Raw genomic sequence first — 68,851 nt, 5'->3', positions numbered from 1 at the left:
GTCTCATAAAAAGGCAGTCAGGGTTCAGTGAATCCTGTAATTCCACTGATCTGATGGAAAACAGGGGTATTTTTCCTCTCCTACATTATTTTCCCTTAAGAGCAACTAAGTGCTCAACCCCACCAAGTGATGCCACAATCACCAGACCTGAACCTTCTCATTTTCAATTCCCCATATTAATAACCAATGCTTATTGTTCTGACTCCAAAGAAATTACATTCCTTTGTTGTCTCTGCATGCAAAACTTCACCTGGATGCTGGAAGATTTACCAAACATTGGCATAACACACATACAGCAACACAAAACACAGCTACACATTACAGTTTTAAGGCACAGGGTAGTAGTTTCTTTTAACCAAACTTTCATGTGAAGTGTACATACATCATTTCCTCAAGAAATTCATGTTAAATCTGCTCCATCATTTGAAGGATTTAACAGCACTTCTATTTCCACCATCACTCCCATGCCTTTTTCAAGTGCCTAAATAACAGGACAATGTATAACAATGATCTATTCAGGCTCTTGATATTACAACAAAAAGCTTCCCCTATAGCTGTGTGCGAACCCAACCAAAGCTGTGGGTTCTCACAGGCTCAAAGGCAAGCAACTTTAAAGCAAGGCTTTTAGAGACTTAATTTGTGGTGCAGGTTCTTGTCACTTTTTATTTATTTTCCTTCTCTGAAAGTTGTAACTTAAGTTTACCAGCCACTTGAGAGGGTGTATTATGAGCATAATGGCCTTTATGCTGATGTTTCATATAAAGCCCCCAACTTCCACTAAATTAAATAAGTGGAAATATTAGAAAGCTTTTAAGTGTTTTGCATTTTCCATATGGGTTTGGATAAGTTGTTCTATACTGACTTGGCAAATATACACAGCCACATTTGAAATCTGAGAGCACTTCCAGATTAAAACTTAACTGGTTGCACCTCAGACTGGGGTGGGTGGGAGCAGAGGGGAGGAGTGAGTGTTCCTACGAGAAGCACACTTACAGCCAGGAGCTGCAAGGACTGCTCCAGAAGCACCTGAAAGAATCCAACCTTTCCAGTAAAATAATGAGGAGTTTTGAACAGTTATCTGCTCTCTAATGAGAACATTTCGACCTTTATGAACACACCAGTCACAGATCCCCTTTAGTCCTGCCTGAGATATTGCCAGTTAGAAAAATCACACCATATGTACCCTCTGGAACTAGTGACTTGATCAAAACAAAGAGAGATGATTGTGCCAGGGGAAGCCACAAACCCACACAGACAGCACCCTTTTCTTGTAAAGCCTCAGCATCCAAACAACTTGTCTTTGTAATAACCACTGTCTCGGGTCACTAACAAACACTTTCTGCTCAGCTCACTAACATAAACTCATACAGAACATAAAACCCAAACATTTTTCTGCCTGTTTCATGCCATAAACGTACTGAAAGAGATAGAATAAAGAATTTTTATCTCTGTGAGGTGTTGAGAGTCAGGTTAACTTCGGCTCTCCTTGCTGGGCTCCCTCTCCTGGTGGACACAAGGTAGTTCAACCCTTCAGCAAAACAGGAGGGGTTTGCCTGACCTGACCCTCAAGCTTTATTTCTGATATTCTTTCATTCACTCCCTCCCATGAAATACAATTTCCCTCATTATGAAACTCTCTTCTATAAAAACTAGACAAATTCTGGCAATAAGTCATGCAATAAATCCTCTTCTAATAACACACAAAAGGCAATGTTTGCAGGAGACTTTCTTCTAGACCTGTTTATTGTCACGGATGATTCCTGTGTCCAGCCCTGGAGCTCTCAGCACAGGAACCACGGACTTCTTGGAGCAGGCCACAAAAATACAAGAGGGCTGGAGCAACTCTCCTGTGCAGAAAGGCTGAGTGTTGGGTAGTTCAGCCTGGAGAAGAGAAGGCTCTGGGGAGACCTCAGAGCATTGCCCTGTACCCTAAAGAGGACCTGTAAGAAACTTTTTAGCAGGGCCTGTTGCAACAGGACATGGGATAGTTAAAAACTAAAAGAGGGTAGGTTTAAACTAGATATCAGGAAGACAATTTTTTACAATGAAGCTGGTGAAACACTGGCACAGGTCGTCCAAAAAAGTGATGGATGCCCCATCCCTGAAAAAATTCAAGGTCAGGTTGGATGGGGCTCTGAGCAAGCTGGTCTAGTTGAAGATGCCTCTGTTCACTGCAGGGGGGTGGACTAGATACCCTTAAAGGTCCCTTTCAACCCAAACTATTCTCTGATTCTATGTCTAGCTGCCCTTTACTTGTGCTTTTTTTTAGATTTCTTCAAATGTGAAACAAGTGGGGATTTTCTTGAGGTGAGGGGAAAAGAAGATTAAATACTGTACATTTTTGGGAGAATGCCAAGTCAGACTAGCATGAGAAGTTGAACTATACACTGTTGGACAGTGGAAGAGTCCCTTGAGGATCTTTAGAGCCATCAAGACTTGGGGCCAGACTCATCCTGCTGTAGCCCACACTGGGGGAATAGAGCAGACAACAGTACTCAGAACAGTGATTCAAAGTCTCTCTTATTCACCCTTATTAGCTACAGGAAATTCTGTGATCTGTCAGCTTTTCATATCACTTCCCTCCACTTCCATATTAAAAAAAAAATAAACACAAACATAAAAAAAGAGTGCAAAGGGATTAATTAATACCTATCCAGCAAAGATATGTATTGTGAAATTACTGTTTTTCACTTGACACAAACCACCTATTTATGGACTATCACTTTTTAGCTCCTGTTGCTGAATTATACTGTGTGATTTGAAGGATGGCATTCATCAGTCCCATCTGGTCTTCAACTTTTTTCTGTCAGAGGAATCAGGAGTTACAGAAATCCTCAACAATTATCAAAAGGAACATGAGGCATGAGTTACTTAGTGATATAAAAATAAAGGCATCTATTTCTGGGTTTGTTACAGCTCCAGAGACTATTTCCCATGGCTAAGAATCTTCATTTCCATTTCTAACTCAAGTGCATTTTCTGTGTCAAACTTCACTTGCATCACGTCAGAGTAGAAGAATTTTTCTGTCCCAGTTCCCAAAGAAAGGAAATTTCCATCGTATTTTGTAGGTGTTTGGGCTCTGGTAGGACAGGCAACAGGTATCCACTTCCTTGCCTTAAGGAATGAGAATTTCATAGTCAAGCCTGATGCAGTCCCTCAGATCTGCTGAGGACCAGGACCTTTGCAGTGACTTCAGGCTCTTGAGGCAGCACAGTCCGAGCTCTTCACTCCACATCCCACCCAGCCCAGGAGCAGGCGGCAGAGCTCAGCATTCCTGTCTCACTAGTAATACATTTCTTCTCTCATCATTAAGTAATAATCATTAAATAATCAATAACATAAATAAAAATCAAGTTTTAATATTATAATTAAAGAAAAACATAGTAGTGAAAGACCAGTTTGCGAAATGATTTAAAGGACAGAGCCACCCAGGCTTTTGTAATGTGAGTGAAAGAAGACATGCAAAGATAACTCCTAACATAACCCAAAAGCAGATCTGAATCTGAGACACCCATCATCCACCACAACAAAATAAATGTTCTTCTATCCCACCTGCCAGACCTTGTACAGCTCATATTTCTGCTTGTAGCCTACTCCTCTTCCTGAAGTGTTCAGCTAACCAAGCTAACCAGAAAGCCTTGGGAAACATTCTATTCCTAAGGACCTGCTTCATTCAAAGTATTTTCAAAGTATAGTGAAAAGCAGCAAACAAATGCCTGATCTTGCATTAAGTGGAACTCTGTTCTCCACCACCAGCTGTTCAGAGAGGAAAAACTCTTCCTGGCATAGCACAGGGGGCACATGCTGAGCACAAATTAAAGCCAGGGCTTCTACACAGCAAGGGTGGCAGTCCCAGCAGCACAGCACACCTGCCAGTGACCTGTGCCTCTGACCCATGCACAGGAGAGATGAGATGGGATGGAAGGATGGGAACAGGGCCACAGAGCAAGCCAGGTGTGCTGAAGCAGCTGTGGAGGCTGTGAACAGCACCCAGGCTCTGCTCTGGAAGCCTCTGAGCACATAACCTGCTTGAGTGAAATTCATTTAACCTTTTAAAATCTAAATGCTGCAGTCTTTGATTTAGGAGTATTTCAGTATCTGTAAGAGACATGTACATTAAACTATATGCTTGTTGTTACTATTTATTGTTCCCCTGAACCAGCAGAAGCTGCACAGACAGCTCCATACACTCCATACTAATGACAACCAATCAATATGCAAACAAGGAACAGCTTCTGACTCCGGTTGTACCAGGACAACCTCACACAGGTGAGATTATTCTAAATCCGTTCTGACATCAGGAACATGCATGATGGGATTTGCCAACACACTCCCATGGCCCTACCACTGTGGCAATAAAATCACCCACAAAGCTGGACACCCTGGGAACAGCAAGGATCTGGCTCTCCTGTATCAAAGAGGAGCAAAGCTGCAGCAATTTACTGGTGCCACTGAGATAACATGAACTTCCTCAACTGTACTAAGGGACTAAAAACAATGCACACCAAATGTGATACCTGCCACATTTTTTGTGTTTCAATTTTGGTATGTAGCTGGACACTGCTTTTGTTTTCCACTGTGGGCTGTGCCCTTCTGCAGGCCACCTCCTCGTGTATGTGTGAGACTGCCTTGTTTGCTTCTTCTTCCTCTCTTCTGTATCAGCAGGAATTTAGTCTCAACACAGCTCTCAGGGGGACAGGGGCAGGCATACTGATTCATGAGGGAAATAGAGAAAAATTCATATTTTCAAAAAACGAGGATGGAAAAATATCTTAAAGGTCCCAAAAGCCAAGCTGAAAAAAACTCTTCTTTTCAGAAGACAAAATACTTTACAGAGGCAAAGTCCTTCCTCCTTATGTGCAATGAGCAATAATATTAGTTCTCATGGATCAGAATGGTTTGACTTCCTCCTCCAAAAATGGTTCTAACAATACTGCCAAAAGAATTGGAATGGAGAAATGCAACTAAGCAGAGGAATTTTCTTAAAATTAAAACAGGCAATTTTTACATAAATCTTTTTAGGAATCTATTTATATATTCCTAGTGTTTTAATTTCATTAATAAAGAGTACAGGTCAGCATATGACAACCTTCCTTATATTTTGGGTCATTCCTCAGGATATTCTGAATATTTTCAGTGAGAAATAACTTGAACAACACATCATGTTGTGAAGAAATTCTGCCTTTAAAATCTTGCAATGGGCTTTCAGCACAATCAGACTTTGTCTCCGTCTCTCGCAGTGGCTGTTCTCCAAAGGTCCCTCGCTGTGTTGATCACAGCCTCTCCAGCACATTGCTGAGGGATGCCCTTTGAAACACCCTGAAAAAGCTTCGAGACTGAAGCACAAGATCTTCAGCTGAATCTAAGATCAGACAAAATGCCAGCACAGCGCCGGGAACGCGGCTGTTCGTGCCCTCCCTCGTTCAGCAGCTGAGCCCAGCCTGTCGAGCCAGTTGTTTTCATGCCCTGTGTGTAACAGCCCAACACTCAGCAAGGTGCAGCAGTAAAACTCACATGGCAAAAATGGGTTAAACAACTTCCCCAAGTAATACAGCTTGTTAAGCTAGTTTGGATAATACCTGGACTTGCAAATGTCAGTGAGAATCTGGGTGAATAAAGCAGGAAAATGAGCATATTGCAGCTTTCCCAATTCAGAGAGTAAAGTCATATTAAATAGCTCAAAAAGGAAGAGACAAATACATCTCTATCTGTTATGACAGGACTGTGTCACGTATGACAACTCTTTTGGTATTGGAACAAGGACTTTACGTGTCAACTGTCTATGAAATTGTTAACAGAATGGTCACACATTTATCAGGAGCACAACATATTTGCCTGTTCAAACTTATACAGGGAGAAGTACATTTGTGCAAGCAAATGGTTGGCAACAACAGATTTGGAGAGAAATGGTGAAAGACCACACACTGGGCAAAAACCAAAATATCTCCAAGTTTGCTGGTATCTTAGGAACTGTCTCTGAGCAGATTAACCTTGTCCTCTCTCTTTACCATCCTCTTCATACATTATCACTGTATATTCAACAAGACCAGCTCTGGCTCTCACCCTGAAATGAGTGAGTAGATGTGAAATGCAAATCTATGACAAAATAAAGTGATCAGTATTTTTTGTCCTGCTCACTTGGGCAAGAGTAGTTTTAGTTCACTTTAATACCATGTACTTCCAATGCAAACAGTAGAACTAGATTAGGGAACAGCACCTAAGGGGCCCCCCTGGGACTTCATTTTGAAATACCAGAGCACATCCCTAATGGGCAAAGCCCCACAGACACTAAACACAGAAACCTGGAGCAGGAACGTCAGCTGTGTGTTTTCTATTTTGTGTTGAACTGGAGGCTAAACATCAGATCCAACAGTCACCTCCTTACAAAGCAGATGCCTTTTTTCAGCTCTACGTTTCTCATTTATTCAGTCTTCTCAGAAGCAGCTCATTATTGCTCTGTTCTCCGGTGCGTGAAATCCAGCTTTTCCCCGCTTCCTATTTTCTTTAGTTATGGCCTTTTTGGAATAACTGTATGGGTTTCCTATTAGCAGTGCCAATGTTTCATTTAAATTATCACTAAAGACAATTCTATTCTAAATGTGTCAAAAAAATCAAGCTATACAGTACTTTCCATGCTAATCCAGTAAGTGTATCTGAGGAGCAAGTGATCCCTCACTGGGCTTGCAGTAGAGGGTACACTGCTGGCACCATTTCAGTGCTAACAAGGATTTTACTGATGTATACTGACATATATTCCAGTACAGACTCTACACAGAGGCATTCATAATATTTGGATTTTTTTGGTGGGTTTTCTTTCATTCTCCCTTATGAGAATGAACAGAATTACATTTTTAGGCAATTCAGCCTGGTAGCATATGAAGTTACACAGAGATACATGTGTAGAAAGTATCTACCTAAGAGCTTCATCCTACAAATGTTTGGCACCATTTCCTACTAATTTTTATAACAGTTGCCTTAACTTTTCAGAGCTCATCTCCTTTCTCAGTATTGATTTTAGGTATGGTGCAGCGCACAGCTTTGGGATGAGTATTGAATGATAGAGATCAAGATTTCATTGACTTGTTCCTGCTGAAAGGAATGACTTGGTTATTCTTTATTGTGTTATGTACTTCTGTATCTGCTGGTCAAACCTATTTTAACTCTCTTTGGCAAGGCAGGGGCAGCCACGTTTTACAGTAGCTGCATTATATTTTATTAGATTCCTTCTTGCTTCTAAGCCCATCCTGACACAGCCTCTTTTACAGAAGGAATTCTAAAAATCATTCCTCACAATTACTGTAAAAAATTCTAGTTCTCCTTTTTCTCCTCTCCAGAACACAGACAGTATATCCTTACCCCATACAATTGATAAGGTAATACTTGTTTTAAAGACCATCAGTTCCTCTGTAACGAGTGCCAGTGATGGATAAGAGGAAAAGTTACCCAGGTTTTCTTGAAATGTTAATTCTTTTGAAGAATTCTTATTCTAGCTTAAGGGAAAATTCATTTTTAAATAAAGCAGTGCCAAGGTCATTAACCTCACTGAACTGCAAGTCTTGGAAAAAAAAAAAACAACCTTTCCTATTATTTCTTTGAATCTAATTATTGATGATTAAAGAAAGCCAAATTAGTAGGAAATGTGAATTCAGTTCCATAAAGCAATTTCAGAGATATGAGCACCTGCATCCTCGCTGCAGAAAACTTTAAAAGAGAACCCTTTACTGCCTGCTCACAATTCAGAGTTAGTATGTATGGGCTCAGGAAGAAAGAATTAAAGTTAATTATGTCTCTTTAAACCTAACCCTTCTTTAACATACCTGTTTCTAGCAATACCATATCCACAGACAGTTGAACCGTTCTTGAGTTAAGAACCTTTATTTTAGATGTGGAATTATTTAAGTCAGGTATTGAATTTCCCAGCTATTAATTCTTTCTTATTTTTTTCCGGGTATTTTGTTGGAGTTTTCTTAAGACTTTTCTATGGGAAGTCCATTATCTTTTTAAGATTATCAGTCATACTTTTCCTTCTTCAATCCTATTCACCCCATTGTGCCACTTCCTGCAAATTGCAAAGAAACTGAGTAATTCCAAACACATTCCAAACACAGCACTACTGAACTCACTCCCTGCATTTAAACATCCACATACATTAAAGTTGTCAGGCTTATTTCCCCTCCTCTTTTCTACTGTTTTACTGTCTGGTTTCCCTTCCTTTCTGAAAGAGGCCAGCCCTTTCTGTAATTGTTTGGGTTTATATCTTGTATACACGAACAAAAACTGGAGGTTAAAGACACTAATGTTTTAACCTTTCTGCATATGCAAGCAATATTTCCTCCACGGAGACCCTGCTCCTCTCATGCATTTTTAACTAGCTCTTGATTCAAATGCCAGGCTTTACCTTGAAGGTTCATAACTTTTATCTGGCAAAGAAATCAGTCATTGTTTCCACGAGGTTTACAGTATGAGGTTCCAAAAGACTAGTAGACTGCACTGGCACTGAAGTTGTTCACTTATGCAACTCTAAGGGCTCTGCTACCAACAGGTACCACTACTGGGAGGAACACAGAGAGGCTGAAAACAGCAACGAAGGAAATATCAACTGTGCATGGTGGATACAGACTTACTGGAGCTAAACCACCAAAAAATCTATTTGTGATGAGTCTCAAACATCTGCAGAAAAGTCTGGGTAAGACAGAAGAAAGATGAAGAGTTGTTTTAGTACATTCTTTCCTTCACTTTTTCTATCAGATTAGCAGCACAAAGAAATGACACTGAGGTTACATCTCTCTCCATTACGCCATCTCTGACTTTGCAGACACCAGGATCCAGAGAGGCAGACATGGTCCTGGTGTACAAGGGTTAGTCATGTGGAACCAGCAATAGGATTGAAGCTTTGCTAAGGTAAAGATATTGAAGCCTGGAAGAGTTCAGGGGATGCTGGGACAAACGGAATCCCTGGTTTGAATTACTGTTTATTTGAATTACAGATGCCTAAGGGGGAGAAAGAAGCAAGCCAGCTAATCTGCTCTGCACTCTATGAACATTTCCAGCAGAATTACTGTTTCTTTTTCCCTTCTCTCCTGTTCTAACCCAAGCAGTATGTAGGAAATACCTTTTTAAATGGGCTGAATTTCCTTCTCCTGCTGCTAAACAGCCACTAGGTAACACAAGCCTTAGCTTTTAATTTTGACAAACAAGGTATGCAAATCATGATTTTCATGTCTGCCTTGCTGCATTAAAAGCCCCACCTATCATTATGATTGCATGTGTCAAGAAGTTTTCTTATTACAAACATTTCCTGGATTAGCATAAGCAGTCATTAGAGGTAACAGTAAAGTTGCTCAGTAGAGCAGGAAGAAAGTGAACCTGGAAAGAACAACAGAGGTAACACAGACAGACAGAACCATAAAGCTCAATGAAGGGACTCGGGCAAGCTGCAAGCAAAAGGAGAGTTGAACTAAAAACCACCATGTGACAATACTTCCCTGTTTAAACAGGGGTACTGAGATATCTTTTCAGACTCTCTTGGGTCTCCTGGAGATAAAGTTTTGCTCAGGGGCAGAACTCCAATAACCACCTTCCACTAGACCCAAACAGGCAACAGAAAAGCATACAGGTTTCACACTGAGGTGGAGAGTAGTAACTGGTCACATCTTCCTCTCCCCTTTCAACAGAGGTACCAAAGCTAGGGACAACATGAGGCCACATTGTTCCCAAACATCTGAGCTCCCTCAGGACTTCCCCCAGGACTCAATGAACTTGTGCCTGGAACTGTGTCTTTTCTTTCAGAGGACATCACCGAATATCCATGAGAAAGCTTTAGGAACATCTCCCTCCTGAATGGCTTTTAATGTAAGAGACAACCATTACCTAAAGTACAACCAGGCAGACGTGGCCTTACTCTGAGGTTTATATCTGCAGCTACAAAAATATGAGGAAAAAAGTCTCAGAGACTGAGCCCCTCCTTCATACCAAGATAATTTCATATTCCAGGACAGCCCTCACCGTGCTCTGATCACACCATTAGTCCAAAAGGCCCCACAGCCAACAAAATATCCTCTTCTTTGGGAAGAGCAAAACAATACTGAAAGGTCAACAGAAGTAACAGCATGAATCATAATAGCAGGCAATTACATCCACTGTGGTATCAATGAGGCACTCAAAGTGGCAGCAAAGTTGCTTGATGAATGGCTGGAGCAGAAGGAGAAATGAGCTCAGCAGTGACAGCCTCGCTGACTGACAGCTGGAGCAAATGCCTGGACTGCAGGTGCTTGAAGATCATCACTATTAATGGCAGGATCCCACCTGGAGGCTCACTTCCAGAATCCCAGTGGGATGAATGGTTAGAGACAAAGATATTTCTTCTCAGAGCTTTGCTAGAACATTGATGCTTGGGGGTTAGGGTTTAATGGTGCGTTATATGTTCAGGATTTGAACTGGTAATTTTAACTACACTCATTTGCTAAGTTTTTGCTAAAATCTTTACTTAAAGTCTACTCCCTTGGAGTTAACTTCAGGAAGTTATCACAGCATATCCCACTATTTCAAGGTAACCATTTTAAACGTGACTGGAGTATTTCACATCAAGAGAAACATGACACACCTGCTTTTATACCATTGTGGCCTGTTCTCTCTGTGTGTTTTAGTGCAGTAAAAAATCCCACCTGCATTATACACTTGGAGAGGCGTTTAAATGCCTCATGCAGAAATGGAGAAATGTTATCCCACCTCTTTTGCAAACTTTTCTTCTGTATCGGTACCTCAGCTAAGAGTTTTTTGCACATAAAATATGAATTGTTCTGGTCTTTAGAGTCTTTTGCAAAAGAAGGATCCCAGAGTGCAGGTCAGCATGGTGACAAGAATTCTCTAATGAACCACAGGCTGCAGAACGAAGAACTAACTTTTGCACTCTAATCCTAGCAGAAACTCCAATTTCTAGATGAAAAGGTATCTCTGAAAGCAGCATATGGACAGTTCCTACTTCTGAATTTCTGCCTCTACGTTCCTCTACTTTCCTACAGATAAATTAACTTGTCATCTCATTAGCCAAGAAATTCTTGCAGCATCTTATCAACAGTTGGACAATTTCTGCTTTTTCCTTTCTGTTGGATATATTAATTTAGACATACAAAGCCTCCATCACTCATATTTCCTGTCTAATATAGACAAAATAGTAGTAACTGAGTAACATCTCACGTACTGTCCAAGTCTTTTTGGGAAAGAAATGAATGGCAATGTGTTGAATCTCACTAAGGGGAGATTTTGCAATTTTTATTGGAGCATGCAAATAACTATAACTACTTATGCCACAAAAAATGTCAGTAAAACGTTATTTTTTGAAAGTCCTAAATCAGAAAATATTTTTTTATAAACCATGAAAATATATACAGGAATACTGTAATTAACTACACCCATAATTACATTTCATACAATTGAGAATAAAAGTTTACTAAAACCCACCTGATACCAGCCCAACACACCTCTCTGTTGACTTAAAGGATGCCTTTAAACATTCTGCAATAAATCTTCAGCTTGGCTAATGTTAATCAAAAATATGCAGTAGACCAATGATCCAACACATTAATCATGATATATAATTGCAGTAAAATAATAACCAGCCATGACTCGAATAATGTTCACAGTTTGTTGACAATGTCAACAACCCAAGAGTCAACTACTTTTTTTCCTGAATAAAAGCTTTAATGTGGATTCAGAAGAATGAATAATATCTAAAACCTCATGCAGTTGACATTAATACAATATTTTTCTCATCATTCAACAATAAATTATTTTTTTTCTTCATTTTATTCAACCAAATTGGTACAAGAACAGTTTCTAGGACATTTAGGTTGTAACATTTACCCTCATGTGTGCTTCTCCAAAAATATTATTTCTCCACAAAATGGAACACTGGAAATTGGATAGATTATTTCCTCAGGCTATGAAAATAATGGTGTTTACCGCTATTTTTCTAGGTTTGTACATGTAACAAGACTCTGAAATTAGCTCCTTGGGAGGGTAAATGAAGTAAAGTAAGCCCATTCGTTGTACAGCAGAAGCTATAATTCATTTTAATCCCATGTTAATATAATTTTGCCTGGATTTTTTAGAAAGAAACTAATTCTGCTCCATTCTGGTGGAAATTATGTACTCTGTGCACATACTGAGCACACCTTGATAATCAGAGATTCCATTACGTGTTTAATAATTGACTATTCAATAGAGCACTGAGGCATTTTTGTCTGGAACTAATTCACCTTTGTGTATCAGCATGAATGTACAGTGAATTACAGATATGGTCTTGAGATGTAAAGGCCATATGCTTTATTCATCTCAGGTTTTTTGAAACTACATATTCATGGCAGGCACTGCCTGGAAATTAATGCCCTAACTTGTATACGCTGGTATATATACAATATGATTTATTAGAGCAGTGATTCATTGGAAAGCACCCTGAACCTCTCACAAAAATAGCACCTTCTGTAACAGGTTTGACCTCAAAAATAAATCATTCATCGCTGGATTTGCAGAGATGTGTGAGACAAAGTACTAACAAATACAAAGAGTGGCTGGAGTATTTAAAATATCAAGTTAAAAAAAGCCACAGAAACTGTTGCTATTACTCAGACATATGAATATCTCTGCAGCAGAAAAGCAAGTACAAGGAGGTCCCCCCGTTCATGCAGACCTGTCACCCTATCATTGCCAACTCAGGAAGAAAAACCTTCTTAAAAAAATGCTTATTCTTAAATATAAGAGGTTCCACCTCCCCAAAAATAAGCGTCTCCACCAATAAGCGTCTCTGATTGTTCTCACCAAACAATCAGCCTTGATTTCAAGCACAACCTTACTGGTTTAGGCCACATGATCCCACTGAATTCAGCTAAGAATGAAAAATAAAACTGAAGAAAACAACTCCTAAAATTTTCAACAAATTACATTTAATCTGAAGGAGAAAAAGCAATAAACTTTTCTCCATTGGGAAAAATTACTTTTTTAGCTGTACAGTAACCAAACCACTTTTCCATCTTTGGAAGCTGCATGTCTAAAGGTGAAGGTGCTGTTCAGTATGTCAGTCAAGCCAGCACCTTCAAGGGCAATAAATTCACACACAAACTATTTATGTCACTTTGCCACAACTGCACTGTTGGCCCAAAGTGCCTTTGAATTTCCTCCAACTACAACCAATAGCTAATGCTCCATGAGTAAAGCAGCAGAGCCCTGAACTAAGGCACCTGTCCCTTTTGTACCCATCTGTAAAATCACAAGTGTAGATTTGCCAGCAATCTAACCTGGTGAAAGCTTACTTCTATCTGATAATCTTACCTGTTACACTACCTTATAACATACACAGGCTGCCAGAAGTCTTGTTGCACTATATGGTAAACAACTGATACTGTTCAAGTTAGTGTTTTAAGAGACTCCAGATGCAGACTGTGGTATTACCTGATCATTATTATTATTAACAAGTGTTTATTCTCAGATAACTACAGAATATATTGCCATTTCAAACATCTCATAGCAAACTTAATTCTTGCTATCTTTGCAGCAATCAATCCCAAATCTTTGGATTTACCCTCTTAATACGTTCACTTCAAGCCATAACAAACTTTTCCCCTTATTTTGCAGTCATTTCTTTTCCCTGAGGGTTTAAGAAATGCTTTAAACTACAAAACACCCCTGATTTTGCAAGATGACAAAAGGTACCACAGACATTTTTATCCACCCATGTGCAGCTGTGTTTTGAAAGGCGTTCCATTAAATTAGGTCCCAGTTTTGCCAAAGCTATGATAGAACCCACCACGATGAACCCCCTCCAAAGATCCCACGGGAGTGCACTGTTTCAAAAGCCCCACTCCAAGGGGCTCACTACCACAGCACATGACTCAGAGGGCAAGCTGAAGGTATCCCCAGACCAGCACATTTGTGAAGTTCTGTTTGAGGGCTACTCACAGTTGGATAAAGGACCTTCCACTGCTGCTGCCAAAGCACCAGAGCAGAGCTGCTGGGCTCTGCTGAGGAAGTGCTCTCTGTCACCCACCTGTGACTGCTGATGAGAAGGTGGTTCCTTCCCATATATGGAAAGGACTTCAAGGCATGGCAGCTGCAAGCCACTGGCTCAGCTGCAGCAGAGGGGCCACTCCAAGTACCCCATTATATCTAGATCTAAAGCCTATATACAGGAAAAGCAAAGCACAACACTGAAAAGACCTGACCCAGGATTTTTAGGGATCTACATTCACTACTTTCTAACACATTTGCAATGTTCAAATTTCATTTCCCTGAGGACTGGGGGTTTGCCTACACAGCTATCCAAGCCTTAAACAGCTTCATTCCTGATTGTATGCCTGTCCATGATTTTATTTTATCTGTTACTGGTGGAGCCCTCAACAGGTGAAGTCAATTTAGCAATTTTCTGAAGCAAATAATAACTTACAGGACATGAACTCAATTCACAGTTTGGTTGAAGCTTTGGGAATCTCCCCAGTGATCTCTCCACATGTTTAATGTGGTGCTGTTCTAGTTAAGAATATTTCTACTCTTTCACACCCCTCTTTGGTGAGAATACCTTTGAGAAGTACCACTGATTCCCAGTGATTTATTTTACTTCATGTTTATTCAACAAGATACATTCTCCACCTACTTATATGGCATTACAGCCCTGAGATGTTGCACTTTCACACCCATACTTCTGTTTTTGTTGGAATTGTGATTACAGACACATGGGCAACAAAGATAGTGAACACTGAAGATCTTAATTACATAGCCTGTTTTTCCTTGTTTGTTTTTTTTTTTCTTCAGGACAACTAATAATCATTTATAACATGGACAGCTAGGTTTTTTCAGTCTGCACATAACTCTGTTATGTTGTCACTGCATTTAGTAAAACACATCTTGGGAAAACGCTTTCAATTGAAGAGTTCAGGAGATAATGCTGGTTCTGCATTAGCTGGAAAATTACTGACATTTCCCTGCATGAGGGATGCTGTTTTCTAAGTGGATACTTCACCTTTTAAAGGGCTTATTACAAGGTTGGCTCTATGCTGTACCATTCCACACAGATTTTGTCTTTCATCAGCAACAATGGCAAGCAGTAACACTGCTCTACAGCTCCAGAGACGTCTCAGCTGCTGATGGCCTCTAAGTAGTGAAAATAAACCAGTGGCTTCTCATTCCTGAGTTACTTTATGTTTTTCATAGCTGGCTCTCTCGTTCTCTGTGTGCAGTGTAAATAAGTCAAATGCCCTGTTATAACCCACCCCAGAAGGTGAGGGTAACCCAGGTTTCTGTTCAGAGACCCCTTGGGGTGGATTAGAGCGAAACACCACCGAAGGATCGGTGTTTGTAAATATATAAACACGTGGAGTTTATTTTGGAACAGTTCAGTTTCAAAGGAAAACAGGTATGTAGCCATTTTGGTTGTTATCATCCAGAGTAACAGAGCACTATTACAGCATAAAAATAACCCTTAAGATCTTAGCAATCTTTAAGCCATTAACCATTTCAGTCTCTGACGTGCCCCACCCAGGACTAAAATGAAAATGCACTCAAAAACATGTGAAAAAGGAAGATATCTATTAAAACATCCATATCTTTAATGAAAAATAGACCAAGCTCTACTTACCATAGGTTTCTGTCTCTTTTTTTTAATAGGCATATATTGCCAATTGTTAGCACACCATAGCCAGCTATGCTATTTTACAATAACAACTAACAATGACAGTTCCAAAAGATTTTATGGCTCTCCTGAAGGAAAAAAATCTTGACACAGCAGTAATGAAAAGTAAAAAAAAAAAAAAAAAAAAGCCCTTAGGTCTGCTTTCCACAGAGCTTCATATAAAATCTTCTTCTCTGCGAGGGTTTATTTTTTATTTCACCCGCGATCTCTGCGGGAAGAACTGAGCTGCAGAGAAAGTTGAGGAAGTGCTGTTGGATCTGAATTGCCTGTGTGTGGACAAACCAATTAGTGACAAGCAATAAGTCATCAGGTGCAATTGAAAGGAATATGCAATCTGGCTTTCCCCTTCTCAGGAGGCACTTATCTTCTCATCTATTGCAGCTATAACTTGAAACTCCTCTGCAGTTGCCATCTGGCATGTAAGTGTGGATCTGGGCCTAAATGAGGAACAATAAAGATGGATGAAGCCTTGATGCTTTGCGCTGCACAAAACTGCTTTGTAAAAGATCCTTCACATTAAATTATACTGAAATCAAGATTTTAAGCATTACATTTCGGCTTCATTGTTATCATTTCAAAGTTTATATAAAACAGATTAAATAATCTTCTAGTCAAGTCACTAAAAACTAGAAGGTGAGGGCTGAGAGACAGAGAGATCCTCTAGCTCACTAAGATAACAGAAACCATAGTTAAAAATGGGTAAAAATTGATATTTTCAGCACATTTAATTTTTATTCTTTAAAGTTCAGTATCGCATGTTCTAAAGAGGTTTACAAATATGAACAAAAATATACTTTTTTAAAAATTATAACCATGCTGTGCCTCAATAATCCTTGAGGAGGATGGCAATATCAGGTACCCAGGAAAGGCAGGCATCTGCCCAACATTAAGGGCTGCAGCTGCCCATTTGCCATGGCCTGGTGAAACTGTACAGCTTGCTAAGAGAAAGGGTACCAGCACCTTGTGTGCACAGGCAAATTCTCTTGTGGGAACAGTGACACTGCAATGCCTCCCCAGAACACAAACCCCACTGCTGACCACGTTGTCCTGGTGTACTAACCATAAGTTCAGTTATGAGAAGGCAAAAACTCCCTCAAACCTGTGGCTATGGCAGCAGGAATTGAAGCCTGGAGTATCTCTGTTATTTAGAGTGGGGAAATGATGCACCTTTACAGCAATTCCTCTCAGAAAAACAATAATGAAATCCACATATTATGCCCATTTTTTCCTCTGTTACACAACTCTATGTTACAGAGAAGCTATTCTAAAAATTACAGAGCTCCCAAAAAATGACAGCTCTGTTTCACAACAAACCTCCAAGGTTCGAAATTAGTCTTTGTTCTGCGTTGAAAGAACACAAAATCCTCTGCAGATCTTTGTAGAATGGTATTGTGTCAGATATCCCATTTTATGAAAACCCACATGCTTTCTAGCATCAGACTTGCTTGCTTTTCTCTCTGCCCTATCTGCGAGTCCTACGTGGTCAGAAAATTATCAGAACAAACAGGCCACCACGATACATTTCAGTTTTGACTAGGGCTGTATTTTAACTAAAAGTAATTTAATTAAAATCACGCCAATCATTACAAGGCTGTTCCCAGCACTTTAAACAAAATCTTAATGCCCAAAGTTTGCTGTTCCTCTGATGCAAACCTGTGTAAAGTTAAAATGGTCTGTTAAGGCTAAGGAGGCAAAGCAGTGAGTTACTGTCATTTATCAGTAGAGAAGCAAGAGTTTATTTTCAATCCCATTTCATTCTTGGTAAAGAGATGTAAAGTTTATACTGTATTCTCATTATAACCCTTTTTACTACTGGAGTTTCTGCCCTAAGGACTCTGCTGAGGTGTCCCTCCCTCCCACCTTTGCTGCTGAGGGAATTTGCTGCACAGAAATATATTAAAGTACCAGTATTTTTTGTCTTGGTCCTTCCTTTCTGAATTAGAACAGAACAGGTAAACAGGAATGGTTTCCTTTTGGTAGTGGTATTACTCTCACTTTCAGCTCAGCAGAACTATTAAATCTTAAACTTCCAATGATATGGAGGCTTTAGGTAGAGGAAAGCTGACATACAACAAAAATGGTGTTGTGGTTTCCAGTACAATTATTAAAAATACCTGTGGGTAAAATCCTGCAGGTTACAGAAGAACACAGCAGCATAATAACATGCATCAACAGAAACCCCAAAGAATTTATGAAGGAAAAGCAAGGTGCCAAACACTTCCATAATATCCACTTGAAAAAAACCCACGTACATTAAAAACTGATTTTTAAATTATCTTACAAAAATTCTCTCAGACTGGATATATGTTGTTGTTACCTCCAGATAGAACCCTGCAAATTTTTTTAATTGTTATTAAATACCAAACAACCCTAATGTTATGGTTTTATCAATCAATAATACCACTCACTGCGCTGGAAAGATAATATGGGATGTCGTCTGAAACATTTTGCAAACAAAACAAGCTATTTTAAAGCTGTTTTAAGCGTCACTAAAATTCAAAATACAAGCCAGTGAAGGCAATGGCAAAAACAATTGATACATATTGTTATAATTTTCCAAACAGGGAAGGATTAAGGAGAGAAAGGGGAAAAACCAAAACAATTTAAAATGCACGTGTGACAGACTCTCTAATAACAGAAAGAAAGAAACAAATGCACAAAACGTTCCATTCTGTTCACCTGTGACCAAAAACACAAACCAAAACAAAAAATCTGCTTTTATCATCAGGGAGCCTAAAACAAGTGAGAAAATTTTCTTTATCTCCCTTTCAATGCTTCTATTTGATTTTCTAGATAAGTCTTCCTTGCAGCCAAGTTAAAAAGTTTTATGATTGTTTCTGAGCCCTTTTGAAGTTGGTTTGTTTTTTTTCTCCTTAGCTTTCAGACAAAGCTTTGTATTCTGCCCTGTCTCTACCTCAGCTCATTTATCTTCTGCAGTTTCAGAGGAATCAGCACACTGATTTGTGTGGAGCCCACTTTGCTTTGTCTCTGTACTGCATTTTAGCCTTTTGATTTCTACAGCTCACCTCAGTAATAATGGATTTGCTAATGTTTGCCTTTAGTTCTAATAGCAATCAAACAATTGAAAGATTTCCATTTGCAAGAAGTTAACATTTTCTTGTCCTCCTGTACTTGTAATATTTGATGTAATGTTCAAACCAACCATAACTGCAGCATTTAAGTAATTTAGAGATAAAAGCTTGTGTATTTACTTCATAAATGAAGCTGAGTGAATCAAGCCAAGCCTTCAAGCTAATGCTTTCCAATTCTGTTATGGAGGGGAAAGGTTAATGAACACTTCCCTCATGTTTTGCTTCTCCATCTCGTCCCAATAGAATTTTCTTCAGATCTGAACCACCCATCAGTACAGAGCAGATGCCAAGAACTAAAAGACTTTGCCGTGCTGCTGTTTTGGCAGATTTTACAATTACAAGGCCTAATCCTACAGCCTCAGCGTGCAGAACTTATGTAAGACCCTGGGAGCTTTGTGTCTCAAGCACCGCATCCAATGCCAAATTTTCTTACAACGATTGATTCAGAGCATCTGGAACAACTTTGGCTTGGAATTTCATACTCATGGTTTTACACCTTGGCAGGGGTATTCTGACTTATGTTTTACTTAATACCAACAGAAGAGTAACAGAGCAACATGTTGCTCCAAAGTCGCACTGAAAGCAGGCCAGAACTGAAACCCATGAGAGTAATACTGTGACAAAGAGCAGAAGCCAGTGCAGTGATTACCATTATCCTTAGGTAATTGTCAGAGGGCTACATGATCTTGTAGGGGTAACTTTGTCTTCATTTAATTGCTGGAAGACAGGTTTTAACCAGATCATCTTTCACAATCATTGTGGAACTTTCTGTGGTCATTTGTTCTTCCTGTGCAGTGTGGCATCTCAGTGCTGCAGCTCCTGTCCACTTCCTTGTCTGATACTCCTCTCTTCTCATATCTTCCCTTTTACATCACTTGCACTTCAGGCACGATTTGCAATCTCACCCACTTCACATGGGCTCAGAGGAGAACACAGCTTAGGATCAGACCTACTGCTCCATTTGTTTAGCATCAGCAAATTATTCCCAGTTCTAAAAGCATTTTATATATTAAACAGTTTATTAAAACCTAATGTGAAATGGAAACCTTAGGTTTAAAAGCAACAGAAAAGTAATTATTACCACAACTATGATTCAGTTCACAACAAAACTTGTGAAGGACAGAACCTCAGCCAGCACAGAACAGTTTCCACTGAGATCAGTTGAGCCACATTAATTTGTGTCAACTCAGCAGCTCATTTTTAGCTTTCATCTTGATGCACAAGATTTAATCTTTGGATTGGTCATCTTTTTTGTAAATAAAGGACTAGGTCTCCTTTTATAGGGAATCTTATTTATTCCTAAAACACCCAACAGTAATTCAAACTCTAGAAAAAGGAAGTTTTAATCCTAACTCCTCCTTTTCAGAGTAAGGCTGGTCAGCCAAAGCAAATGGTCCATTATGCACTGGGATGTCAGCTTCATAAAGTTTTTTTAAATAGACTTTTGTCTCTCAAAAGGAGTTGGGGAATTATTGTTTCTATAACATTGTAGATCCTTTGACAAAAAGGATTATTTATATACACATTAGTTAATTTCAAAACTGCCAGTCTGGTTTGCCATCGTTTTATCATCCCATAGAATTTAAAAGCTGAGCACCTATAGTCTGGGTTGTTAAATATATGAAAGGGTTTGTGTAGTCTTTTTGTCCCACATTTTTTCTCTTTAAAACAATGACAAACAACACCACTAGCAGCAGGATTTCCCTACCATCTCAAGTTACAAGTTGCATTCTAAAATTAAAACTTCATGTGAAGAGGGCAGGACCAATGAGGAGTAAGGAAATGTCAGGGAGAAATACACAGCCACACACAGGTAAACAAGAATTTCAGCACAGCCCACACTGCCGCTCTTATCACCCTGAAGCTGTGGGGACCATCTGCTGGTGTGAGAAATTCAGCATTAGGGAGGAAGTCCCAAACCCAACAGCCATATATGCTTAAAAGCAGACGATGTGAGACTTTATACACCTAACTGGCTTGGTTTTGTTTAAGCTTGTGCCTTGTCTGGGAAATCTAATTTACGATTTCAAACTTCCTGAGGTTAAACCTCAAAAGTATAAACCCTGCTGCCAGTCTCAATCCAAAGACATGAATGCCAACACCGTCCCTTGGCCAGCCCTGAGCAAGGCCAGCCGGAGGCCTGAAGCACAGCTCATGGCCTCTGAGTAAGAGTGAAGCTTTATCATTTGCATGTGCACTTTACACAGGAAAGCTTAAAAATGCAGTCCACAGTCCTACTCACTTTTTACCACAATGTCAGACAAGAAGAATAGTTGTGTTTCCCTTCAACACCATGAAAAACAGGAGGTTTGGGGTAGATTCTAGACTTGACTGGTGACATTTGGACGTCGCAAGACACTGGATTTTATATGCCTAAAATTAAAGAAATAAACTATTTTTAAATTCTCTGGACTTCACTTTTATGCAAAAATCTACTAAAGGCACATTTTGTGACATTTCTGTATTTTTCAGAATATTGCACAGCTGCTGAAAAAGGAGGTGACTCTATGAGGCCATCCAATACACCGAGAAACCTGAGCTCCACTACTCCAAGCCCAAGCCTCTGAGAAAGCCACACGAATTCAGGAACCCTTTTCGTCCTCACCACGCCGAAAGCGCAACCCTGGAGCCGCAGGGCCCGTCCTTCAACAACAGTTATAACAGCAGGAAGCCCAAGGTTTGGGACGTCACCTCCAGGTGAATGCGGCATAGAAGTCCCCGCTCCGCGCCGCCGCCGGGGGAGGCCCGGCCGCGCTGGGCCGGCCCGGGCGGAGCTGCCGGGGGAGGGCGGGGGAGAGCGGCCCCCCAGCCGCGGTAAGGAGGGACGGAGGGAGGGAAGGAGGGAGGGAGGGGAGGAGGCGACGGCGGCGGCAGCAGCCGGGGATCGGTGATCGGGGTCGGCTCCGAGCGGGGCGGAGGGCGGGGAGAGCGGGGGCGGGTCGGAGCGCGGCGCGGCGGGGCCGGGTAGGCCGGGCTGTCCCGTGTTGTACTCTCCCCGGCAATCACACCACAAGCATATACCCAGGAACGTGTGTGTGTATATCTCTGTGTGCATATATATTGGTATTTAAAACAGAAAATTAAAGCTTTTTTTTTTTTCTCTCTCCCCCCCCCCCTCAAGTGCTAGAGTTAAATAGGACAAGAGCATATACGGTTACTTTCCCCCTTTTTTTTTTTAAATCTGTGTAATTCATCTTTCTCCTCCACTTTAAGAGGTTGTCTCCCCCCTTGTGCAACAGCTGTGGTTCAGTTCTATAAGCAGTCCCTGATGTTTGTCTTCTTTAAGCTTTGCAGCACCACAGTTGCTGCTGAAGTCTGGTTCCATTGTGTGGTTCTGGCAGTAAATTACCTTCATGCCTTTCACTTCAGAAATGCAAATTTTAGGCTTTGGTGTAGCTATGATAAGCTAATTAGTGTTCGGATGATCCGGACTTCGGGAAGTCCAGAGATGTCTTAGGGAGGCACTAAGGACGCAGTAGGTGACAGTCCTGTCAGAGGGGAATTTGAGCTATTTAAGGTTCTGCCTTTTACAATAATTTAATTAGACAAATTGGATTTCATTGCAGTGATGATTTCTAAGGACTTAATTCATAAAATGTTTCAGTAGCTATTGCTGCATCTGGAGCAGACTAAATTGGCTGGGTGAAGCTGTTAACCCACAGCTGCCTGCCCTGGCCTGAAGAAGGACTGGCTGCATCTCACCAGCCAACTTCACAACTGTATTTCCCGGCCCCCCCCCGTGTTGTTGTTTTAGTGCAACTGCCACTTTAAAAAAAAAAAAAAAAGTGTAGATGTCCCCTCACCAAGCATTGTGCATTTTTTTTAACAATAGCTAGAAGAAAGTAAGAAATGAGCCTTTTAGGCTCACAAAGTATAATGGAGAGTTTCAAAGACATAAGAGGTGCTGTCCAGCCCAGCCATCTGTCACAGGCAATGGAGAGAGGAGATGCAGTTTAGGGAAACTAACCTGGCCACTTGTTTCACCTTGTGTTCCTTAGGGACACCACACATGGATGTATCCACCCAGAGTGCTCTTCTTGCCTGTTGTAAAGTTTGGTATTGCTTTCACTGGAAGAAGTTGCAGGAAGAAGTTGTGCTTTCAATTTAACCAGTGCTTTCATCATTCTGTAAAACTCAGCTGTAGCCTCCCCCAAGCTCCCCCCTCTCCAAACCAAACAGTCTCTGACATTTTTTGCCTCTCCTGAACAGCGGTGGCTCCATTCACTTGGCTATTTGAACTGCCCATCCTGAGCTGAGACCAGAACAGCTCGTAGCAGTCAAGGCTTGGTCCCACCCAGGTTTTTGGTAGCACTAAGACAATACCCCATGTGATGGTCTTGGTACCTTTCCTCATGATGCCCAGCATTTTGTTGGCTTTCTTGTCTGCCACCAAAAAAAGAGGAGGTGCAAAGTTTTGGAGATAGTATGACTATATGGTTATTAGTGTATACTTTAATCATCAGAACAATTTATAAACATTTCAGTGTAGTTGTTTCAGAATCTCATGTCTTTTTCTTTGGATAGATAGAAATCCCCACATGGGTGAGATGTTCTTAAAGAGAGAGCACGTTTTGGACAATAGGCAGGGCAATGTAATTTCCGAGTTCTTTGGTTGTACAAGACAAGTAAAGTTCTAAAGCAATCATTTAATTAAAATAAAAAGATAAGAAGCGATGGGAACTCTTGAGCCTAGGAGCCGTTTACTTAAACTGCTTCATTGCTATGCAAAATCCTCAGTCTTATTAGGAAAATTCTTATATTAGTGCAAGAAATGCACATGATGCTTTGCATTTTGATGGCTTAAAAATATAGCTGCAAGTAAGTTTCTCACTGGCAAGTAGGCTATGCTTAGGGGCACCTGGATGCTACCGAGGGTGTGCAGGAGGGCACATTGTTTCCAGCAGCAGCCTTATATATTCATTATCCACCTCAATTGTTGAGCTGGGTTTGTTGCCTCGGGCAGTAACCAATAGATGAAGTTTCAGAGGAAAACGAGACCTATCATGCACTTAACAAACTGAGCAGTTCTACGTATTGCAGAATTCCTTCTTGCTTTCAGGTGGTCTGGTAAACTTCAAAGCATAGAAAGATATCTTTCTTAGTCATGATTTTAGCTTATTTTTTTTAATTCTTCCCTTTGCTAGAAGACCTGCTCCATATGACTGAAGAGCCAGTGAGATGTTCTTTCCTTGACTACATAAACTCTGTCAGGGATTAGTTGCTCCTAACACAGCATGATGGCAAATAGTGATCCCTTCTTTGAAACCCAAAAGTAACTAGTGGGATTATGGATGTTGATGTTTTAACTTTGGTCTTGCTGTTTTTTCTGGAAATCCTGCATTTCCTTGCTATATATGATTATTTTGCATCTGTTCTACAGTAGTGCTTTTAGATGTTTCCTTAGTTTGCTACCTTTTAAAGCCAGCTTTATAAAAGCAAATTTTAGTGATTGAAGATGCTTTCATTACTGCTTAAATATCTTCCATTTGTGTGCAAGCTGTATTTCTGAGATTTGCCTTAGGTTATGCTAAGTGTATCTTGCTAGTTATAAGAAAATTACAATGATGATGATAGACAAAAAAATCACTCTGAGGGGCTTCTCGGAAGGAACTTGAAGTTTTAGCAAGAGACTGTTTTGACAGACAAGTTGGTGTTTTTGCTAAATCAGCTGTTTGTTTGCTTAAAAATAACCACCCTGGGGTTTAGTTCTGCATGTATCCTCTCTTTTCTGTAGATCAATATATTGCTCTTTGTGGGTGATTGACTCATACATGCAAACAGAAGGATGACTATTGGCTTTATACAACTGTAGGAGAATAAAAAACTTATTTATTTGTGTGATATGGGCACGAGGAGTAGGAAAGGAGCTGAGGGTTAGATGTTGAGTGATCACAGGGGATTACTGGGTAAGTAATTATAAAGCTCATCCTGCAGTAAATACAAGAAGGTGCCAGGAGTTGGTTGTGTCCCTGTGACCCTGTGGAAATGCTGCCAAATGTGCAGGGACTGCTGTTGTGTAATGCACGCTGACATCCTGCATTTCCCAGCAAGCTGGCTGTGGGAAGTTGGACAAGATGGTCTTTTTTTACTTATTTTCTGCATAGTCTGGGTTGGGGAGGTATCATTGGCTTTGACACCAGATGGAACTGCTACAGATCTCTGTGCCTAAATATTGTCAAATGCTCAGTGGGCAGTTTACAAAATGGGGATTATTTCGTTATTTTCCCAGAGATGCAGAGAAAGAATATTAAGACTGTTATACTTTGTTTTTTCTTTACATGTTTACTGTTTAAGGATAACAGATAATCTAATGACCTCAAAATATTTAGTAAATGCCCACATAGGCGTGTTAAAAACATGGGAGTTTACTGTTGACGTGCATGAATGGTGGTTTCTGAATTCCATGTTGCTGAGTTGTTCCATCCCTTATTGCTGTAAGCAGGATTATTTGGCAGGATGATATAATATTCTTAATATTAAGAATATGAAGAGGAATATATCCTATAGGATACTATCATGGGACCATCACTGTGGACTTCTTATTGGCTGGATTCTGGGACCAGACCCTCTTGTGCCCCAGCGTGTAATTCCAGTTACAAGTTCTAAACTTGCAACAACTCCACAGGCTTAAAAAAATTACGTTGTTGACTTGAGCTCACAGGCACTGTTTTATGTGTATTGTGAACACCATCCTTTTAAAGTTGTGCTAAAGAATATTTCTGCTCATTTTTTTGCACTTGAAAATCACTGAAGGCAATACCATGAGCATTATGAACTAGAGGTTCAATATTTGCACGTATTTCAGATTGCTTGAATCCTGTGCTCAATTTATTATTTATATTTTTCATGCTTTATCCATGTGGACTTTTTGTGGTGATTTTTTTTGTTTAGTTCCTTTCAACTGTAGGTTCTTTGTAGCAATGGAGCAGAAACAGTTGGGAATGGAAATTGAAAACAGAGAACTAGATGTATGGAGAAGAAAAAAATAAATAAAAGTAAAAGCAACTATAAGTGATGTTTAGGTTGATTTCAGAGATGTCACGGATGGAGAGATTTTGTTGGCTCTTCTGTGAGAGGGAACTTCCCCACAGATACAGCCTGAAATAAAGGAATTGCAAGAGTGAAGTATCCTACTGTGATTTGAAGGGTTATAATTTCAGGAGAGGAAGAGACACTTCTGCTCAGGCTGCTTTCTCTGGTTGCCACCAGGGCACTTGGAGTTTGGGCCACAGACATATCACAGTTTTCTGTGAGGTAACTTCTCCATGGAAAACTTTTTGGTTTGTTGGGAAAATTGCTGCCTGGACAGAGATGAAATAAAACTAGTGAGTACCCCCTCAAATTAAGCAAAAGATCCCTATGCATTATTAATATTATTTATTACTTTTGTGCTTTGAGACAATTTCAAAGATACATGTGAAAAAGCAGGGATTATTTTTATAAGGTTGTACAAGCTGCTGCTCCAGTGAAAACTGAAACAAACTATTCTTCTTTGCTGGGGTGACAAGCTTTTTAATGAGTAAATAAAATGTCACCTTAGATTGTACATTTTTAATTTTTTCTCTCACCCAGGTACTTACGTTCATTATTAAAGTGGAAGGTGGGGATACACTGGTAAATATTTGTCACTGTTGCAGAGGATTGATTTCAGTGACAGCACATGCTGGGAACTTACTGACTGGAGTAACTTCTGTTACAGGGGTGGCTCTCATTATTTACAGTGTGAGAAAATCTGATATCCAGTCATATTTTTTAAGGGACATTTGTGTACTGTGGTTTGCTGTGGTTTGGGTCAGCTACTAAAATGCACTTTTTATTTTCTGACTTTGAAAATATGTCTAGCAGCCATAATATTCTTGTAATGTCATTTGGTGTAACTCAGCTGGACTCAGTGCATCTACATGAATATATATGAGTTAATGATGTGGCCCAGTAAGAGAATGGAAATGGGCAGCTTTGAACTTGTTCAAATCTAAATTTCATCTAAATTAATCTAGATTCATCCTCACAGGAGGAGATAACACTTTAATCCTGTGCTAGGATTTGGGTTTTTATTTCTGTTCTTTGCAGAAATTTTCCCTCAAGGGTGAGTGCCTCAGAGCGTGCACGGATCAGTGTCTTGTTCTCCAGTTTACTAATTTAACAGCTCATGAATCAGCCTGCACTGCTCAGCACTTCATTGTGCTGCTGATAATTAATCAGATATGGCTCTAATTCCTGTCTTTCAGCAGAACTTAGCTGTGGTCATCTGTTACATCATCTATTATTGACATATTGTAGGAATAGAGGCAACAGGAAGAGAACTTGCGGGAATTTTCTAATGAAGTTAATAGTGATTTGTCCATCATAAACCCTTTTTTATATGGATTAAATTTGATGGTAACTGCCCTTTTGTGTATTGCCACATGATGTTGCATGTTGCTGAAAGCTTTCCCCGCTGCAGACACTCGGGTGGGAGGTGACTGGCATTTATAGGGAGGCACCTGCTTGGCCAGGGCTGTTGGTACAAGTGCCCAGAGCAGGGCACACAGGCTCTGTGGTTAGAGTTTCCTCCTGTGTTTGATTTCTCAAGAGAGCTTAGCTGAAAAATCACTTAACTTTCTTTTTTTTTTTTCCTCTTATTTTGAGTGGTGTTCTATTGATTTTAAACCTTTAATTAATTAGTACCAGCCAAGATAGTGGCTGAATCAGAAAGTTTTGTTTGAAATTTTAACTGTTGTACTAGACCTGTTGAATAGGTTTAAGATACACTATATTGGGGACAGTAGGAATAAAAACACTGCTCTTTTGATTTTTTTTTTTAATATATAACTAGATTTTATAAATGGGGGTGTATATATGTGTAAAACATCTTATGCAACACAACTTCATTACATGTTTAATATTAGTACATTCTTGGTTTGTTTTTGTTTGCTTGTTTGTTTGTTTTTAGTCTTTTTATTGTTGTTGGATGATTTTTGAGTTTCCACTATTGGTGTTGTCTGATTATCATTAAGAATTACAGGTTGAAGTCTTTCCCTGGAGTCTGCAGGGTATGAATGAGTAAGAGCTGCAATCAAACCATCCAACACCTTTGTTTCAGGTGAGAAATAGAATTAAAAGAAAAACAAAAGCAGTCATTCAGCTAAGATGGCAAATTAAAGATCAGCAATGGGAATATAAACCACCCTTCATCAGAACAGAAGAATTCACACAGCCATGGACCAGCACATGTGAGAGCTCCCATTCACATACTAATGCTTTGCTCACTGTTTCAAGGCAAAAAGACAATCAAGATACATTTACAGAACTGCTGATATGGAAACTAAAACTTTGGTGTTGGTTTTTCTGAATAAACAACCTGCAGATTTTGCATACAGTTCTCATGTGTGAGTTTGTTTGGTGTCCACACAGGGACAGTAAAGCAGAGGAGAGAGAGAGAAGAGGGTGCTGTGAAATGTGCTTCCTGCAGCTGCTACAACTGTAAACCATAAAATTGTTGCTAACTTCCAATGGCTCTGCAGCCAGCAAGTCTTTTCTCCCTGAGTATGATGTGAGATATGAGAAATGAGTGAAGTAAGATAAAAACATTATGAAAGAATCTTTATATGTATATTTAGTACTAAATGTTCAAGTTACAGATAGCACTTATGCTTCAAAGAATTTTCTCTATAAAATTTTGCAAACTGCTAATGTGTCACAAGTGGAAATATTAAAATTTGTTTCAGGGTGCACTGAATGCTGTTCAGAGGTACAGTCCCAAGCTTCAGAACTGTAAATCCTCTGTAAATTAACTGATAGAGTTGGCAGCTACAAAACATCGACTTCACATTGTTGTAACTGTTACTATTAAATTTTTCTAAGTCAGAGAAGTTAAAAAAATAGGGAATATAAGGCCTGGGAACAGTAAGAGGTAGGCTCTGAGCTACAGTACTTGGTTGTACTGCAGATGGAGAGTAAGACTTGGCTGAACAGAGCACAGAATCCAGGCTGGATTTGGTCTGTTAACCCAAGACTGACTGCTGAAGTTTGGGATGCAAGTGTCTTCTGCAGGAAGACAGTTAACATTTGGTGGAGAGGCCTGGAGGCCAGGGAAAGTGAGGAGAATACTGTATGTCTGATATATAGGTGTGAGCATTGTAGAGATTTCAAATCTAGGAAAATAAATTGAATTCACAGACGTGTGTGGGACATACATGTCTTTACCATGCAGGTATATTCTGGATCAGTTGTAAAAAGAGCTATGCAAATAAGTAGCTCCAAGCACAGTGACTAATTTAAACTGATTTCTGCTCCATTTTTACTGAGGTGCCTGACATTTTAACACACAGGACCGATCTCCTGCTACTTCTCTGGTGCTCCATGAATACACAACTCTGAGAATGCTGCTCCTTTTAGATTAGGAAGAATAGACAGGGGCTTCTCTTTGTCAAGTGGCTTTTATTTTAATTTTTTTTTTCTTTAGGGTGGAGTTTTAATGTTTTGCTGTCAGGATGGAGAGCAGGATCCCTGTCATCCTTCTAGCCTGTGGCTCCTTCAACCCCATCACAAACATGCACCTGCGGTTGTTTGAGCTGGCTAGAGATCACCTGCACCAAACAGGTCAGTAAGGGGGGCTGAGGGGCACACGCACAGGGCTTGCCTGGCAAAAGGAAGGAACCTCTTCAGTACTTGCTTGGATAAGCTCTCCATTTATGTCTGGCTTAACTTTAATTCTCTTTATTGATCATTTAATATGAGGCTCTCGTGGCATATTCAATGCAGGAAGTGTAGCATTACCTCTTCCTTTGGCTCAGCGTTTAAAAAAGTATAATGAGTGTTCACGCAAATAAAGTGGAAGTTTCATCAGCAGTTTTAGGATCGTATTCGTGGAACTGGCTGAGCCTTGTGAAGGAGTATGCTTAATAATTCTGAAACTGAGAAGAATCATTTATATGTTCAAATTTCATGCTTTTATGATACATGTTTTAGTAAGAAGTGGTACCTGTCAGCAGTCCTGACAGCCAGGTGAAACCGGAGAAAAGGTGAAACGTTAATTATTCATTATCCATCTTCACTAAGAGGCCCTTTTTCCATCCTAGAAAAATAATTTGTTCATAAACTATAAAAAAAAGTGAGATATCAGCAGGATAGAATGTTTTGGCAACAAAGGAGAAAGTGGGTAACATCGGGAACTTCAGCAAGAATCAGAAGAGCCACTGAGAGGCACTGAATTCTAAGCTTGATCAGCTCCTTAGTTGCTGAGGGGGTTTTTTGGTTTGTTTTTTTTTCATCTGGCAGCTGAAATTTGCATTTATGTTTCTGGAAGCAGTAGTGAGGGAATTGTAGTTTACTGGAATCTGACAGAAGTTCCTAGGGAGGTGGTTCAGTAGGAACCTGAAGGGCAAATAACAGTAGAAGGAATGTAGCTGTCAAACTGAGGCGGGGAGAGGATCTGGTAACCCACTGATACCCCTGTGCAGGAAATGCAGCAACTACCTACTCTCTGTATCCTGTCAGAATGCCTTGACCCTCATGAGGAAGAATTACAGAGCTGGCTCAGAGAGCAACCTCTACAAGTCTCTGTTGTCCCATAACTTTAATATTATTTTGTTGCTCCTGCAAGACTGGAAATAAACGGTTAAAAAGAGATTTTAATTGACTTTTTTCACTGTAATTTTGTAACCGATTCTGCTGCCCAGGTGTGCAAGGAGTAGAAGGGTAATGTGAGACCAATTGGTAATTCTGTTTAAGTAACATTTCATTACCTTGGACTGGGAAATGAGTTATGGCTCTGTCTGAATCACAATTCATGGTTTAGTCTGCTCCAGAATGTGTGTAATGAGACTCCAGCCCTTACTCAGAGCAGGCTACTTAAAGAAGTCTGGTAAAAATCATACTAAAATTGAAATTGTGGAAAGCTGAAATGGAAATTGTGCATTACATTGCACCTCTCTAATGTCAGTGCTTAGTTCTGGATAGGGTGTGACTTGCCTTTTGACTTCTTAGTTTAATGTGTGAAGACTCACTAGTATTAGGGCTTTATGCATTAAAGAAACCCTTCATTTGTGTCTGGGTTGCCTGCAGTGCAAAGCAAGGATCCTGTTACCCATCACAAGTCGAGGTGGCTTTATTTGAAGTACCTGTAAGTGCAGGTATATGTGTTTTTATGTATGGATATACAAATCTCCTGTATGATCTCCTTCCCACTGTGAAGATAGTTTCTCAAGCAGAGGGGGTTGGCAAAGTGCTATAAAAATGACTGATTTGGGATGCCTGTTTGATAGTAGACCCATTCCTACCCAGGAAGTTAATTGGTCATTCTCTCCCGATTTTAATCCTGTTTCCAGTTCTGTGGTTACCCAGGGAAGGAGGGGAGAAATTGGAGCTCATTTGCTGAGAAGCCCCAGCTGCAGACTGGGAGCTGGTAGTGGGGCTGGAGAACAGTGGTGATCCATGGCTAGGGTTTGTTTGAACTGAGGGAGGAGGATGCTGTATTCCCAGGGATTCCCTCCTCAGAGGGAGCAGTGCGCTTGGAAGCTGACACACACTGAGTGCCTGGGAAGGTGAGAAGCAGGAGTGGGGAATCACCCAGCACAAGGGGCCGTTACCAGGCTGTGAGAACGGCTTCATTTGGTTCTGTTGCAGGAGTTCTTCATTCCAGATGGGACTGGGATGATGAGTTGTGAAGTGGCTTGGCTGGAGCTCACTGCAGTCACCAGCCCTGGGGGTGTTCAAAAGCTGTGTGGATCTGGCACTGGGGGCATGTTGTAGTGCTGAACTCGGTAGGGCTGTGTTAATGGTTGGGCTCAGTGATCTTAGAGGACTTTTCCAACCTTAATGATTCTGTGACTTCAGAGTCAGGTTTTGCTGTCAGGAATGACATGACTGTCCCTGGTGTGCATCCTGACTGACAGCTCCAGTAATTCTCTCTGCCAGCTTTTTGTACATCACTTCAGTTTCAAATGCTGCCTAATCTTATTTTTCATACATCCCTATTTCAAGTAGGAAATTTTATTGAGTTTCTGGTATTTTAAGCAGTTTCATTGCCACATGTGAAGTAATTCATCCTTTCTCAGCCAACAAATCTTGTCATGCTGCCTTTTAAATATAACATGTGTCTGGATGACTCTAATGATTCTCTTTATCTGGATTTTGAGTCTACTCATGCAAATTTCATGCCTTACACATCCTCACACACAGCTAAAATTTTCTGAGATTCAATGCCTTGTTTTAAAATTGTTTCTTGAAACTTGAGTGACTCCAGCAAGTACCTTTCCAGTCTGTTAATAACTAATACTTTTATTTCTCTCTGAATGTGTTTCTCATTTGACCATAAAGTCCAAAAGGATATATTACTAGAATTAATCTATGTAAGATATTTATAATCTTGTTTCCCAAGTATTGCCAGTGGAATACTGAGATATTAGATCACCATGTTTCCAGATAAGACCAAAAGGGATAGAGGGCAGAGGAGAAGGGGATGAAAGACTAAGATGTTTCTATGTGACAAGACACACAAGGGGTAGTTGTAGAATAATGAGTTCCTAGCTTATGAAAAGGTGGGAAAAAATGTGCCACCATCAATGGGTTGTGTCAGATGCAGTGCTGGACAGCAGAGCTGAGAAGTCCAAGGAATAATTAGTCACTAACCAGCCTTGAGAATTTGGAAGTTTATGTTGCTCTAGGGCTGCATTTGACTGAAGTGGAATGATATTTTCAAGAAAGGGACAGGACCAGATTGTAACACCAGCAAGTCAGCATAAATGCAGGCTTCAGTTTGGTTTTTGCTGCAACAAGTCTGATAACTGGAATTTGAAAACAACAGAAGAACTCCAGTTGGATGCTGCTGTTTTGACTGTGTGTGCAGCAGTATGAGATACAGGGCTGGAACACGATCCAGTCAGCTGTACTTACTCACTACATATACAATAAATATTGACAGACATTAGTTAAAACTGCCTTAGCTTAAAAAATGCAAAGGAAACAAATACTTGATTATTTTCTTTTCATTACAAGATTTACAGCAGTGCTTGCCTGGCTAGAGCAGTACCTGGTTCATTGTGTTAGGCTTTGCCCTTGAAAGGTGCATGAAGAGGGATGCACGTGTGGCTTGGCATTGCAAAAGAATTATAGAATGCACTTTGCAGAGGTGCAAATCAAAAGCATGAATTTAAGACATCTCAAGGCATACCACATCCCTGATGAAAACACTTCCATTACATCAAACTCCATTTGCTGAATACTGTTAGCAGTGCATACAGTTTAGTTTCTAACCTTCTTCTGAATTATGCTTTCCTAAGTGGAAGAAGTGTAGGTGTGTTTCTGTTCCACAAGTTTTGTTGTCTTACTATAAAGCCCAGCAGAATAAAGGGTGAGCATCCCCAGCTTGCAGTGGTGTTTGTGTTACCTCTGTATTTGCCCTTGGAATCACAGCCTCCTGTACTGTAACACTGCTGCAGAGAACCATTGCTTTCCAGTCATGTTACATGGATGAGAGCGTTTCAGAATAAAGTGTCTTATGAGTAGAGCTACAATATTTTGTTACTCACATTGTTGCTCTCAAAATGGTGGTTTTATCCATCCTTTCTAGAGGAAATACTCATTTTCATAGATACTCCTTTTTGTCCAGCTCTAGTGAACACTGTAGAAGTGAAGCTGTGTTTAAGATCTTGATATAAAAGGTTTATTGTGGATGTGCTGTGTGGAGATGGCTGAGCATTTATTTGAGGGCTGGTCACTGTGCATGCTCAGTTACTCAGCTGCTGGAGGAGTTACACACAGAAGGCTGATAAAAGAAATTAAATAGTCCAGTAATTATCTGTATTTGTAAAAGCAAGTGTGCCAGTCGTTTCAACGAAGAAATGAAAACTTACATTAAGGTAAGCTCTTGTTTCAATATAGACGGTTAGAACATTATATTGTAACTTATTTTCCAACACTGTTCACGACTGGTAGCACATTTTGCATCATTTTACATTTTGAAATAGCTGCCACTTCCCTCACAAAGGAGAACTGACTCCTCAGCAGAGTGATACTTGTTATTTATGTGTTTGATGTTGTGTACCTACTATGCAGTAAAATTTAAACCATTCATCAGATGCATTTGGTTAAATCTGAGATGTGTAGGTAGGTTTATGCCCTTAGAACAGGTGTAATGAAGCAAAGAAAATACTTATTCCTGGAGAAACCTTCCAAAACCCAACGCCAAAAAATTTGCAATCCTGTGTCCTACAATCATTCATGAGTGCACTGTGTAGAAGTTATCTTGTCCTGTGCTTGAAAGAAAATTAGGGAGAGTCTCCAGAAAGAAACAGGAGTCCAGGGAATTTTCTTTCACTTATGCTTGCAGACTGGATGCACAGGACAGAAACCATAGATAGGTGATGAGTTGAGTGCTGTCATCTTGAGTAAAGTGTGTTGGGTTTGAGGGTAGATTTTTTGGTCTTTGGTTTTCAGTGGGTTTGGGGGTTTTTTTGGTGTTTAGGTTGGTGGAAGTTCTTTTGGTGTGGTATTGATTTGGATTTTTGTGTGTGTGTTTAGGGCTTTTGATTTGGTGGCTTGGAATTTTTTGGTGGTTTACTCTGGGTATGGTTTTGGAGGGGGTGTTGGGTTTTTCTTAGCTGGCCTTTGTTTTTTTCCCAGTGGGTGAGAGATATATGACATGGTCTTTAAACTAATGCCCATATCTGCAGGGAGGCAAAACTTTTGTATTTGAGTTGGTGTCGTGTTTCATTGATGTCAGAGAAGCTTCCAGCAAGTCTAACTCTGCCTTTCACTCAATTATCATGGAAATGCAGAAGAGACTTATGTTTTGTGGGCGCTGCTCAGCAGGGAGGAAAGTTTCTAGAAATTTTGCTTATGCTAAACCAGAACTATTTCATAATACTTACTTAGCAGCATGTTGGAAAAGGAATGAAATCCAGCAGCACCAAGGCACCAAGTGCCATTGCTGCCTGCTCGGGACGGGAAGGAAGGAGGAACAGCAGTGGGGTCATTCCTCTTCTCTGGGTAGGATCACACCAGAAGGCTGCAGAGCTTCCCAGTCTGTTGTGGGTTTTCCTGGGACACAGAGAAAAATGAGTCATGGGTCAGAGTTAAATGTATGGAAGTATCTCATTTATTTGGTTTCCTGTAGTGGTTATTTACTTTTATGATTTACCTTTTGTATAGTTTCTGACAGTGAATTCCAGACTTACTGCTAGAAGAAATAAATCTTTAGAAGCCTAACCCAAGTACACATACAATTTTATATGAAATAGCTATTTGATAAATTTGCTTTAGTATTAATAAATTAATTCAGCATTACAATTTGTGCTAGTGTTTGTGACAATTGACAGTGACTTTTATTATGTAAAACTAAATACCAACTTAATAATCTATTTTAACATGTTTGAGAGACAGTTTTTGTTTCATTACTTTTGTAGCCACTAACAAGTTTTCCTAAACAGTTCTTAGAGAATATAAGTTTGTAGCAAGAGGAAATTTTTTGCTACTTGTGATAGGTATGTTTTGAAAAACAAAGCCACTTAAGGGCCTGGAGGATTTTTACACATACTTAGGACAAGCAATAATAACACACTTCAGGATGAAAAATTCTATTCCAGAGAAGTAGAATTTGAAGATAATTCTGGACCAAGAAAGGTTTAAAGCTACCTATAATAATTTATGGGACAGAGAAGAGAATTGCAGTGGACATTAAGAGAAGCCCAAGGGGACAGAATTTAATGATTTTCTCTTTGCATGCCTGCCAGAATTGAGGGCCATATTTGAATAGGTGAACTTTCAAATTACTGAAGAGGACACAAGTTATTACCAGCCAATAATAAAATGTTTTCCTATGTTTTGACAGCTAGAGCTTGTAATTTTAGGTGGAAGGCTCTCATGGGCATCGTGTTTGCACAGTGTGGGTTACTCAGCTGTGAATCATCTCAAACACTTCCTGTGTTTGACTGTCAGTACTGAAGTACCTTCATTTTTTCCTTCTAGTTGTTTTCATTTCTGCTTTGGAACAAGCTGATATGGCATCAGAAGCTCTTAGCCCATTTATGCAGTTCTAGGCCAGACTGAGGACTGAAATCATTACAACTCACAGGGATAGGACAGACTCGTTCTTGGTTAGCATGATCTCACAGAAATTTAATTTTTACACTTAATATATTCATTTGAAATATAAGGGAACAATTTATGTCTGTAGGAACTGAAAAGAAAAAACTGAAATGTGGAAAATAAAATTATTGTTAACCTTTTAATAAGGTTAACATACTAATGACTTCAAACTGTAGCTTCTTTCCCTTTAAATGAGAAGTGACTTCAAACTGTACTTTCTTTCCCTTTAAATAACAATTTGTTCTAGCTCTGTATAATATCAGACTACCAGAGAATAATTGTTGTCCATAAATCAAGTGAAATTATTTCCAATTTCAGATCAAGAGATGGACTTAATTATATGCACATCTTTGCATTTTTCTGGAAAGTTTTATCTTGCTCATTTTGTCTGCAATGAGAATGTTTTACAACAGAGGATGGTTTGAGCTGACATTTTAAGAGGTTGCAAATCTCATTGAATTTTCATACTATTTTTTTAAGTCCATCTTAAGTCCAGTGAAGTACTTTTAAAAATTTTACCCTATTGCATCAAAATAAATGTGAAGTTACTAGATTGTATTTTAGAATATTAAATTGTCACGTGCCAGTATCAAAAATTATGAGTCCAGGGGTATTGTTTTCATTATAAATAATGCTGCATTTAAGTTTCTTTGTTAAAACAACTGAATTAGAAAAGAAGATGATTTTTCCCCTTCAGGATCATATTTAGCATAGCTATTTAAAATGCATGTGCTACATCAGAAATAATTTTGTTTCCTTTTTGTTCAGTTGAAACACCCTTTCTCTCCTCTCCATTTCTTGAGGGTTGCAGCTTCGAGTAGTGACTGATGGTTTATCAAAATGAGAGCTACATTTTTGTTTTCTGATTTGAGGACAGAATTACAAAATCTAACAATAAGAGCCTGATGTGTTAATGATTCCATGATGTCACAGGAGTAGAAAAATATGGGCCTATTTTCAAATTTAATTAACATGATCAGCCTGACAGAAAGGGGCTTTAGTGGCTGCTAAGCTGGTGTTTATAAGTTTCATTTTAGACCCCATTAGCCCCATCTTTGGTCTTGAATCTTCTGATGTGTCTGAATCACATTAATCACAGCTGTAATAATGTGCCATAATTCTTGCTTTAACACAAGAAGGCACAATGATTTTGATAAACAAGCATCAGATGCTTAAGAACAAAGTAGTATTAGTTAAGTCATCCATTGCTCTGGCTATATCAAAGCTGTAATTACTGGACTATGAAACTTAATCTTATCTAACGATTTTGGTACTTTGCAACATAAATTATGAATATCTCTACTTGCTTTAAAATTGTCTGTTCATCCAGCTTTCCTTTATGGATCATATAACAGGATAAACATATTGATAGTAATTGTGAGCAGTTCACAGAGAAACAAAGAAGCTGCATTTTAATTGCTGTTAATGTATTAAAAACAACACCCAAAACAAGTTGTTCATAGTGTCTTATAATTTTGTAGTTAACCATGAAAGTTAACCTTTGAAGAAGTTGGACTAGATGACCTCCCAAGGTGTTATCCACCCTAAATTTTCAAGGTTCTGTGAAAAGGACATAATTTTCTTTTTTCTTTTCTTTTTTTCAAAAGGAAGGTATCAGGTGATTGAGGGCATAATGTCTCCTGTTAATGACAACTATGGAAAGAAAGGCTTGGTTTCAGCAAGGCACAGGATAGCAATGGCTAAACTAGCACTGAAGACATCTGACTGGATTCGAGTTGATCCGTGGGAGAGTGAGCAGGAGACATGGACAGAGACAGTCAAAGTATTAAGGTAATTACATTATCTTTTTTCTGTCTTTATGAAATTGCTGACTGCCAAAAATCTGCTGGTCTTCCAGGTCAGTGCACAGACCTCACTCCTGTAAAACAGCCAGGCAAAGCAGAGCATGTCTGGTTGTGTTCACTTGCTGTGGAATAAAGTATTCTACCTGTGAGCAATGAAAATTCATATCCCTTTCATTCATTCAGAAGTCAGGATTCCCCACCAGGAGGCTTTCCTTTGCTAGTGCAAAGCAGATAAGCTTTCCCCAAACCTCTGTAATAACCACAGCACTGCACTAATGCCCTTTAAGTAGTTAAATGCATGTGGAAAGCCTCTGCAAAATTCTGGCCACTGAAAGAGTTCTGCTGGAAAAGTTCTTGGCTCTCATGTTGGTTTTTTTGGTTTTAAGTCTCTAAGCAGGTAATAGAGATCATAATCAGAAAGTGAGAGGGTTTACAAACAATTCAATTCTTCAGGAGTGTCCCTGTTCCAGATTAGCTTTGTTAGCATTGTTGTGCCTCCAGGTTTATCTATTCACACTTCCTTGAAAAGGTTCCTTATCAACTCTAATGGCAAGTTAAACCCAAGCACATCACTGCTGATGTTTTCTTCAAAATCTCTTTGAGTTTGCTGGGGCTTTGTGCTGGAAGGAAAAATTAAACAATTTGTCCCAAGCCTGTTAACTTGATGCAAGGACCTGGAAACATGCCTTTTCCCATATGGTAATAAGTGCATTATGAGGCAAGGTATGAAAACACGAAGTTCTTGTGCTAAACCATCTTTTGGATGGTGCTACAGAAGTCAACAGATAGAGTTAAACTGGAAGACTTCCTGGATGTCTACAGCAAATGTGCTCTAAGAGCTGTCACTGATTCTTCATTTCTATCCCCATTTTTTAGGTTACTATTTCAGTGGAAACAGGTGTTCATGTAGCTTACGGCTCTAAATTGTGCCTTCCATCAACTGCCCTGGAAGATCTTTTGGCTCCTGTGAAAGGAGTTGAAAGCCAGACCTGTTACTTTACAAAAGCATACATAAGAATTCACTACATATTTACAAAACAATTCAAGGAGCCTTTCAGTTCTGCTTTTATTTGCTTCACTGAGGGAACACAGACATCCAGCTGCTCCATTTGCCCCTCCCCTCCAGGGAGCAGAATAGGATTGGGATGGGAGGAAGGCTTGACAATGCCCCCCTGTCCCTGCAGAAAACTCTGTTGTGTTCTCGAATCACAACTGTATATCCCAGTGTGAGGAATCACCAAAAGGTCTCTTCTGCAGTATTGGCTGGGTTTGGGATGTTTGTCCTAAACTTCGGTTCTGTAAAACTATTTTCCTCCAGAGGACACAGTCCCAAATCTCAGATCAGGTGATCCTACTTACAAAGGCTTTGATCTTGCACAGCTCCAAGCGTGTACTGCTTGCAAGATTGGGTTTGTAAGTTGTAAATCCACCTCAGAGTCCTTTAGGATAAGAGGTACAATAAATAAAACCTACATGTATAATTTTCTGCTCAGGCAAAGTAGTTATCAATGTGGTACAAACAGCCAGACTTCTTGTCTGCCTAGAAAATGAACCTCTAGCTTTATAATTAAATTCACAAAATGTTAAAGTGGCTGCTTGTTAAGGAGAGAAATTAGCTTAAATATTTTTTTTCCTAATTCTGACCTGTTATTAATGAGCTGAACCAGTGCCCTAATGTAATGCTGACCCCTGTCCCTTGAATGGGGAAGCAGCATTCTGATGAAATGGCACATGTGGGTGTTTGGGCTTTATATTGTATTTTAAGTGTCACGGGTAAAAAAAAGATGAAAAAGAGCTGGTTTTAGAGCTAGAATCTCACTAAGTGTAAACAGGCAATTGTTTATTGTGGAGTTGTTGTTCTTCACGTGTTTTCAAGGTTAGTCTATAGATCTTCCCAGCTCAAAGAACCAAGGAGCAATTGCTGCCTTCTCTATAAGCTCCCTCAGGTAGGAAACTGCAGTACTAATAGAAAGAGATATTTCTATTGCAAGTCAAAGGTAAAAATCATTATTTTACCTAAATGTCTCTTCTTATCAGTATTTTGAGTTGTACACTTAACTGCAGAGGAACATTTTGTCCTGAGGTACATGAATGGCCTTTTCTTACAGTGCTTGTTTTAACTGAGTGCGATAAAAATGTCACATTTCATGAAAATCTGTGGATTTTGCAGAGGCTCACAAGTAGTTGTGACATAAAAGAATTTTAAGCAGCAAAGCTCATATCCCACTTATGGTGGTGTTGTTAAATGAGAATGGAAATTTTGGAGACTATCCCAAGCTTTTTTTTTTGAGAGCAGGAGGGAACATAACAGAGCTAATTTCCACTTATCTGCTGCTTGAGAATATCCTTCCTAGCCAAGGAAACAGTACTGTCAGTAACCAAAGAGCTACATTCACTCCTCTTGTATTGTAGATTTGATTGTTGTGCAGATACACTCGTACGTAATTAAGAATTGGCAAAGATCTGCATTACCTAACTTTTGTTGAGATGTGCTTGTGATTGAGTTCTATAGTGACTCAAAGCTTCATACACAGTTCAGAAAATGCTTAATAAACTGGCAGACTGGTTGTACTTTTTGGTGTATCTTTTCAGCAACATAACCCTCCTGCTCCAGCCCTTGAGACTCCTGCTGAACAGCCCCTGTGCAGTTCAGGCTCGGCAGTCCTGTAACGTTATTCCTGCAGGGAGTTCTTTGCCAAGCATTCTTATTTTTGAATCGTGGCCCAAGAATGTCAGACCACAATACACAGTTAGTGTGCTTGACTATACATAGCATCTTGTTTACATCAAGACAGGATTAAAATTAGAAGTGTAGGAAGGCACAGACCAAGCTACTGGTACCTCCTCTCTGCTACCATATGTCCCTCACCTCTTGTCTGTGCAGTTTCTTTAGCCAGTGGCTGAGCACTAAAAATTACTGGGGGTTGCTTTGCAGCCTGTCTGGGTGCAGGTCCTTGGCACATGTGCAACTTATTCCTGTGGCTAAAGTATTTACAGGATTTGAAGAGTGTGCTTTTAAATCCCTCAACTATAAGCTCGTTCCTGACACCAGACATTCCGAGGGTCATCTGTGGCTTTGTACACGCACTGAATTCGGACTGGACCTTGCAACTCATAGTCTTTGCTTTGGTACAGTTACAAGAGCTGATGGTCATGTCAGCTCTGGATGTGCTAGACAGAGACTGGACACTGATGTGACTCTGGGTCTGCCTGTCCTGTCTAACCATGAGCTTGTTTCCTGAAGCAATTTTGGTTTGTGCCAATATGAGCAGCACCTGAGCATGGCTCAGGCTGGTGCAAGTCTGGAACTGTTCTAAATAGTTAAGGCCATGCTGATTTGGAAGGAAGGGAGTTGAGGTGTTTGGATCTGACACTGGCACTTGCCCTCATGATCAAAGAAAAGGCCCCTACATGAGGTAGCAGTACCAGTATTGCAGGGGGGCACCAGTGATCAGGAGCAGCAAAAGAATAAAATAATAGAAACCTGGAAGAACTGACAAAGGGATCCTTGACTGCCGTCATGCGTCTGAGCTCAGTAAAATTAGAAGCACAGCAGATGTCAAAAATCTTACAAGAATTGTATATTTTTAGTTTCTCAGAATTCTTTCAATTAAAATGAAGGGGAAGACCACAAGGTGAAAACTCAGGGAACATGTTTTTGTGGAGAAGAGGAGGAGAGAGAACAAAAATGTCTCCTCCTGAAATCTGAGCACATGTTCTAAAAACATGATCATGAGGAGTTGTATTTAATCAAGAACTTAAATCTAATGACTGAAGTGTGATTTAATCCTGTTTCAAGCGAAAACCTCCACAATGTTTTAACTGTAATGAATTTTTTTTGGCTACCAAAATTGCCATAATTTCAAAAGGGATTTAAAAGCCAGAATGCCATGAAAGGACATTGCTTGTGAATTCCACAAAATGTTAACTGCATTGATACTAATCTCATGGCAGAGTGAATATGCCAAATTCTTAACAAATTGTATTCAAATCCAAAGTGTATAAAAGCAGACTCTGTTCTTGAAGGGGAAAGTGCCAGGTAATCGCTTTGTTGCATCTCTGAGAGGATTATCTCACACAGAAGCCTTTCTTTTAAATGCAGGCACCATTATAATGAATCACTCAGATTGCTCCAGTCCAAGAAGGAATTCATGGAAAACAAACATCTGCATGAAAGATCCACCAGGGATTCCCTTTCTTGCCAGCACCCAGGTTGGTTCATAACTGTAAACGTGACTCTTTGTTTAGTATTAAAATCTGTGCAGCTGTACCAGGTTACACTGACAATGAAAAAGTTGAACAGAGTAGCTGGTGAGTGTGGAGGGCTGGAGCTGCCTGCCAAAAACAAGCCATGCCAATAGAACTGCTGGTACAGTGTTTTGTAATAATTCCCACTCAGACAGGAGGCCTTGGAGTTGTATTAAATCCGGGTTTTATAAGCATATCTTTAGCTATGTCAGAGATGTATGTTGTGGCCCTGCTTGTTTTGCAAAACACTGAATATATGAATAAAAAATACCAAAAATACAGGGGTTACTTAGAATTCTAATTCTAGTATTGGAAAACAAAGTATCTGGATACCACACCAGTGATGCTGATGCCTTGATGTTTACTGTGTTTCTGGCCAGAAAAGCTTCTGTTGACAGCAAAAGTGTGGCAGGTCCTGGAACAGTGTCAGTTCTCGGTTTCCTATTTAATCATATTCCCTGGCCCTATGACTTGCTGGGATGCTGCTAGATTTTTGATACCTTGCATTTTTCCTGTAGTATTGCAGCCTCTCTTGGACATGAATAATACATTTCAGTTGTTCGTGGTTGTTGATGAGTTGTATCTTAACAGTTGGTAGAGAAAAAAAGGTCTGCTTTTTGTGCATCATCACTGGGATGTTTCTTGTTTTCTGAATTGCCCATTTAAGGAGTTTGTAGAAGACTTGCAGATGTTTTAACCACTTACAACCACAAATAAGTGTAAAATGGAGGCAATACCTCCATCCTTCCCCTTCATTTGTATTCACGTGAATACGAGGCTGTGAAAATACCTGGGCAGTGTTTGGAAAATACTCAGATGGAATAATGATGAGTTACAGAGAAATGATTTGAGGAAAGAGAGAGTTCTGTGCTGGGGCTTAGGCAGTGGAGAGCAAATAAGAAATGGAGAGAAAACAGAAAAAAATGTACTGGTGAAGTATCCTTGGTCATTCCTACAAGATACAAAGTGAAAATGCCATGGCCATGTGACACAAAATGTCTGTAAAATATTCTGCCCATTCAAATTTGTCTAAAAGTGAAATAAAATTTGGTAGGTTATCTAACTAGGTTATTGTAAGGCAGTTGATTAGATACAGTTTGTCATAATTCTCTTCATTTGTTTCTCCCCCTTTTTGGCTTGCTTGAGTGGAGGAAGAATTCTCCTTTACCTTTGTACTGATAATATTTGATATGCTGAGTGATGATGAAGTAGGTGGTAAAGTAATTGTGACGAGACACATAAAATCTAAACTGATTTTTTCCTCGCAGCCTTTTGAAAAAATCACCAAAACCAAACTGGAGTAAAGCTAAATTATTTTTAAAATAGGGGGGAGGTGGGTATGAAGTGATGAGTTAAAACCAATTTTAAGTAAAAACTTCCTAGAAAACTGAGCGAGGATAGACATCTCTTATTTCCTGTTGTCTTTCCAGTTCTACCAGAATTAAAGCTGCTCTGTGGAGCTGATTTTCTACAGACATTTAAGACCCCCAATCTCTGGAAGGAAGAAGACATCAAAGAAATAGTGGAAAAGTTTGGTTTGGTCTGTATTAGCCGGGCTGGCTCTGATCCCTCTCAGTATATCAAGGAATCAGACCTTTTAACTCAATTCCAGCACAATATCTTTCTGGTGAAAGAATGGGTTCAGAATGAAATCAGTGCAACACGGGTCCGCTCTGCCTTGCGCCGAGGGCTGAGTGTCAAATACCTGCTGCCAGACTCGGTTATATCCTACATTGCACAGCACAACATCTACACGGAGGAGAGCGAGAGGAGGAATGAAGGGGACCTGCTGCAGCCTCTGAAACTGCAGAACCCAACAGGAACCCCCCCGAGGGACTGATGTCTGCAGGGGCTCACCTCCACACACAGCCACTTTGTCCACTGAGATTTCTCCAGAAAGTTGTTTCTTGTTAATAAAGAGAAAGCGCATCAGTCCCAAATGTCTTGAAATCATGTGGTGTTTTAAACAAGGCAGTGCTTAAGCAAATGGGGATGCTCAGCTGCACAGGTTAAAATATAAAAAGAACAGCTTCCTTGTGAAAATAGAAGGAGATCTGCATAACGAATGGTCATCTTTAGTAATGCTTAAAGGTCAAACACAGTACTTTCCTAAATTGTAATTCTGTAATCCTACAGACTGTTTTAGCGTGAAGATGGCTTACTGTTTGAAACAGCAAAATATAATGAACCGTAACTTTATACAGATATGTTTAAATATATGTTAATGCTAAAATTTGACTTTATAAGACCCTAAAAAAACTTTTTGAGTTTTGGCAGTTTGGCCAAGAGATGGAAATATATCTTTCTTTCATGCAAGCACTTAAAGACATGTGTAACACTTATGCCACTTTTGAGCCTCTGCATTCTCAAATTCCAGACAATCCTCATCCCCGTGTTTAAAGTGGGTTTCTTTACTTCTCTGATCCAGAGTCTTCTGTAAGGGTAAGTCGTTGCCAAAGCCCCAGAGTAGATAATATATCCAAGAGGAACATCACTTGTTCCATTGGAAAATAAACAGTGGAAAATAAATGAAATTATTAATAGGGCTCAGTCTTTGAGCCATAATTTTAGCCAGAAAAATCTGTTCTCTTCTGTGCTGGTTGCCTGTTGTGCTGAATCAGTATTTCTCATTTCTGACAGAAGACACCTTCAAAGAATATAGAAACTCTTAAAGTGTTATTTTTGTGTTTCAAAGTTTCTTAAATTTCATGTTCAGTAGTGATGTAGCATTTATCAATATACACAGCTAACCACTGCTTCTTAATACAAGTTTCCACTTCACTGGCCCTTTTAGAACCCTTAGTTGGCCAAACAGCTTCCACTGGTAGTTCTCTAGAATTAAGGAGCTTGGGGAACAAGATGAAGTAAAGCCAGACCCAAATTGCTTTCACTGAAAGAGTCTGTATGATTGTTTTCTGGAAAGAAGAAGGTATAAAGTAGCTGAAACATATTCAAGAAAGAAGATTTTGCCTCAAAAACCATACAGGATAAGCCCTTGTATAGCTTTGGCTGATATCCTAAACTAAAGCTATTTAAAAGGCTTTTTTTCTGAGTGGCATGAGAAATGAAGAGTAATATGGTTCAAATGGATCTCCCTTACAGAAGTTACATGAAAAGTGAAAGTTTCATTGGGTTTAAATCAAGTCATCCTGGTGTCATTAGAACCCCCGAGTTCAGCCTAGTGGAAGGGTTGGAAGGCAGCCCTTCAGCAGTAATCGGATTAGGAGGACTCGCATAGCTCTGTGGGCTGAACACCAGATAAAAGAAAGCAGAGCTGCAGCTTGCCCGAAGAAAGGCAGTGAGCTGTGTGGGGAACCATCAACACACGCTTCCAGGGCTTGGATTTTGACAGTTCCCTAAAGTAGGGATGCCTGTGGATTTCAATGGGTACTGGAAAATGGTCAGCAATGACAATTTTGAGGAGTATCTGAAAGCACTGGGTAAGGTCCCCTTTGTACTTCTTCAATAAATAATCAATAAATGCCACCTTGGTCCTTACATTAATCTATTTTTTTTTTTGGTATAGTCATAAATCATTTTCATGAGAAATGTTTTCTTCAGGAATGCACTTTAAGAATTGCCTTAAGGAAAATTATTTCACCTGAAGCAGCCTCTACTTTTTATCATCTTGAAGCTTACATTAACAGGGATTAAACTACATAGCTTGAAGGGGGGGCAGATTTCAAACCATAATTTGAAAAGAGTAAAATTTTTATGTTTAATAAAGAATCAGTACTGTACACTATGGAATGTTGTGTGTTTGTATTTGATGTTAAGTGTTAGTATTTCTAGAGAAATACTCAAGGCCTTATGAACTGCCCAATACAGATTTTTTTTAAGATTCCACGAAATGAGAAAATTGAAACATTAAGTTATTGAAGTTAAAAGAATTAGGTTGTGGACTTTTCCCTGATGAGAAGGCTGGCCTGAAAGATCTGGACATTTTATTTATCTTTGTTCCTTTTAGTTCTCCCCAAAAGTGACAAGCTTATTTTTGTGGATGACTTTTCTGGATAAAAATAATTGTTTTTCTTTTTCAGACGTCAACGTTGCCGTAAGAAAAATAGCAAACTTGGTAAAGCCTGACAAAGAAATCCTTCAGGATGGGGATCATATGATCATTAAAACTCTAAGCACTTTTAGAAACTACATCATGGAATTTGATATAGGAAAGGAGTTTGAGGAGGATTTATCCGGGGTGGATGATCGCAAATGCATGGTAAGAATTAGAACTGTAACCACGGGCAAAAAAAAAAAAGAATAGTACTAATCTGAGGCCTTTCACAGAGCTCATCTGTTACCTTTTTGGGGGGCTGTTCCTAAAATTATTTCTATATTTCTCAGTTGGCCAAGATGTACCTACAGTTTTGGGCATGCCTTTACTAATTTTAATCAGGAGCACAAAGCAGTTTTGTCAGTGAGAATTGATTTCATTTCGATGAAAATTTGCTCAGTTACACCAGGATATTCATTAGTCAAAAAGGCATCTCAGTTCCTTTTCAGAACCTCTTCACTGGATGATGTTTTATGGCAGAGGAAATGCACTGATTGCAGGACCAGGCACTAGTCCCCACATGTAAGAATGGCCAAGTACTTGAGAAATTTATATAAGTTAATTAAAATTATAAAGATATATTACGTAAAAATTATTATATGCATTTATTGGAGCAGACACATTAATTACTGGAACAAATATTACTGAAATGAACAAACAGGACTCTGAGCTGTGACTCTTATGAGCTCTTTTTGCTTGCCAGGGAGACAGTAGTTTTTATCTTATGACTGATAAATAGCAATTAACAGGGGAAAAACTTGAGAATACCAAGTTCTCACCTTTTAGTTTGAAAGCATGATGCTGGCAATATTCTACAGTGAAGAAGTTGGTAAACAAAAGACAGTTAACTCAAGAGGGACTATAGAGGAGAACTCTACATCTAGATAAAAGAGAATCAATAGATTTCCAAGAAAGATGGTGCCATTTAAAGCCAATACTTTTATCTAACACTAGGATGTGCAAATTTTCTTTTGCTCAGGTCATGGCAGGAAAGGGAAAGATTGTGGAGACCAGAAAAAAAAGAATGGCTCCATGCTGAATGCCTCAAGTAACCCCTCTGTACTCCTTGTTCCAGAGGGTCCAAGTGTGCTGGGAGTGCAGAATCCAAAAGGCACAGAAGGGAGGAGCACATGGATTTGTGAACAGGGAAATACCCCAATGACACAATGCATTTTTGACTCCTGGAAGGCTCTTAATCGGGATAATGAGGTCCAGATGCACTGAAAAGTTGTGAGCCCACAGAAAGATTTGACTTAGGTGGCTCAATTCCCGTTGGAGATAGCAATGTTCAGAACATCTGCTCACGGTGTTGGTGTGCACAGAGCTGTCTCCATCTAAGCATTATCCGTACTTAAATGCCATTAAACTCCCATTTAAAGGAGGACTAAACCATCCTCTACGTGGCAGAAAGAAGTCTTTGTGCTCTGAGGCTGCCTAGCAAGTGCCTGCATTGAGTTCTTACAAAATGTGTAAGAACCAAAAAATCAGATTCAGAAGACAGGGAAATGTGGTCCTTGCCTAATCCTGCTTTCAAAGTGCTGAATAGATTTAACACACAACTCTTGATTTCTTGAGAAATATCCTAAATATTTCCTTATTTGTAATAAGCAAAAATTTTCTACCCTATTTTGCTAAACTGAGTGATAGGGAAGAATTCAAAATGTTAAACCAGAAAGAAGAAACTAGAGGAAGATCATTTTAGCCACTACAACAGCTATTTGATTTGGAGTAGAACCTAATTCACCTTACTTTCAAAGGTTACTCAAGCATTTTATCTATTTACTGTTTGGTGCAAAATGTTTATTCAGCCATGGAAGCAGAAAGTACCATCACCTTCTTGCCTTTTCAAAAAAAAAAAAGAAATCAGAGGTAATCACTGATCCTGACTGGTTTTTTTGTTAAGAATGACTTAGGGATGTAACTCCACAAAACCCTCCAGAGGTCTCCATGTCTCTTTATGGCCTCCAAGAACAAATTCCAGCTGCAGCTGTACAGTTCAGGTCACTGATCCCTGGTTCTCTGCTTGCCTTGTAGCAACGTATCACACTTAATAGTTCCATTTTCCAATTAAAGATTTCTACATGAGGCCTCTGTTTTGTCAAAGGCAAAACAGTATAAGAAGCACTGTCTTTCTGAAATCACTTCAGTCCAAATCTGATAAACATGAGGAAAAATTTGCAGTTGTTAAGCAGCAAAATAACTCCACCAATGCAGAAAGAGTCCTGTGAGAGCAGGGTCATGGAGGCTACAGGAGATACTGGACCCCTCCCTGAGTGGTGTTATGAAGAATACCACCATAAAAGCAAAGGTTGAATATTGTTCTTGGAGTTTCCTTTGCTCAGCTGGAGCTTGTGGAACTGCCTCCATAAATGGCTTAATCATTAATAGTCAGACTGTGTAATGGGAGAGATTGTGAATCAATTATTGTTATTTATGTTGTGGACTGAGCAGACCACTGGGCAAGTTTCATCCAAGTAGCTCAATGTATGAGCAGTACAAAGTAACATGGATAAGACAAATTGCACATTAAACATTAATCTGTATAGCAGAGCAATCATCAGGAGAGCAGCAAAAACAACCTTAGAGGTAATTCACCCTATAGGTATGGATCATTTTTCCTTTTAATGAAGAATATATCATCTCACTAGAGTTAACATAATGTTAGCACAGTGAACAGGTTACATCTTGTGTGTAATTCACTGAAATTGTGTTCACCTTTCAGTTGTAGAACATATCCTTGAGGCAGGCAGGGTAGAGTGTAACTACAGTAATTTCAAATCGATACTGTCCATAGTGAGAAAAGGCTAAAAAGCTTTGCTGATCCTTATTTTAGAAGTAAGTTGAAGTTTTGACGCTGGGAGTTGATACTCCTGTGGCAGTACAGGCTCTCTCCTTCATTTCCCTGAAGGCTCTTTCATTTCTCTAGTTGGTCACTCCCAGAAGCCTGTCTGAACTTTCTGGATCAGTGAGTTAATTGAGCAGGATAAACCTCAGGAGGTTCAGTTTGTCCTTCTTTTGACCCTGAACTGTCTCTTCCTTGTATGCACATGTTTTAGGTGACTCTTTAAGATTTTGTTTCTGTGGGGAAGTGAACGTGTGCTAGTCTGGAATCTTGAGAAACTCAGAAGTTTCTCCCTTAGTTAAAGATGCAGTTTCTCTGTTAGTTGCCCACACAGGAGAGATCCCTAATCCCAGTGCAAGGTACTTCCAAGAGGGCAGTTGGTGTCATTGCCTTACTGAAAGCATGGATGGATCAAGCTGCAGCACAGCCTGGTCTGCTAAGGAATACAGACACCTGCATTCTCTGAGCCCCAGAATGCTGCCATGCTGCTCCTCCAGCTTTCCCCCAGAGATTTTATCTCCTAGGGAAAACTTAACTGACAGTTTCTCTATTTATTTGGCGATTTCAGCAAAGTGTTTCTGCAGGTGTAATCATACTTAATATTCAGGGTTGTTAAAAACTTGGCAGTTGGAAGTACAAAGGTACAATGAAAGCTGACAGATTCAGGAACCTCTTTTATTTTTTGCAAATATTACAAGGAGCGCAAGATGTAGAAAGAAGTTTAGAACATTAATATTGTGTTACATTTTGTCTCCTGAGATGTGAATTGGACCATGAAGTAAAGTTTCTGCTACTCTGGAGAGTTTGTTCATGGTTTTAATTGGTAACATATATCAGATGGATAGTGTACCAAGACAAATTTAAAGTGAAACAGATAACTCTGGCTTTGGTATTTCCTGCACTGAGTATTTGATCCTGCTACCTTAATTCTTAGTGAAGCTCCAGTCTCATCATGAGATTTCCTCAGTTTTAAAGATAATGTCTGTAATCTCTCATCATGATTAATTTAGTGACTGTCTCAGGTACTGCACTAAGTATGAAACTTTGTTTCATGTGTATAAACATTAGTGTGGGAAAAATTTATTGTGCAGAAAAGAGGCAAGACCTTATTGAAACAACAATTAATTGAAAACCATCTCTGAGAGTATATCCCATTCATCAGCAGGTAATTTTGCTTTCCTTTTTCACCACCAGTAATAAACAGTGGAACTGAGGAGTCATCTGCAATGTATGTACCAGCACACATAAAAACAGGGCAGGATTTGACACTAAGCAGAAAATATAAGCCTTCAAAGTGTATTTGCATAATATATAGTAAAAAATTTACAAAAATATTAACTGAAAAAAACTTAAAAGCTGAAACAAAGGCTGAAGTTTCACATTCCAAGTCTTTGCACCCAATGAATCAAAGCAGCTTGAAAATGGGATAGCTCAGATGCAAAAATTACTTTCCTAGAATTTTTACTTTTCTAATCATTTTGCTGCTGAAGTCCGAGGAAGCTTGTGCATTGTAATTTGTCTCTGCTGTTCAAGCATTTGACTGAATTTCTTTGGCTCACACTATGCTGACAGAGACTAAGGGCTGTTTAAAAACTCAAGGAAGATTTTATGTTCTAAATATGGACCAGCAGAATTCCTTGGATAACTGCAAACAGTGTTAGTTGCATTAGAGCTGCGGATTTGGCCGAGCACGTGAGGGCTGCTCCGGTCATTCAGAGCCTTGTGCTCTCTGGCAGAGTAGTTTTCTTCTGCCATTGGAGTGGGAAATGACATGACAATGAGTGGGAACTGGGAAACAGAATATGGGAATAATAATATTAACCAGTTAGTTAAAAAAATTGAATGTAAGCAGAATATAACTGTGAATAATTTATCAAATGAGTATTTAGTGTTCCTTTTTTGGAACTATTATAACTTCTAGTCATAAGTAAGACTTGCTGGGGTGGGGTAGGGTGAGGATTTGGGAGCTGTAGAATTCACTCATCAGAACTATCATCCATCTTAACCATATGAAGTAGTTCCTGAAAATATAGTCAATTAATGTTTAAGACAGCCACATAAGGACTGTTCATAGGCACCTGTTACATGTGCCTGATCCTACTGAGGGGAGATAAGTTGTTTGAAACTGCAGTTTTAATTAACAAAAATGCCTTGTGTGACACTGATTCCTCTCTAGTTTATATGAAGTTTGGTTGTTCTGGACAGAATTTGATTTATACCACTGCAAGGTCAGGATAAAGCCCTGTTACAAAATCACATGGCTCATGAAGCTTATTTAACTATTTAGGAAAGGTTCTTCTGTTACACAAATGGAATTCACAGCTCTTAATCTAGTTTAGAGTAGGTTTTGGAATTAAGACTTTGTTGCTAAAAAAACAACAACTAACATTCCAATACTTAGAATTTCAGTAGGGATCCCCACAGGATGAGAAGACTCACATTGTGCCTGTCTAGTAAAATGCAAGATCATCAATATGTCTTTACTTGATCCTTCTGGTTGAGCTGGTTTGTTTCTTTACCCTTCACATTCTGCCCTTTTTGGCTTGTAGGTATTTTCTCATAAATTGGTTGGCTCAAGCATTGTTCTGGAATCACTGTAGCTGGGAGTAGTCTTCTCCCAAATTTAGTGCCCCCTCTCTCTCTGCAGCACTGTATTTTCCCCAGCTCCTCACTGGCATAATCACTGATTACTTTTTTTTAATAGTTTAAAAGAGGGAGACTTTCATGTAGTTTTCTGTTGATATTTCTGACCTTTTACAAACTGCTCTCCACAAGTGAGGAAGAAAATCCCTCCAGTAAATCCCCTTGAGGTCTGGAGAACAGAGGTCCACTCCTGGCTCTGTCTCAGGCTCTCTCAAACTCTAGTTCATCCTGTCTGTGCCTCAGTAAAGAGGGGCTGTTTCCTTTCTCCTGCCTGGTTTCACCCTGCCTGCTCTTTTGGCATCACTGCTTATTGCCTGCAGGTGAAATGCTCAGCACATTCACACAGTGACAGCAGATGAGATCTCCTGAATCTTTTGCCATATAATTTGTCATAAACTTCGAATTTTGCAGTGCTGGATTCACGTCTAAAATCTGAGACTGATCAGAAGCTTTTGAGCTAGTTATTCACAAAAGCACTGCTAGCACACTGAAGTTCTGTAGGGAACATGGGTTTGGATGGGTTTAGCATTTCAGCTTTTTGAGAATTCTGAAAAGCTCTGAGAGTTATGAATGCAGAAAGTACAATCAGAAAGAATCAGTTGAAAAGCTGAGAACCAGATGCAACAAATCCAATTTTGAATGGCAAGCCATTAGTGTTATGTACAATTGCATCTTGCTAAAATTACACAGGGGATAAATCAGTTATACACGTTACTTTAAACAGTGAGTGTCTTAGAATCGATTCTGATCCTTGCACAAAGTGAATTGGATGTGCTGGTTTTTACTCCTTTTTTTTCTGGCATAGGATATACACAGCTCTTCCTATTTTTGTATTACTTGTATACAGTTTTATTTCAGTAGGAAAAAATATCCACCATGCCTAAGAAATGAAGCAATATGCACTGTCCAACATATTGATTCTACCCCTCCTCCCACATACTGCCAGCTGCATGGCCTGCAGCTTTTCCACTACTCCCTGCACCATTATCGTTACTCGTTGCTCTTATGAGCAAGGATTCAAAATAAGGCATTGGAACATTTAGAATCTGCTCCTATCTGACAGCAGCTTACCTTTGATCTAAAACTTGACAATCCAATCCTAAGCCCCTTTCCTAGCCATTCTAGCAATGGAAATGCTGACAGTAATAGAAGCAAAGAAGACTTTATCATGACCTAGGTACAGTGTGGCTAAATATGGCCAGCAACAGGATCTTGGGATAAATCCAGGAATCCAAACACTGATTTTTCTGTTGGGTTTGTTGTTTTCTCAGTGGTTTCTCTCTCTGTCACCAACCTACCAGACACAGATTTGAGGAGATAAAAGAGGGTACAGGACAGAGAAGATGACAAACCCTGAGTATGGCTGGAGCCTCCTGGCAGCAGCGTGCAGCCTCCTCCACAGACCACAACAGTACGGAATGTCCCTCCACAGCTACGTTAGACTTTGGCTGTGACATCAACATTAGTTTATTCCATCAGCACTTCATTTGATGAAAATTTCCCCTGCAAACTGCTTACCAGAGGTTTTTATATCACTTAGATACTTAGGACAGATGAAAATGCTTTATCTTGAGAAGCTATTGGATACCTAGTTGGATATATTGCCACGTGTGACCAAAAGTTCCGGGATATTTTCTTTGGTGTTATTTTTAAACACTGTACAGGACACAGCTCAAATTGGATTTTCCTGTGTCATCTGACCTAAAAAAATGACTTTCCATTGTTTAATCCTTCTTAAATCATAATTACAGTTGTAAAATGACATGTCGTTCTCACAAGCAGGGCCTTGCTGGATTGAGATGGAGCTCGGTGTGCACTTTTGGAGCTTTGCAGTCGCTTGCTGCACCATATATAGAGACAACACTCTGAAGGGAAGCAGGAGAAAAACAGAAGTGGTACTGCTGTGTTTCTCCTGCAGACAGGAAATCAATAACATAGTTTGGATGAAAGGTGGTAGCTGCAGTTCATTTTTGTAAATGCAACGTGTCAAAAATCTATGTAGCATTAACAAAAAATGTTCATGAACTACTTTGAAAAAAGTTATTTTCTTTCATTTGTCTGTGAAATACATTATGTACCTTCAGGTGCAGAGCACCTGACACAAAGCAGCACAGTAGGAAGAGCCAACAGGGGAATGGGAAGCATTGTGCAGAGCCAGCATCAAATGGTTTTGCACTTAGACCTCACTGGGAAATGCAAAGTTCTCTGATAACATATTGATGACTATTTCAGTAAATGACAAAAGTCACCATCTCTGGCTGTGGGACAATATGACTTGCCACTAGAGGCTGGAATTGTGCAAGACTTCACTACTGTTACTGGAGAAAAAGCAAATACATAAGTCAATGATGTGATTTGGTTTTATTAAATATTTCATTTAATAAATCTCTCTTGTCTCATAACTGAAAACGGTGATGAGAATATTTTAATCATAATTTCTTCCAGCTTTAATTTTCAGGAAGATGGTGCTGCTATGCACATGAATTTAAATCTTCATAGCACAAAGAGATTAAATCACTAGCTAAAGTGTGTGAATGACCAAGTAATGAAAGGAAAATACCAGAGTACAGAAAAAGTGTAAGATTACAGAAACCATAGCATAAAACTAAAGAAAAATTGAACTTTTTTGTGTTCTCAGGCTTCAAAGGCTTTTGCATTTCCCAGAGGAGCTCCATTGTCTATTATTACTCTTCAAGAACAAAGAGTATGTAGTCTGAAAAATGTGCAATATTGTTGGTTAGAGTTTTTGAGAAGAGTTAAATTAAGGCAAGACTCACTCTTATTTATCTTACTCCCTTACCTTTTCTTGTGTACCTTCAGTATTTTTAATGGCACATTAATCACCATTCTCTGTTGAAGTTTCCTACAGAATTATATGCATGTGACCTAAGAAGTATTCATTTTAGGTTTAAGGATGATCAGGCAGTGAGTAAGCAAAATTTAGGTGTGCTTATGACAAATTAGATTATGTACTACCTAGTTAAAAGGAATAAATGATGGCTTCCATTTATCCTGCAGGAATCTTCAGTTTTAGAGAAATACTACATTTTCATCTCCTTGGTTCTGTTACCATCAGGAAACTGCAGTTTTCAGTGTCCTCTGAGTTAGTGTGCCTCTGCTCTTGCTTGTGGAGGAAGGTGAAGAACAGGAACTGCCTGCCTGGGCAAGCTGTGTCCACCAAACCCTGGCAAAGGTTTCCAGCCATGGCTCAGTGTCTGTAGTCAGGCAAAAACCTTAGGTAACACTATTATCAAAACGGGGGCAAACAAGGTTAATTATAAAGGCCTACTTTTCTAAGAAAAGTAGCTTGGCATAAAAGGTGAAGTGTTTCTTTCTCTTGATAGTGTGTGCCAGGAGGGGAAAACAACAGCAACTGAAGGCTCAGGCAGAGCTGCCTTAGTCTGTTCCAGTGCTTGGCTCTTGATTATGCTGTGGTGAAATCTGGATCCAGTCTTCAAAGATAAAATCTTTGCTCTTATATACAACAAAAGAGATGATGTATACCAACATTTGCCCTACAGAGGTATTTTTGGAGTGTTATTTTTATATTCTGACTCCAGTGTTTGGGAATGTTGTAAGGCAAGCATTGCTCTGTCTTAGGTGTTGGTGGAGGGTGCAAATGTAGCAGCCACAGCACCTCTGACCTCAGCTGCCACTCACTGTGTGTCTCAATAGAGATGTTTGGAGAGGAAGAACTTGTTTCAGTCTGAGTTGAAAGAGAATTTTCTATCTTCTGTATTAGCATGCCTTTAATAAAAGAGACATTGAGACATTACAGTGTGACCTAAAGAAAGACAAGATAGAGGTGCTGCTGATTAATCTCACTGTCATAGAGGGGTTGTTCTGCTAATAACGAAAAGGACATTATGTTCTCCTGCAATATTCTGTCCTTTTTAACCTTCAGAACAAAATAGCTACATACAAAAATCAGAAATTGTATGGTTTACTCATATCCCCTCAGCATTTATATTTCTCCAAGGGAAGGCAGAGGATGATAACCGAGAATATTGCCTGATAAAGCAGCTTGGTTAACGGTCTGTGGTATTATACTCTTTGTGGTTATCGCCAGATTGCAGAAAGCAATATCTAATCTTGACTGGAAAAACAAGAAAGCCAGAGAAAAAAGTGTGTTGTTTTCTGAGATGAAACAATTTCAGTCACCCTTGGAGGCTAAAAAGTTAACATTTCCTTGAACAGCTACAAATATTTGTGAATTGCCCCCAAATGTACTAAGCCGGGGAATATTATTGGGCCTAATAACTTTCACAACTGACTTTGAACATTAATAGTTGGATTAATAAAGTTGGATCTTACTCTGTCATGGTGTATTGCCTTTGAATTCCCATATAAACCCATAAAAACTATTAAGGTAATCTAATGATTAAACTATGCTGAGCTAATACTCAACAGATACAAGTAAGTGCAGTTACTAAGCAAAGTTGCTTAGTGCAAATGCTTCATTCCTCGGTATCCCTCACATGTACAGGTTATCATTCATTTTCTGTTATATTCATTTTCAGAATCAGAAATTCTTAGATATGTTAGCTTATAAACATTTTTGACTTTGAATCTGTAGACATCCACTTAGAGACAGAAGATAGCAAATAATAGGAGTCAAACAGAGGAGAGGATTTATATTGTGGGTGAGCACATAAACTACTGTTTTACTCAAATTTGTTCCTTCCTGCATTAGCATTTTTTACACTAAGAGGATATGGTTTCATTAAAATGTTATCTCATCATCATGGCTGGGCTTCGTGAACGAAGATTAGGGGAGGGCTCTACCCACGTTTGTTACAAGCACGTTGGTGGCTAAAAAGGCCAATACAAGACAGGCACGTCCGATTGCAAAAGGCACAGCAGAAAGACTCCTTGGGTGGTACATTCTGCAAGACGCGATTCTTTCTGTGTTGTCTTTTCTCCTCAAGGGTGATCCTGTGTGCTTTCTCAAAAGCATCAGCAGCGTTATAGATGGTGTGTCTCCAGACCTCCCAATTGGAGGCCAGAGCAGACCAGTTATGGTGATCAATATGGCCAAGGCTGAGATGTTGTTTCAGGGAGTCCTTGTATCTTCTCTTCAGGGCTCCTCTCTTGCGGCAGCCGGTGGCAAGTTCACCATAGAGCAGGATCTTAGGGAGGGGGTGGTTGGTCCTTCACCCTTGGGACGTGCCCTGTCCATCTCAGCTGTGTTCTCAGCAACATGGCCTCTATGCTTGTGACTGCTGCTTGTTCTAGAACAGATGGATTGGTCACATAATCTGACCAGTGGATGTTTAGGATTGTACAGAGACAGTGTTGATGGAAGCCTTGTAAGAGTCGCAGGTGGTGGCGGTAGATGACCCATGATTCAGATCCATATGAAAGAGTAGACAGCACTGTGGCTCTGTAAACACCGATCTTGCTGCATGCAAGACGAAAGGCTGCTTTTCTCACATGACAGGATGGCAGTGCAAGGTGTGCTTGGTGGGCGGTTCTCTTCTTCCTCAACAATTCCTGGATCTCTTGATTGTTTTCATCAAACCAGTCCTTGTTCTTCTTGAAGGAGACCCCTAAGGATTCTTCAGAGGACTGCAGGATGCTGGTTTTAGTATGCTGGGACCGGGGCTGGGCCGCGCTGCACGTGAAAATATTATCTACTACTTGGTTTAAATACATCATTTTCCAAAAGCAAACAGAAGAATTTGCAAATGCGTTTTCCAAACTGAAGAGATTTTTAGCAGGGACACGTGAGTTTGTCTTTCAGAGACCCCCTGTGGTGCAAAGAGACTATATGTGATCAATACCAATGCCTTGCCTGTGATTATCTATTCTGGCACTCCTTCTACTGATTCATTTTCCATGCTTGTTTAGTCTAAAGCTTCCCGCAGTAGGAGCCTGCTGGCTGTACTCATGCAGAAATAGTGGCTATCTTGGATATCATTTAAGAATTAATTGTTTGTGACATGCACAGATTAAATAAATAGGACCACGTAGTTCCTGAGTGTTGAACTGGCATTAATTCCCAGAATGAAAAATGGAGGCTGACTTCTCTTAGAAACTACACAGGATGGATGCAAGAAGTTTCCCTTAATGACAGATCAGAATTCATCATCTCTCCTGATCTGGCTGCAGGCAGTGGCTGAAGGCTTTTACAAGATAGACAGTAATTTCATATTTAGTCCTCAGAGCCACTTCAAACAAGCTGATTTAAAAGCCATGTGCTAATATTGATGTTAAATTATCCGCATGGAACACAAATTGTCACTGCTCTTCCCTCTTTAAATATTGCTCCTCTTTATCTTAGGGAGATGTGAAAGGCAAATTGTCAAGCAACACTAACCAGAGTAACAAGCTGGAGGATGCACCATCGTGCATTTAAATAGTTTTATGAATCAAGTTTTACTGAACTACTCAGGACAGCACCAATATTCACAAAAGTGCTGTGTTGAATACTGTAACACGTGACTCTCACTCTCATTTGCCAGTCCTGGCTCAAGTAGTTCCCCAGCCTCAGTTAAAAGGCGGGATGCTGGCAAAGTCACCAGTTTGCTGATACTTCCAAACCACTCTGCTCGATGAAGGAAGGCAGATTAAGACATGAGTTAAAACCAGCTCAGTATTCAAAAGCCTTGTTCATCCATAATGCTAGGAAGTGGGAATTTTTTTCAGGTGGTGCAGCTGGGGAATCATTCTTAGGGTGGAAGAACCAAAGTGAATCTCAAGTTTTCAGCTCCTTTTGTAAACACAGCGTTAGGCTGCAGAGCCCTTCTCTGCTGTGTTTGTCAGTAGGGAGGGAGCAGTGTGCTCTCATCATCAGTGATTTTGATGGTATTTTTTCTTGCATTTAAACAACTTTATCTCATCCTTCCAGTTTTTGCAGGCAGTTGGGCAGCATCTTTCTGTTCGGGCTCATTTCTTTTGTAGTTACCCTAAGTATTATAACACTCTGCAATTCTTACGAGATACATTAATCATTAATTACATTAGAGATAAGTTTTGCTTCGTGGAAACTAATCATAAAATCAGAGAATACTGTGGTAACACTGAACATGTCTATTTTGTTAGACCACTGTATCTTGGGATGGAGATAAACTTCTTTGTGTACAGAATGGAGAAAAAGAAGGTCGTGGTTGGACCCAGTGGATTGAAGGAGATAAAATGCACCTGGTAAGATCATGTAAGAGGTTTTAAATGCCACTCTGTTAAAATGGTTGGATGTAACACAGCAGGGGATGTGCTGTTGTTTGGGCCACTTGGACATAATTATGTATCGGTGCAGCATTTGACTTGTTTCTAAAGCAACAATGTCTTTTAGAGCCATTACACTTTTGTGTCCCTTACAAAGGCTGGTGGTTTCAGAGCACTACTCTGTCTGTTTTAACTGTCTGTCCAGACATGCCAGGCTGAAATGTTCACACTGAGGAAGACATTTGACAGAATGTCCCTCTCACAGTTTCTGAAATACTCAGTATGGGAGCTGGTAAAATTGCACACCCAACACTAAAGGGAAAATACATCATTGTTCTTTTAAAATAATTACAGGTCACACTGCATTATAGCCTGCAGAACTAAAACAGCAATTAAGTTTTTGAAATGTATGTTTTTCAGATCATCATTTTTATCTTTCTGAATTAACAGGACCTGAAAGAAGATGCTATTCTTTTATCCTATAAGGCTTTATAGCAGCCTCACTCTCTCATCAGTGTGAGTAAAAGGCAGTCTTCCTGCTGAGATAGTAAAATCCAGCCTCCATTTCTGTTCAGGACTCTTAGTATTCAGCAGCCTAAATGGATGGTCTCTAAATATTCAAATCAGTAGCAGAACTATGAAATCTTTGCAAAAGTATCGCAAACCTCTCCTAAACACTATTTTCAGGAAGTCTCAGAAACCAGTTCAGGAAAGGAATATATATGACATCTTACCCACTGGACTAGGTACTTGATCCAATGCAGGTAGGGAGAAAGTTGCTCAGTGATCACCTTAGAGCTGAGGCCCTGGCCTCTCACAAAGTAGGGGACCAAGCAATAAGGAGAGTCCAGAATTGCCTGTACACACATTACCAATGCTATTCAGCACCTTACAGTATTTCCACACGGCCTCCCAGCTTCCCAACAGCTGCTGCCATGACACTGAGCATCAGCCCTTTCAGATTCTCTGCTGGCACACAGGTTGCAATGACCCATTACAATGTCTGGCCTAGAAGCTGAGTATACACCTTGCTGCACTCAGCCATGCACATCTCTGCACTCATCTGAAAGATATATGACATATGTGAAACAAGAGCACTAGTTGCTCTTGCATTTCTCTGCGTTGGCATCCTGGTTTCTGTCCCTCACCAGCTCTGCAGTCATTCTCTATTCCCATTTCCTGTCCCCAGCATGGATTTCTTTAGTCCTGAGTGCTGCTATCCACACAGCCTGCCCATGGACCTCCAGCCCAGACCACTTTCTATACTTGTCCCTGTCAAGAGGTTGATTTTAGAAGTCGGAAAGTGCAATTCAGTTTCTCAAATATATGTCTCCAGTGCCACTCTGGGTACCCCAGGGTAATCTGACTGACCTGGGGCTCTTTCCAGAAGGCTGTGCAGGGTTCTGTGTCACACCTGCCAGCTCATGCAGGCATCATTGTACTCATCAGCACTTGTACAATTTATCACAATCGGTCTCAGAACTCAGTATAAAATTACTTCATGCAAAAAATATTTTCGAGTCCACTCCCCAGTATTTCAATTTTATCACTTTTTATATTTCATGAACTTCAAAAGACATCCTCTTTACTTCTCTGAATCCCTGTTAAAAACACAGTAGAGTCCCATTTTGCACCTTATTTTTGACCAGCTAAGGTTACTAGGGCTTGTACTTTTGAGAGTGCTTTGATAGAATGAGCAGTTACCTCTAAAAAATTGATACTTCGATAGCTTTATGATCCTATTGAACTTTACACAATGAGCCAAGTGTTAATTCTTCCACAGTTCTGTAGAGAGTGATACCACATCCTTTAGTAGTTTATTGTTTCCTATTTCCTTCATTTCATTCCATGGTCTGCACTTTGCAGTTCTTTTTCCTCTTTAGATTTTATTTTATGTGAGTGACTTATTTGGCCATTCTCCATTTCCTTTTGAGTTTTATTGCCCTTTTCTATTGTATTGATTGCTTCTGCTCTATAGGTTTTTGTCACTGTCAGCAGATCTCTTAGCCCTTATTGCACACTCCTTCTTCTGGGTTACCCATAGAGTAGTGAACAAAACAGGTCCCAAGTAAAATCAGTGTATTGGTGTGCTTGGGGTGCCGGTTCATTACGAAGCACTTTCTCCTCTTGGGGTCCAGTAACATATGTCAATAAGGTTATCAACTTAATGTAAGGGGTTTGATGTCATTTTATCAAAGTAAGTCCCCCATAAGAAATGGGCATAACTTCCTCAAAGTATTCCGGCAGCTTTATTAAAAGTCTCGTCTAGAAAGTACAACCATCCCTTCTGCTGGGTCATACGTAACCTTTGTCTTTGTGTCCCTTAAGAGCCTCTGCGCTGTTTTTCTTCCACCTAAACCAGCTGAGCCATGCCCACATGCCATGTGCACACATCCCACATGGGCACACCTGTGGGCACTTCTCGGGTCAGAGTTAAGGAGTCTCAGTGATAGAGAAGGGTAAGCGGGTGAACAGCAGCAGCCTCACAAATCAGAGGCCAGGTCGTGATCGTTATTGCACCTGCTGACGCCCAGTTCCCAGGGATCCAGTGCCCGGCAAGTGGGGATTTTTGGAGAGCTCTTACGGAACACAAAGGAACAGCAGAGAGCATTAGGCACCCAGTGTGCTCAGGTTCAGGCCAGACTCGCTGCTGTGCTGCTTTATCAACTCCTGCACACCTGTGCTTTTGTCTCATGATCTCTGTGTGGGCCTTCAGCCTGTGTCTGCTTTGGTACATTCAGAACTGGTCAGTCAAATCCACCTCCACTTCTTTAGGTGTCCAAACCAGAAATGCCCATTGCAAAGATCTAAGCAGTTGCATAAACTGCAAATAGAGAATAATGCACAATATTTGGCCCTTTAAGATCAGAGATCCCAAAATAACTTCTCTTACTCCATCTTTTACCAGAAAAAAAACCCAAACCAAATTGTTTCTTTTAGGATGAAAAATAGGCAAAAATATGTACAAGCCTCCCAAACTAATTTAATAGAGAATTGTGGATTCAAATTAAGGTGGACATACACATGAATCTATAACCCATGTGTTCTAAGTAAAAGTTGTATTTTTAATTATTTTCTATTCTTAGGAGATAAGAGCATGTGGAGTGATGTGTAAGCAGGTCTTTAAGAAGGTACAGTGAGCCTACTGCTGATACAGAAGTGAAGAACAGTAGAATTTACAGACTTACCACCAAGTGCTAGTACTGAACATCATCAGTGACAAGAGCAAACACAGAAATGAAGATCACATTAGAAATGTATAATTAGAATGAAATATTTTTAAGAAATAATTTTGAAAAAATGACTGCACATAAAAGTATTTTTAGAAATGCCAATAAAGATACTAAAAGCTGTAAATGTGTGCATATCATCATTCTTGGCTACACCAAAACAGGACTTTCCGGTGCAAAACAAGAGGCTGGAGTTTAAGACCTTGTAAGCTAATTTTTGACTCTCCATAGACATCACCCTTTCATAGCCTTAGCAAGGGGCCTCCACGTAGTCTTGTTGTCAAAAGCTGAAGTGTAGTTGTAGGGAAAAAACTGAGAGCTGTAGGATGAGCTTACACTTACATCAGGAATTCAGTGAAGCCAGTGAGGATTTGACCATTAGCTCCAGTGGAGCAATACAGCACTGGAAGTGTTCCACTAAAAATAAAAATCTGATTTCTCAAAATGAGTAAAGTTGTGGATCAATAGTCTGCCAAAACACAGAAGCATGGCTAAGGGGCAATTCTTTCCTGAACACTTTAGCAAATATCTGCCCTTGCATTTTGTTTTCTTATTCTTGAGAAACTAAGAGTAGGATCACTGCTAGAAGCTGTACATAACTCTACACACACCACACTGCAGAGATGACTGGCACTGCTTTGTACCATATAATTTGCAGAGTTTTTTATGACCCACACAGTCCTCAGTGGAGACTGAGCGTGTAGCAAAGCATTGGCTGAGCAGTTTCCAGTGCTGGTTTAAACATTAGCTGGAGTAATAATCTTCAAAGCACACTGTTGTATTTTCAGTCCATCAACACGCTGGATATACAATTAGCACCACCACTTCACAACAAGTTCAAAAAGAAACAAGGATGCAGGGTGTCTGGTTGGATCAGACCTTCAGTATGTAACAGAATTCCAAGTGTCTCCTAGAACAACTGTTACCAGCCATTTTCCAGGACTCAATCAGTGGGGAAGTTGCTGGGGCAGAGTTTGAGGTGTTTTCTAAAGTGTTCTAAGATGTTCTGTGTTTCCCTACTCTTCTGCAGCTCCTGTGCACAGCATGGCTTTTGCCTTCCTTGGGAACCCAGTGCTGACAGAGACTTTAGAAATGTAAATGGGAACAAATGCTGCCATTCTCTACTAATCAGGGTCTGCTTTAAATTATGCACTAGTATTAATCCTGTTTAGGAGCCTGATCCAACATGAAGGAAAGGAGGTTCAGAAACAGTCATTGTAAACTCTGAGGTCAGCACAGCAGGGATGATAAACTTTCTAAACTATGGTATTTCAGTAGTACTACATTTACAGTGAGTTTAGCACCAGATGTGCTGTAATGGACATCTAATTCAATTTTCTAAAGTTTTGGGGGTTGTTTTACTTCAGAAAATACACAGAAGATATTATTCATGAAGATTTAAGCATCCCCATGTGATAAACAGGTGAAAAATACTCCCTCTCCATGTAAATTCTTGTGTTACTATTGCAACAGGTGTGGCTCATACTACTTAGAATTCCAGAGAATTGTTTACTTTTTTCCCCTGTAATTTTTTTTTCTTGGCAATACTCTTCCTCATACTGAGGAAGTCTCGGGGAATTATTCTTGGCTTAGTCAACCAGAAACATGCAGGAGCTGTTTTCTCACATGGAAGAGTATGTTAGCCATGTGGCTGTGTTTCCATAGCTAAATGGATACCCCTCCTGACCAACAGATAGACCAGCAAATAATGGTGTTTGAGTTTTCTTGTACTTGGAGTGGAACGGGCTACAATTAAATAAGATGGAAAGGTATTAGGAGAGGGGAAAGGATCAGAAACCTGTGGATCTCAGGTTAAAATACTTCTGTGCTTAAGTGAAATTGCAAGTAGTTGTCTACTTAAAGTGCTGCTTATCATCCCATGCAAGGTTGGGGATTTCCCAGTTGCCAAATTTCAGTGCATCAGTGATTTGTTTTCCTTGAAAGATTATTGGACACAGAAACATCTTTCCTTCAAGTTCCTAATTATGGATTTCATAATCATGGACACCCTCCAGGTACCTCCCCAGTCTTCAGCCTCAAGGAAAGCAAGAAAACAATGGAAAATAATGGAAAATAAGTAACTATGTAATAAAGTGAGTTTTGGATAGTGACACCACTATCCAAAGTTAAACTTTGCATAGTTCTTTTAATGTTCAGCACTGACTGAGACCTTTTTTGAAATGTAGTTTTCCTTCAATAGAACTTGGCAGTTCATAACCCTTAATTCACCAGCTGTCTTCTAATTTTTGCCTGCAGCTCTCTGCAGTCTTGTGTAACATTCACAGACTCTTTTTGCAGAAGGTTGTAAGTGGATCAATTAACATCTAGCTAAGTAAATCCAATTGTTAAAAGCTATTATTATTGTAATCAAACAGACAGCTTTTCCCCTTTGGGTCATTTGGTACAAGGGCAAATTTAGCACTGTACTAATAACTAATGGCTTTTCAACCAGGAGCAATGTAACCTGCTGCTAATTATGGAGAAAAGGCAAGCTCACAAAGTACTGCCACAGCTCATGGAGGTAAAATACAGAAACTTCAGAAATATTTAACTTTTAATACATTGGCTTCAAATCAGCTCAATTGCTTGTCATGATAATTGTAACCTCTTATCTCTCCTGCAGCAATCCTTTCCCTTGGAAAAGGAAATTATGTTCATTCATTGCTTCCACCACGATGCTTTCCAACTGATGTGTATAAAATGAACCATGCTGCTGCCACAACCCTTGAACAATTGAAAATGTACCATAAAAATATAGTTTAACACTTTCTCCATAAAATAAATGCTCGCTGAATGTATAACATTCAACAGTCACCTGACAAACATCAGCCTCCCTGACTATTTTCATAACTACTTAGTAGCCAAGACCTTCACAGTGAATTCATATCCAGATTTGCTTACTGCTCAGGAATCAAACTTCATGTCGATTTTCTTGATCTTGCACAGAATTTCAGCTGTGGTTTGCCAATACCAACTCTGTATTTCTGCAGAACTGCATTCCTTCCAGATAATGGAAATTTTTTATTTTGTAGGGAAAGACCAGTGCCCACAGCAGCAGTGGGAATGGAAAGGCAAAAGGGTGCATTGCACCATTTCTAAAAGTTAAATTCAGTATTGCTTTTATTCTGGATCCAGAAACCTCTAGGTGAGAAAAGCTGAAGAATAAAGGCCAATGTGTTCCATAAGGCTGATTGTTCTGCTTCAGTTCCCCCAGCTGGGGATTTGTGTGCATTTTCTAAGTAGGTGTGATCTTCTGAGGATGATTGGGGAACTCACTGCTACATTTTATGGTTCTGTGGCTTTTCAGTGAAGGACACCCAGAAGGAATACATACCTTCTGTCTCTATAGCACATGAAGGCATGTTGTGGGTATGAAACTGCAGCCTTACAGAAGAAGTAGAGAGACAGAACCACGTTTTTAGCAGTCATGGGGCAAGAGAGCAAAATTCGGAGCCTGAAAGTTTGGGATGGCCAAACTTCCTGTGAAAACAGAAGCAGCAACATGTAGAGCCATGAGCAGCCTGCTTATCTTCGCTGGAGATGCGGGGAATTAAATAAAGGATTAATTCAGGTTGCGTGCTTAGAACACACAATGATTAGGAAACAAGGCTTTCACAGAGCAGAACATGAAAGAAATTTCAGTAGGATTTGAAAACATGATCTATATGCAAATGCAAAGGATGAGGGACAGAATTATCACGGAATCATTGACTGGTTTGGGTTGGAAGGGACCCTAAAGACCACCCAGTTCCAACCCTCCTGCCATGGACAGAGACACCTTCCACTAGACCAGGTTGCTCAGAGCCCCAACCAATTGAAACTTTTGGTAGTGGCATTTAAAGAAAACAGGATGGTCTTATAAGAGTACGAGGAGAGGGAAGGGTGAGAAAGAAAGAAGAAAAATGAGTAGCACTAATATTTTTAATAAATTGATCGTGTTTGATAGAATAATCTGTACAGATTATATTTTCATTTGTAAACCAATTTGATTTCTGTTTTATATGAAGAATTCAAAACATACATATTAGTTTTAGTGGGGCAAATAGGAGTGTAAAGCCTTTAACTCACTACTTGAAGACTAGATATTTGATATGAGTGCAAATCTAATCTAATCTAATATAATCTAATCTATACAAAATACATGTGTGTCTATGGACTGTAAATGTTTTGTTTCTGTATTCTAAAAATCCAGGATTTTTTAATAGATAACAAAATATTTTGCCAGCAGGAGAACACAAATTAAGCCAGACTCCATTACCTAAAGAGGTATTTTAATATCAGTTATTAGTGTTATTAAATTAATGGTATTAATGAATCTTTTGAAATGCCTTTAATGTTGCCAGAGCATTTCATCAGCAGATTTATTCTGCAGTGTCATGTGTGCAGAACACCACCCTTTGTGATTTCCATAAAATATGACTAACGTTATACTACAGTGTTCTCCCAGACTCTACTGAGCTGTAGCTGAATCTAGAATATTTTCTCTTTGGATTGATTAACCTTCACCATATTTTTTTTCATGAAACTCTCCAATGACTTGTGGGATCAATGTAAACAAAACAGCCTCTGTCCCTTGTTGAGAAAACACCTCTTTTTGTTTGCTTGAATCTGCTACTTGCTATTATAATGTGCTTTCTCCTAATTCTTGTATTGCAAGAGATACCAAAGAGCCATTCTCTGTCTTGTCCATGCCACTCAGATTTTCTTTACCCCTTCTAGTGTATAAACTTGGCTGTTTTCTTTCCTAGCAGCTTTTGTTTAAAACATCAGAATATCAGTGTTCTGATTTCAGCCCACACCAGTGAAATACTCCATGGAAACACGTGGACTAAGAGCAACTCTTACAACCTAAGCCATGGAAACCAAACTTGAAATAAGAGTTGGGCTTGCAGTCTTCATTTATTCAACAGTCCAGCTTTGAAAGATGGGAAAGAGGTGCTCAGTGTGATCTGTGTAAGTGTTTTATTGTCAAAGAAGCGTGAGGGAGCTGAATGGCAAATCCCTTCAAAGGAGAAGGTGCATTAGATTCCTGAAGTCTCCCATGGGACTGAGCAGCAGAGGGTGATTGATGGTCTACTGGCATGCCATGAATGATGTGCTCCACCAGACACATCCACTTCCATCAATCATTGGGTTGACTCTGCTATATGAAACTCAAGCTGACAGTAAAAAGCAACAGTTCTCCATTACAACATTAATAAAATTTCTTAGTATGTATCATATTGTATTATATTATTTTTTTGGACAGCCTCATCTGTAATCACATAACAGAGTCACAGCTATTCATCCTTTCATCCTCTGTTAGTAGCACATTTGTCTTGGAATACTCTCTGTGTGGTACAGCTATTGCTATTTTCAGGGTTTTTTAACCTCAAAGCAAATATTCATTTAAATAATTTACTCCTGTCTAGCAGAAGTGCCCACAAAAGCAGAGTCCCATCAGTACCATGTGTTTTATTACCAGGGCCAGCACTTTCTCTATATTAATAGCTAAATATAAATATCCACACTGAACACTTACACAGACTGGCATTTCAGTTCTTCACCAAACCCTTCAACAGGATCACCTGACAAGTTTCCACACCACGGAGGCAAAATAAAATTCCCTTTTTCAATGGCAACATTCTCATTAAAGGAGTGGAGGAAAAAAGGATAAGAAATGGTCTGTGGTTATTGACTCTACACTTATTTACATAACAAGAGACCATTTGTCTCGTTAACACCACTGTTCTAATGCTGAGCAAATTAAAAGGCCAATATTGTAGCAAGAGCATTTCAGATTTAAAGCATTTTATTTAAATGTTCAGCTATTTGATAGTTAAAGATTGGAGCAGAGGCATGAGCAGTTATTTATGGGTCCATAGGCATTATAGAACAGCAAACATTTAGAACCTGTTTGGGCACATGCAAAGACAGAGAGCATTACCCTCAGCAGTGCACTGCAAAGATGTGCACTCCTTAAAAAGCTTTGATCAGTATTGTAGTCTCACTTCCAAAGTTTTCCTCTAACTCTTTGACTGGCTTTTCTTTCCCCTCTCCTTTCAGCTACACAAAGCAACAGTACAGAAGTGCAGAACTGAAACACAAGAAAAGATGAAGAAAGAGCTTATGCAAAATGGTACTGAAATTTGAAGTTACCCTTAAACTGAAAAGTTCCTCTCTGTCCTGGTGTTCCCACCAAATCTTTCTCTAGTGTGAGCCAGTGGACTTACTGCAAAAAGGAGTTGTTTATAATGCAATGCAGTCACCATTATAGTTTGGTGGGGCTTGGAACCAAAGCATATGGGGAGAGCTCACTGAAATTTAACATCCAATCAAGTGCAATAAGACTCACCTCCTCCTCTAATTCTAAATCAGCATGACTCAGTTTATATTTTCTTACCAAAACACTGATGCTTATTATCCATAACCATTACAATTTCCAACACTTCTCTCCAGCTGGGCATGTTAAGGGCATAAAGAAGAAGTTAACACAATTCAGCAGCGCCTCTGTGAAATGACTGTGATCTTTCACTCATCCTGTCAAGAAACATGCTGCCATTCCTGACGCTGACATTTCCAAGTTTATTTTTGTAGAGAAAAAGGAGAGAAAAGTGCCATTTTATGTGTGTAACAGCAACACAGCAAAGAACTTACTCAAACACAGCACCAAGCAGTTCCTCCAAACACTCACTTTTAGGTTCCACAGTGTAGTTCCCTGTAATGCAGTCAGTCCTTTCCATTGTATCACTGATGACAGTGTTCATCAGAGACACTTAATTACTCAGGACAATCCTTAAGGGCAACATATGGTCTAAAATAGCACTAGCTGGAAAGCCAGCCATCACTGTCCTTGATTCCAACACATATGTCCCATTATTGCACCTATAAACACAGATACTGTCTCAGCTCCTGAGAGCTCTGAAAGAATTACTTTAGAGTTTTAGACATATTATACCTGAAAACCAGCCAAAAGCACAGAACAGACTTTCACAACACTCTGCAGCAGTAACACATCATCCCAACTTCAACCAATCTCAGACAC

General features: G+C 39.7%; 1 protein-coding gene and 1 long non-coding RNA gene across 7 annotated transcripts; both read left to right on the top strand.

Moving 5' to 3' along the window:
• Nucleotides 1-21,338: 21,338 nt before the first annotated feature.
• Nucleotides 21,339-61,954, top strand: LOC108502532 (retinol-binding protein 1). 6 transcript variants are annotated; one of them, XM_017825554.1, is made up of 8 exons: nucleotides 21,509-21,585; nucleotides 27,768-27,853; nucleotides 29,216-29,352; nucleotides 37,446-37,629; nucleotides 41,746-41,855; nucleotides 45,932-46,110; nucleotides 58,475-58,576; nucleotides 61,684-61,905. In XM_017825554.1, exons 3-8 carry the CDS (start codon nucleotides 29,244-29,246, stop codon nucleotides 61,735-61,737), a joined length of 738 nt encoding a protein of 245 aa, XP_017681043.1. In that variant the 5' UTR covers nucleotides 21,509-21,585; nucleotides 27,768-27,853; nucleotides 29,216-29,243; the 3' UTR covers nucleotides 61,738-61,905. The 6 variants fall into 6 exon arrangements, with proteins under 6 accessions (XP_017681046.1, XP_017681043.1, XP_017681041.1 ...); XM_017825552.1 differs by lacking the exons at nucleotides 45,932-46,110; nucleotides 58,475-58,576; nucleotides 61,684-61,905 and adding an exon at nucleotides 43,322-43,902; XM_017825553.1 differs by lacking the exons at nucleotides 27,768-27,853; nucleotides 45,932-46,110; nucleotides 58,475-58,576; nucleotides 61,684-61,905 and adding an exon at nucleotides 43,322-43,903 and having other exon boundaries at nucleotides 21,510-21,585.
• Nucleotides 52,829-54,910, top strand: LOC108502535. Its single transcript, XR_001876509.1, has 4 exons — nucleotides 52,829-52,953; nucleotides 54,069-54,134; nucleotides 54,507-54,668; nucleotides 54,775-54,910. It is a non-coding gene; the product is annotated as an uncharacterized LOC108502535 (long non-coding RNA).
• Nucleotides 61,955-68,851: the final 6,897 nt, after the last annotated feature.

Source organism: Lepidothrix coronata, unplaced genomic scaffold, assembly GCF_001604755.1.
Source record: "Lepidothrix coronata isolate B3197 unplaced genomic scaffold, Lepidothrix_coronata-1.0 Scaffold120, whole genome shotgun sequence".
Classification (NCBI taxonomy): Eukaryota; Metazoa; Chordata; class Aves; order Passeriformes; family Pipridae; genus Lepidothrix; species Lepidothrix coronata.
This window is presented reverse-complemented; position numbering and strand designations above follow the sequence as displayed.

Excerpts from the sequence above, each read along its gene's own strand:
- LOC108502532 (XM_017825553.1), top strand. The coding sequence starts at position 29,244 with ATGGAGAGCAGGATCCCTGTCATCCTTCTAGCCTGTGGCTCCTTCAAC. Across the intron at positions 29,353-37,445 it reads AGATCACCTGCACCAAACAG|GAAGGTATCAGGTGATTGAG; the intron begins GTCAGTAAGGGG and ends TTTTTTCAAAAG. Across the intron at positions 37,630-41,745 it reads GAGACAGTCAAAGTATTAAG|GCACCATTATAATGAATCAC; the intron begins GTAATTACATTA and ends TTTTAAATGCAG.